Below are 72,089 nucleotides of genomic sequence, written 5' to 3'. Positions count from 1 at the left end.
CAAACTGCTGCTATTTCCCCTCCCGCATCTCGGAACAGTCCTGGTGACGGAGGGTCTTTCTTCACAGACACACCAGCATCTGGCCTCTGCGAGTCCTTCCAGTATCACTGGGGCAACAGTGATGCTGTAGACAGGATTAGACCTGCTTGGCCACGGTTTCTCCAGCTCATTTCTTTTGTTCTTTTCACCAACAGCTGTGATTTAGGGCATGTGAGCAACATCTAAAGGAAATGACTGAGAGGTATTGGCTGGGGAGCACTTACCTTCCCCTGTACAGGGCTTATGGAACAGAATCAATAGATTTTCTATACTGCTTACCGCTGGAGACCCCCCATGGCTGGGTACAGAAGGGATGGCAATGGAGTGAAAAAATTCTCCTGAGAAGGGCAAGTTTAAGAGCACAGAGGAAAGCAGCCGAATGCATCTTATTGACAGGGCAAATGCAGGCAGGAATCTAATTACCCGCCTGTGCGCACGCTGCCTCGTCAGCAGCTCACTGGGCTTTGCCAGGGCCCCAGTGGCTTCCCGGGTCCCACGGCTCCAGGGTGCATGGAGGTGTGTGTGCTCCCACCCCGGCTCCCCTCCACCCACCGGGGCAGGCTCCGGCAAGGGGCAGGGCTGGGGGCAGGGGAGGGCATCCGTATCAGTGCGGCATCGGTTCAGAGCAGCAGGGGATTTGCTGGATTGCCAGAAGCCATTTCCTACTGTTTTGTGGGTTTTTTTTAATCAGCTCTTCTGACTAGAAGAGCCTATCTGCTAAGCTCGAAGAGGGTCTGCTGTCCAAGGTAAAGCCACAGCCCAGGAGCCCGATTCAGGGGCACATCAGACACACTCCAGCCACCTGCCATGGGAATTCTGAAGACAGAACCAACGACATCACTACAGCACGATTTAAAACACCTCACTGTGGTTCCCTGTAAATCAAAACCAGTATTGGCCTGAGACCGAACTCCTCTGTTTTCCACAATGAGAAGATTCAAGGTTAAATGAAGAAATTATTTGTGTGGCTACCCATGTGAGTTGCTTGGTAGGGCTGGGGGTCAGGACATGGCCAGCTCTGCCCCTGTAAACTGATATCGCCCCTGTAGGTCCTGGTTAGCCAGAGGTGCTGTGTGAGCCCGCCCTGGTCCGCAGGTACCCTGGCTGGCACAAGCTGTGCCGTCTGGAGCAGACGCTCATGTAGGAGGCATCTGGAAGATGTTGCTGGTGTAGTAATTGACTGCACATATTCATCATCACATCTGCCATCAGGATCATACCTGGGCTTTTACTGCCACAGAAAAGCATATTAGTGGAAGATTTGACCAGTGTCCAGCCGGAGCCCAGCCCTGGCCGCAGCACCTGGCATGGCCAGATGCTGGGTGTGGATCCTGCGTCCCTGAAACAGAAGCCATGGCTCATTTTCCAGGCAGTGTGGGAATGTCCATCCAAAGGCAGAGTCTCATGCTTCAACCGCCTAAACCCCTCTCAGACACAACGTGCCCCAGAGCTGGGGTGCTCACGGGGAGCTCACGGGGTCTGTGCTGCACACTGGACCCTCGGTGCTCCGGAAGGAAATGCCACGGAGCCTGCCCGGACACAACCACTGCCCGGCCAAACTGGCCAGGGGAATTCATCCTGGTGTGACACCCCCTATTTTACCAGCCTTACTGAAGAGAAAATTGTCATATGCTTCTACTTTTCAAGGAGCTGAGTTGTCCTTTAGATAGCAGCTGACAGCATAAATATACATGAGAAACAGGTTTTTAGTTCCTGAAAAATGTCTAAAAAATGTAAACAATTCTCAAGTCACATGGGGATAAACAGTCAGAATTTCAATATTGTTTATAGTTTAACAAACCAAGTCGTTTGGGTTCAGTCAAGCCAAGCATTTTGGATAGATAGTTTTTAAACATTTGGTTTCAATTCTCCCAAACCTTTAGCAAAGAAGCCCCATTCATGTTATACTTAGCTTACAATTCCAAATGAAAAGTATTATGGACTAGAAAACCGGATCTTTCCATTTTCAAAAAAGAAATGGCCTCAGATATTAGACCATCTTGGAAGTCCCTTTTAGAAAAAGAAAAACCAAAAACATTCAGTCAAGAAGCTTATTGAAGCTGATCTTCTCCTGCTTAAAGTTTCTGTTTTGTTGAATTACTACTTTGTTTTGCTTGACAACCAAGAATACTCTATAAAAAAGAAAAAAACATAATTGTGACAAGTAGCATTTGTCAGCCTGAGAGCAAAAGCGTTCCCTCCTGGCCCAGCCCTTTGCTCAGCAGCATGCACTGCAGCATCCCTCCCCAGCACCGGCCCCGCTCCCTGCGCAGACGCCCTGCAACTGGGCACAGTGGAAAACAGAGTTCTTCAATTTCCTCTTTGCATTAGAGTTCATTAGGAAAAATCCAGAGGCCCCTCATTGAGCAACGTCTGCATTTGCATGTCTTCTGTGGATTTTAAATTATATTTTCCTGTAGGGTTGTTTTTGTTGGGTTTTGTTTTTTTTTTTTCCTTCTCGTGTGTCTTTCCTGCACCACTGATGCTGGACTCCTTCTCTGCTCACAATTAATTCCTGAAATAATTTTTTTCACTGCTGTCACTGTCTCTCAGCTGGATGGCTCACAGAAATATAATTTGCTAGTTCTGTTGTTAGGAAATTATCCATTTAAGCTATTTGTTGGTATTAGTGATTACTCAGTCAAATTACATGGCAGTACTCCCATTCCCAGGCTGGATAAGACATCTCTTGGGAGGAAAGAAGGAGAAAATAGTTACTAACAAACTTGCATTTTGGATGCTTCACTGCCCCTCCTATAATCCATCGGATTGGATAATTTCTTAAGACAGTATTTACTGTTAACTATTTGTAAACACCAAATTCTACTTTGTGATTGCATTCATGGAAATATCTGCAGATCTGGACTTTAAAAATTTTGAACTCACCTCTGTACACCTTCTTAAGTACAGCCACCAAGGGCTGGGATAAATAATGCAAAGGAAGACCAGGAAGAGGAAGAACTGCAAACACTAAACCATGCAACATTCGGATAGAGGCTTGCAACTTCTGCCTCAAATCCGCCCGTGAAATCCATGGCTGCGCCTGCCTGGTGGCAGAGGCTCGCTGTTACTGATGGTTTCACAAAAGTAGAATTCAGAGACCATGACAAAAATTGAAGCCAAGTTTTGTATGAGCCTGTCCTTGGCATCAAATCCTTGCCCTCTGAATGCACAAAGAAGGGATTCTGCACTTTTCTTCCTGAATGTCCCAAAAGACAACGAAGTTGGGCACTCACAGTGCTGCGAAGCGCCCAGCAGCCAGAGAGCCCTGCGCGAGGCACCCCATCCCTGCCAGACCAAGGAAGGTTCGATCAACACTTTTATCAGGCTTTGGACAAGAAAATAAAGAGTTAAACCCCTCCTCCAAGCCTGTGGCGCCTGTTAAAGTACCTGATTTCCAACAAAGCATGAGTGGGAACTGAATCATTTTTCACTGCTGTGTAGGGGGCCAATGTGCCCCCAAACGCCCGGCTATGGGAAGGGGCTCCGTGGGCTCACAAGCCCACCTGCCTATCCTCCACCGTCATGGCCTAACATGCCCTAAACATGCTCCAGATCTCCACCCTGCCTTTTCCTTCCTTCCCCAAGGGCCCTATCTCCCCATTCGCTTCCCAGCAGCATCCTGCTTCCCTGGCTGAGTACTGGCTGTCAGGAATGTTTCTGCTTGTCTCCACCCCTACAAGGCCCTCGGTAGCTTGTGCACCCACCAGGAAAACCCACCACAAACAAGCTGTTAGTTCTGCACAGCCCTTTAGCGATGCTGGCTGTTCCCAGCCCAGAGCCACGCTGCTCGCGGGGAATGCAGAACTGCATATTCCCAGCCCTTGCAAAGCTGTCCACTGCCTGAGACCATCCAGGATGCAGATGGGAAAGCAAATTAATTGGCAGACTGTGAGGCATCACCAGTGAACAGCAAGGGAGGCCAATTGCCCCTTGCCTGGATCCGTTTCCTTCTCGCAGGAGTATTTTGGCTTGTCTTCCTTTATCTGCTGGCTGATTCAGGGGAGGATGCAGGAGAAGCAGGAGAAGGACAAGATCTGAGTCAGTCATCCCCAGCCCCTTCTGCCCTGGAATGGCAGCACTGAGGCCGAACAAAGAGCCAAACAGAACAGCCTACTACTTGTTTTCCTCCAAAGGACCTCATGGTCTCACAGGCAACATATTACTTCAGGATATAGTCGTTGTCCTCTGATCCAGATTTCCTAGACAGACATGGGCGTGAGTTTGTGCACATGCAGGGGTGTTCGTGTGGGAGACTGGAGCACTTTGAGCCTTGGCAAGCCCTCTGCACATCAGAGAGTTACTGGTCTGAAATACAGAGGAGGCAACAGAAAAAAAAAGTCTCCCAGATGTTGTACTTGACTTTCTATCAGGCTCTTTGCTACCTGTGTGGCCCTGGCAGAGCACCGGGGCTTCTTGGATGCGAGCTCCCGTGCTCCTGTTGGATCCATCCCGAGATAGGGAGCTGGCTGGTGGTCAGAGAGGAGAAGCCAAGCTGCAGCTATTCCCTCCCTCCGCTCCCAACCCGTGGGCTGTGCTCCAGTATCTCTGCTGAGAGAAGGAAAGAAGTTTTTTTACTGATTAAATGAAATAAAGTTTTAAGGGATGAAAGGGAAGATTCAACGGAGCTGCAGGTGGGGAGACACTGAGTAACTGGAGTGCAGAAGATACTTCTATGAGGCTTGCTGTTGCAGAAATGTTATTTGTCCTTTGCACCCCTTCTCTGCTCCATTCCCAGCTTGGCCTTGGAGCACTGTGGCTTCTCCACCCCCTCCTCCCTCTCAGCCCCTCTCCCCAGGCACACCCACATCATCTCTGGGCACTGGCAAGCACCAGCCATCACGCTCGGCAGAGCTGCCCGCACACACTGCTCAGTAAAGGAAAGCGAATAGTTCTCCCAGTTATGGGTTTTGGGGATTTTTGTGCTCAGCCCTTGGCCACCATCCTTTCCTGTACCAACCACCCAAACCCAGAATTAATCAAATGAATGAGCTTCAGAACATAAGAATTACTCTCTGTTTTTATAATCCCAGTTCCAATTTATCAGCATAAAACCGATCAGTTTCCTTTGGCTAGTCCCCGTTGGAAACTCCTTTTCCAAGTTCTCCTTCCCTTTCAGCACCACCACACCCATCTCCAACCAGAAATGACACCAAGAAGTCCTGCAACCATCCATACACACAGGATGTAGCTCCATCCTCAGCCTTAGCATTAGGCACTTTGCACCATGGTCAATTGGAAACAGAGACACTGAATCATCCTCCTTTTCTTTTTATATTACATCCCACAAGCACTGAAATGCAGCCAAGTTTGGGAGGTATCGGTAGCTTGGTGGACAGCTGATCTCTGTGAAGCGATATGCAAGCCAGCTCAGGAGAATACTGTATTCCAAGGCAACTGAAGCATATTTCTGTTTTTACATCAAATTCGCTGCTACCTTTTGGCAGAAGGTTCTCTGTGCATAAGGTCTTGTTTGAAGATTCACGCTCTTGGCATCCTTGTGCTCTGTTTAGGTGCCGCAGAACTCTTTCAAGGCTGCAAGAGTTTGTGCATCATCCACATCAAACTACATCAAGTATAGCAAGATCCTGGTCACTTCTGACCCATTCTCCATGCTATCAAGCAGAGCTGAGGCCCATCCCCACCTCTTGCATTCAGCCGAGAGTGTGCTTCAGGTGAGACACTGATGGTCACCAAAGCCCCATTTGTGCATCTCCAGAGGTTTCTCCAGTATTTGAGTACCTCCCAAAATCATGCCAGATGTGTTCACTTCTAGGGACGGACACACACGCAGACCAGGCACATTTACCACTCTGCTGTTTATCTGTATCCAACCCCTTTTGTCCTTCCAGAACACACGCTGGTTATTACTACAGGAGCGCCATACCACTTCAAACCTCAAATGCCTTCTCCAATCCCAGGGACTCCTAGACATCCTCCCTTTTCTCAACTTTGCCAGCTTTAAAAGAGTTTTCATCACTAGCCAGCAGTGGTTTTCACCACTAACCGTTGGGGTAGCTTCCCATACAAGGTATCCAGAATTTAAGTTGGGTCCTGTCTGTGAGGTCCTAGGCATCTCCACACTTTGAGATGTAGGCTGAAAAGCTGGAGGAGGATTCAGAGAAGACCCATGCAAATGGCTGAAGCCCTGGAAAGCCCTGGAAATCCTACCATGAGTGAAGGAGCCAAGCAAAATCTACGTAGCTTAACAGCAACCTTTTCTCAGTCTGTAAGAGAAGAAATCCAAGACCTACAACGATCTGAGCTTGGACCAGTGCCTTTGGTCATTCATTTAGGTGCCTAAGTTTGATCATCTCAATCTGGGTTTAATCACCCTCTGTTGGCTAGCTGTGCTGTGGAATATGAATTAATTCTTCTATTTCTACCTCACAGTCTGAGACTTAATAGATGTAAATGACTTTACTCTGCAAAAAACAAACGATGGGGGTACTGGGAGAATAATTCCCACCCATGGGCCCTAAGACTGCAAGACAGGCAGTCAAATAAAAGAGTAAATACAGCTTTCTGAAAAGAAATCTCAAAAAATAACTCTTGCCTCTAAGTCTCTGACTGTGGCATCGTTTTACAGAGGGGATTCCTGCACGGGGTACTTAAAGACAGGCATTCCAACAAGGATAACCGAGGGGACAATGAAGTAGTGGCACTGGGCCAGGGCCAGCCACCGGTGCCTTTCCTCCTGGGGTCCTGTGATGGTGCCACAGCTGTGACCAGTGGGGATGGACAGAATTCCTTCACCATAATCTAACCCTTCTGGGCTCCTCCATCCGCTGGGACCAGCCCTTCCCTCCTTGCCTTTGCACTCATTGAAAATGCTGTCCAGGATTGTACTCAGCAAAGCTTTGGAGCTGAGGTCTGGTCCATGCCATGGATCGCTAACAGGATGCTCTCTGCAGGAACACTTGCTTCATCAGCTGTCAAAGCCCCGAATGTATCAAATGAGTGTCATTATCTTCATAAAGCCAAGTGCCAAAACTTCTATCAGCCGCTAACCTGAGAGGAACCAGAGGTATTTAAAGGCACCTTGGGATGACAGTGACAAGACGGCATCCGTTCATTCTGCACATCTCTGGGAACCTAAAAAAGCTTCTTTTGTGTCTGGTTGTGGAACAAGACAAATGCAACGCTTCTGGCACACAGTAACAGTCTGCCTCCCATCATGTACAGAGAGGAAGGGGGCCCCAGGCAACCATCAGTAGAGTATCAGGCCAAATACTCTCTCCTTGTTTTCCTACCTGCCTGTCCCCATCTCCTACTCCTTCCCTTTACCATTTTGAGGCTCAGGACCTACAGCAACTGGATTTCAGCAATCGCTCCTTGGTGCTATCACAGTAGGAACCTTCATACCCAGAGGAGCTCAGTGTTCAGCTGCTCCATAGGGCTGGGACACAGTGCAGCTGGGATTTTCAGAGGGGCTGGTGGGACTGTGAGCTGCTGCTGACTCTGAAGAGGAAGGACCAGGGGATCTGTGTCTCCCTGGAAGGTTTTCTGTTTCCACAGAGGGCTTTCAAAAACATTTCTAAGGAGTGCCATTTCTAAGGAGAAAAACCACCTTTTCAGCTACAAAATGTACCCCTGGAGATCCAACAAGCTGGGGTCTGGCTAGGTTTTATTTAGTTATGTATTTAGCCACAGCCAAAGAAGTAAAATGTCTATTTGTGGGTAATAAAGCCAGACAGATGCCTCCTGCACGCAAACAGCCAGTGCCTCTGAGACAAGAGGCTCTAAATAAATAATCAACAAATCCTAGAGCTGAATGCACAGTTGCTATTTGCATCATAAATAAATGAGGAGGCTTTTATTTACTCATTCTGGGGGCAGAGCACATAACAGAGGAGCTCCTCGGAGCTCCTACGCCAGAGATTGTCATTACTTCAGCACAACCATTTGGTTCCCACCAGCTGTTGGCTCCCGTGCTGCTCTTCAGGAGATGCACAGCTCACCAGTGAGAAGAACAAACACAAGGTCTCCATCACCACAGAGTGCTGAACTCCCTGCTACCCTCTCTCAGCGTGGCACTGGTGGGGTGGGGAGGACACAGAGCCAGTGCCCAGGGACACAGCTGAGCCACAACTGTCATGCTAGCCAGGGAGGTGGAGGCTGGAGGCTCCATCACACCAGGAAGGTCTCTAGATCCACCAAAAGACAGCCAGCTTTGTCAATATTAGAGACATCTCACCTGATGGTAAACCATCCTCCTTTCATGGTTCTGTGGGAGCACTCATACAAGAAATGGGTACGTTCTTCTCACTACCAAAGCTAGAGGAAATAATTTTCCATCAGGAAGCCATTGCACAGTTTGAGAAGGCCATGCTTTGGGCAGCACTAGGACAAGGAGCAGCCCAGAAGAAAATCAGGTTTTCTGATCAAGATAAACAGTCCTACAGTGGTGGAGAAAGCCCCAGAACTCCATGAAATGTTTCAAGAAATAGAAAAACTCTACCAAAAAATATCAAACTGGAAAATTTCAGTTTCACAAGACGCTTTCTACAGAAGACACCTGCTCAGTACCTCCTTTCTCCCCACAAATTTCACTTGGGAATGCAGCAAACCACCAGCTGCTCTTTGTCTGAAGGAAATCCTCTATCCACCATCCCTCCTCAGGATCAAATCTGCCCATGGACAAGCAACTACAGTGAAACTGCACCAGTCTTGCAAACAGGGGCAGGAGCTTGAGTGCTGATAACCAGCATTCGGCGTGTCATTCAACAAAAGCCAGATCAAACCAGAAAGAAGGGAAGAATTCCCATTTCTTTTCCTTAATATCCCCAAAACGAGGAAAACAGTTAGTGCCATTTCTAAGGAGAAAAACCACCTTTTCAGCTACAAAATGTACCCCTGGAGATCCAACAAGCTGGGGTCTGGCTAGGTTTTATTTAGTTATGTATCAAGTGTTATTGATCCATTTGCTTCAAGCAAACCAGCAAGCGGTGAAACCTTTTGTGCTCTTTATATCCTGAAAATTGTGTTTTTTCCTTTTTGGGTTTGGGGATGACAAACAGCCAGAGCTCAGGGAGGCTCAGATCATACACATGCACCTTGACCCCATCCGTCAGCTGCAACAGCATCCAGAGCCTGCACTTCTCTTCTGGCTTATTAATAAAACACAACCTGGTTGTGTTTTATAAACACAATAATAAATACATGTAATAAAACACACACAGGGAGGTCCCATCCCTGGACATCACGGTGGCTCCATGCCTTTTCACTGGCACAAGGAGGCCGACACGTGGGCAAGAGGAATTGTAGCACAGAGCCAGGAACTGAATTCAAGCCTCACATCCGAAATGCAAGGTCTCCTTTCCCCATGCATCACTGTCCTGCAACTTCACGTGCATCTTTGGTGACAGGAGGCAGCCGGTCCTGAGCAGGTGCAACAGAACATCATGTGGAAGCCCAAACCAGACCCTTTAGGAACAATTTCTCTCCAAATAAGTTTGTTATCTCATCACTAACCTAGCTGTCTATTCACACAGCTATTGTATCAGCCATCTGATAGCCAAAATGCATTTCTATGCTTGAACGGTTCATTGCAGCATTTGTATTTCTAATGTAGCTGTGAGAAGACCACGGCTTTGTGCACTGATCCCACTGAGATGGTCTCCTCCTCTGCCTCCGCACAGGGGGTACCTTGGTCTACATGGTCCCAGCAAGAAAGGCCCATTGCCAGCCTCAGATTTGGTGCTAAGATTTACACCTCTTTCCTACAGGAATGTGAGCTGCTCTAGCACTCATCGGGCTGGCACCAAACTGCTAATGCTGTTCAAAATTAAGGCTGGTAGAAAAACGTGTCATACAATTTATTTTGCAAAGGAAAAGTAATTTTTTAGTGTGTTTTTTCTTTTTAAAGAAAGTTATTTCCTCTGCCCACACCACCATCACTCAATCTTCTTCCACCCCACTGAAATCATGTCTCATCTTGCAGAGGAAATTTTGATTTTTCATTGGAAAAAAGAGCCAAACAACCCTAAGTGAATTATTTTGGCATGAAGCCGATGGATTTCAGCTCTAACATATTGCCACAATACCTCCAGCATTAAGTACCCCAACCAGGGAACGGCAGCAGGAATACAGCTGCCATGAGGACGGGCAGCAGCACAGCCAAAGCAAACTGGTTTGGTTTTCCAGTAAAACAAGCCACTTTCCAGCTTACAAAAAAAGTTGGTTTACCTTCTTGTACATGCACATTAGTGTATAGCCTCTTGCTACAGAAGCAGGGTGGGTTTCCTATAGGACTTGGAGGGTTATTTATTGCCAAGGACAAGTAGATAATTCCACATGGTTAATGCAAGATGCTGCTGGCCCTAGGGGATGAGGTCCTGCCTCTGCCACTGAGTCTCTTAGAGTTGCCTTCACCCCGGCGTACTGTGGCACAGCTCCTGCTGGCTGCAGGAGGGCAGTAGGGGCCCGTAGGGAAAGCAGCATGTACTCACGTGTGCAGCATGGCACAAGTGAGTGTTTCTCAGGCAGGAGGAAGGCTGGTTGAACTCCTCCAGGGTGCAAGACTTTGCAGCGTTATTGATTGCAACCTTCAACATAGGCTGGGGTTTGTGCAGCTTCCTAGATGGTAACAAAAATCAAGAAAAAGCAAAATTTCACCTGGTGGCACTACCTGTGTCACGGATGGCACATGGGTGATGCATTTCAACCTAAATATTAAAGTTTGGTAGTCCTATAAACAACTGTAAGGAACCTCTGATAATGGGAAATGTCAGGAAACTTAGTAACAACAGAGATTAGCGCCCTGCCTATAGCACATTGTTGCTGCATCCAGCCAGCTTTTTATATATGTCAACAGCTATGTACAAGCTGTGAATAGTTTCCTATCTCCTCTAGCTTTGAGTCTCCAGGAACTTGACTGACTTCCCTAGAACTGTTTTGGATTTACACTGGCTCTGCTGAAATCAGACTTGAACAGCCAAAGCAGACTGAGGCAAGCCAGCCCCACCGCTTGGAAAGCAGAAGAGCCGTGTTGTTGCTTTATGCAATGGGAGGGTAGAGGGAATGCACTTGGGATCTCTCTCTTTCCTTGGCAGAAATCTGCAACCCTCTTCCAGCCTGAGTAGAGCTGTGCTGATTTATGGTGGTGGGGCATCAGGTCCTCTGCTTGCAGCTCCGCAGGATGATGGAGACAGTGCCAATAGCAGGGACCCATCCCATTTCTGATCCCAGGAAGAATTAACTGCCCAGTTTAAGCAGGAGCAATGGCTTGGTTTTTCCAAACTGGATGGAAGATGAGCACACCACAAAACAGTGGGTCATACAAGGAGCATCTGCTAACAGGTACCCCCCACCCAGCCCCCACTAACCCAGTCTTAGCTGTGGTCTGTGAAGGCAGAGGTGGTTAGCACATCACCTGCTGCCTTGCTGCCTCTTCCACTCACCTTCCCACCACCAAGTCACATCCCTGCCCTTGGCTCCAGGCCCAGCCTTCCCCATCAGGCATGGCATTCTCAAGGGCTCCTCAGGGCATTCCCTAAATCCCCACTAATGGATGGGATTTTGACAGCAGCATCGCCTTAAAATCCTCCTGGGTCTCCAAATAATTGTCTATGGTGTTTAGGGCTGCCCTTCTGTATACGATATCTCTAAAAATACACAAAGAAACAAAAGAAATCTGCTCCCCAAACTTTTCAAACCAAAAAATAAATGACGTGATTAATTATTCTGAAAAAGGCTGTTTATAGTTTGGACTCCATAAAACAGAATGCCTGATTTAATACACTATCTGAGAATGTGCTGTTTTTCATTTCAGCACAATCAAGACCTAAATCTGTGTCTCCCTTTCCCTCATCTAAGCTGGAAATGGTTTTATATTCCATCTTGCTTTAAATTATACACATCAAGTTTATAATGGGACACGGTCTATTTTGTTGCCAAAACCTGCTCTGTAAGATCATCTATTAAACTGTATTTATTTTTTATGACAAACAAGAAAAATGACAAAACTGCTACCGAGTGTCTGCTAACGAGGACCAAATGCCTCCCCAGGCACCGTTCTTATTACAGGCATCCGCACAGGAGCTGCATTAACGTCCTCCCACCCACCAGCGATGGCCAAAGGAAGACACGCGGCTTTACAAACCCTGAGATCAGCCCCCGGGGGATTACGGCTCTTGCTGTCTGCACTGGGGTACGAGATCTGGGGTCAGGAGTTGTATCCCAGTGGGATGCAAGCAAGGAAACTCAGCTCTGCTGGAGGAGGAGAAAAACAATTTGAAATAAGGCTATGGTAGAGACCCTGACTGGTGTTCAGCCTCTTGTCTGGGGTCAGGGCGTGGGAAAGCAAGACTGGTGGGAGAACAGTTAAACCTGAGGCTCTGGAGCTGGCAAGTGGGGAGCTGTCAGGGGCACAGGCTCCTCAGCCTGTTCAATCCTCTTCCCGCATCCCCAGCTCCTGGGAATGAGACTCCCCCAAGGCCCGAGGGGGCTGTAGAGACCCCCAGCTGGAGCAAGCCATGGATTTGAGTCCTGATTCTGACCCCCAAGAAACGCTGGCCTAAAAAATTACCTTGAGGAGCACATTGAGCTTACCAGATGAGCACTGGGCATGGGAAAATATCTTTCGCTCTCTGGGGCTCCACCAGACCCTCAAAACTCTTTTAGCAGCACAGACTTTAGGCAGGACCTTCTGCTACCCAAGAAGATCACCCAATCTGGGTGAAATCAAGCCATACATATCTCAAGATGTTGATCTTCACCTGACCAGAGGGATCTATGGGTCTGTAAACCAACATAAAGACAACCTAACAGTGTCCAACCTGCCTTGGTGCCCTGAAAAAGAGCATTAGGAACCGAGGCCCCGGGAAGCTACGAAGGCAGAGCCATGCAGGGTCAGGGGGCCCCTGCCATCCCCCAGCCCCTCAGGGCTCATTGCCTGCCCTCTGCCAGCAGCACCACCCCAGTGCACCCAGTGTAACACCGGTGGGAGCTCATCAGAGTGAGGAGAGGGGTGCACAGGGCTCTGTGACAACGTGTCAACATTTCAGGATCTGGGGCTTTATCAAATTTCTGAAGCTTTCCCTGGCAGCTACCAGAGCAACACAGGAGGGAAGGACCATCTCCAGGGTTCACTGTTCCCTGTGACACACCGTATCATCCTTCCTCTTAACTCATCATGCTCCAGAACAGGTGGGTTTTTTTTCTCTAAAATGTGCCCAGGCCCCTCCAGTTTTCACCTCAACTGCTTGTCAGCAAAGCAAATGTGACATGGTCCTTCTCCACCCGCCTGCTGCTGCTCCTCCGTGCCAGCTCCCCGCTGCTCTGCGCCCCGGCCCCGCAGCACCTTTGCATCCCACCACCAAGCAGGGCAGGGCCGAGGCCATCCCCAGCAGGGTATTCCTTCCTTCCTTCCTTCCCCCCCACCCTCAGCTTTTGCATGGCAAAGGAGGGAGCTGCAGGTGAATGCAAAGGCAGCACTCCACCAGCGTGCTCCTCCGCAGGTCACTGGCACAGAGGATGTTGCTTTGACCCAACCACTCTTGACCCTGGTCTAGAAACCAGCCTGGGCATCAGGGCAGACTCAGGCCCATCCATTTCTAGTGTCCCTGGTTTATTCCTGGAGATGATGGCAACAAGATGACCCTCCAGCGACCAGTATAAACAGGCCTCCAGTAGTGTGGGGTGCATTATACAGGTACAAAGCTTTTCAGCTTTGAAGGAAAAAAGCAAACACTGTATGGAGAGTGGAAGACCTCTTGGAGAAAGCCTTTCAGCCTGGTGTTTCATTTGCTCTGCCAAACACCAAAACAGTCCTGGGATTTTCCTTACGAGCGTTGACTTTGGAGGTTTCCCTTAGCTAAACGACTGCTTATTATGGCACTAAGCAACCGTCCTACCTGGCTCTTTGCCACCACCACGGCGGTGGCCACATTCAGCAATGCTTTGGGTTTCCCCATTAGAGGAGAGCAAGCCTGCCCATGTTTCCTTGGCAGGAAAGGAAGCTATGACATGAGATCTGTGGCTAAAAATCACCAGAAACCCAATGCTAGTTTAAATGACAGCTCCATTTATACTGCAGCGGTAACATAGAAATCCTTCCCCTACCATTCTGTTTGTTTATTTTTGCCATGCTAGTTGCTAGTGAGCACAACAGCAAGTTCTTAACACCAGGCATGGGAAAACATCACATTACAATAAATTCCTTATGTATTGTATGAATAGCTAGATACATGAATAATTTAACCATGGTTTAATCAACGTTAAACTAATGGTTTAATCAAGACCAACTATGTCATCTTTCCCTAAAAGAATTACAGACCAAGGCTCTGGCTCTGGTTTCGCAGCACAGGAAGAACGCACATATCGTCAGTGACGTTTTAAATAAATTAATCATGCATTTTTTCATGGCACCAGCGAGGTGAGGGCTGGAGCGCATTAGCCTTCTCTTCCTTCTCTCCCTTCTCCTGCTCCACCCCAAAAGCCTCCTACACCCTTTCTGCTGGAACCACAGAGTGAGTTGGATGCAACGGAAAGGAGGTTGTGGAAGAAATGTTCCTGCCAGCCCCATTCTGTGCCAGGTTTGCACATGTGTGCCCGTGTCTGGGTGTCCCCGTGTGTCTCTGTTGGGGTACATGTTTGCTGAATCGGGTCCACACCACGGACCTGGGAACATCACCCAGCTGCAGAATGCAAAGCAAGAGGAGAGCTGGGCAGGAGCCCGGTGCTCCTGTGCTAAGCTTGCTGCAAAGATGGAAATACCACAGAAAATGAAAGAAAAAGGGATACAGTAACTCAGCCAGTGGCTGAAAAGAGCATAACTTGGACTAAGCAGAAAGCACTGGCATGAGTGACCATAAGCAGGAGGCAGGAAAATCACAGCCCTGGTGCAACCCCCCCCCCCAGGCAGTGGGAAGGATTGGATGAGCCAAACACAGAAAGGTTCATCCATGAGCATTTGCTGGTCTCCAGAAAGGACCAGAGAACCATGAGCCCCTCATTCTCTGGGGGAGCCCTTGCAGACTGGCAGAGCCCCAGCTACTGCTGGGCACTGAGCCCACCGGAGCTGGACCCGGTGGTCTCAGGGTTAAGCCAGGAGATGCCCATCTAAAGTGCAGCTGTGGTGAGCCATGGAGAGGATGGTTTGGGTGCTCAGTCTACCCTCCCCAGCCACATCATCTGGCATGCACAGGGAACCTTTCACTAACAGGGGTGTGCGGTAACCACCAGGGACTGTTTCAGATCTAAGCCAGGACACCTGACCTGGGACAACACTCATGAAGCGGCAATATTTTGGGTTGCCATTTTCAGAGAAGTAAAACTCACCATGGAAAATACTGATGAAACCAGTAACTTCTACCATCACACCTCCAAAATCCACAGTGCAAAACTTGTGGCACACCCCGCACATTTCCAGCATTGTCAATGACAGAGAAAGCAGCTACTGACATCCAGCCCCCCAACAAGCATCAGCCTCTTCAGCATTTGCCTTTTGCACGACTTGATGAGATTTTTGAAGGAGCAAAACCTGTTAGTTACAAGCTCAAACTCAATGGCAGCCAGTCGAATCTTCCCTCTCTGGACCTTTCAAGACACTTTCTAAAGCCCTTGTGAAGCCTAGATCTCACTCTGCCCATGTCCTGTGATTTATTAACTGTTTTAAAGGAGTTTATGGCTGTTGCTGCAGTCAGAGATCACGGCGAACTCTCAGCCTGCACTGCTGGCTTGGAGCTGCATGTTTTTTTCCTCTCCAAAATTCACAGCCACGCTGATTTTATTCCAGGCAGCCAGGGCATCCTACAGTCCAAATGGTTCATTATCTCTGGCTTTCTTTAAAAGGTCAAGAAATGCTCTCTGCTTGGCAGATGGACTAGTGCAGGAGTCGCAAAGTCTCAGGATTTGTAACATAACAAGGTTATTAAATTGCAAACTCAATCCTGAGCTGAGACAACACCAAAAGTTTGCCTGAAGTTTTTTTGTTTTGTTTTGTTTTGTTTTTAAAAGGGGGGGTACATTTTGAGAATATTAATTTATTTCCATTATCTTAAAAAAAAAAAAAAAAAAAAAAAAGAGAGAGAGAGAAGTTGGATCTCAAAGCAAGTGTCTCTGTTCTCCAAGTAATTCCATTTCTCATTCTTCTGGTATTTGTTTTCTAACCTGTTGCCTCCAGGCCCTCCCTCCCTTTTCTTTTTTCTTTTTCTTTTTTTTTTTTTCCCACTGCAGCTACTAGAGGAAAGAAGGAAAACACAACAAAGGAGGAGGAACTCCCTCCCCCAAATGAACCACCAATTCAGCAGCTCTTCAGTTCCCGCTGCCTTTAAGTTACATTGACAAATTCAAAGCTCATAAGCATCAGATAGGACTGGCAGCTGTGCGTGCAGGCAGCAGGTCCCGGCGCACCGAGGGAGCGCCTTTGGGGCCATGGCTGTTTTGGGCTGGGTGGGTGCAGGTCAGCACCCGCACCCTGGGCTCACATCCCAGCTGGGCACCAAGGACGGGATCGCACAAGCGGGGATGACAGCGTGGCATTAGAAATCCATACCCCCTCTTCATCTCCAGAGTGCAGAGACTGAGTCTTGCTAACCTTTTAAGCTAGAAGAGATCGAATGAAGACAAATGCACCAAGCACTTAATAACAATGAGCCTCTAAACCAGAAAACCTCTGGGAGCTTGCAGTGCCATCGCAAAACATGGATCCGATCGTTGTGAAATCCTGCTGCTTGTCTGCAACAAAACGCCTTGGCTGGCATGCAAGAACAACTGTGCCTGTTTGGCTCTGACTTCACATGAACTGGGGTGCTCAGGAGCTGTTCCCACACAACCCCGAGTCCTCGTTACCCTTTGCACCCTCACAGCTCTCCATGGACTATTGGACAGCAATCATGAATGCCAACCCCGCATTCCCAGCCTGGCAACACACAGCAAAACTCAAGACTATGAACTCTACAGACCTTTACAGAGCCCAAGCTGTGTTTTATTAACTCCAGTAGCTGCCTGGACAAAGCATCCTTTATAATGCCCATTAAGTTCCTGCTTTTTTAGCAAACACTTTTTCTTTCCACACTGTAACTATCTGCCAACGAAACAGAAACCACCCAATCGACAGGATCCACTCCCAGGGCTTATAACACCCGTTCCTCTGTCACAGGTACATGTGTCACAGCAGCACAACCAGCCTGTTTTTGAAATCAGAAGAGTAAGTGCAGAGGAAAGAGGAGCGCAGGGGGGACCTTGCAGGCTGGAGGAAGAGGAGCAGGGGAGGAGATGCTCTCTGGGGTGATGTTCCCCACTCCACTCCTGAATTTCTGTGCTACTCCCAGCAGCAGAAGCACCAGCTTGCCCAGAGCCTCTGCTTTGCCTGCTGTTGAAGCAAGTGGCTCAAAGGGTGAGGACAGTGGTTGCAGATCCAGAAGTGCTGCTGCCAGGCGGGGGAAAGGAATGAGTGGGTTTGCCAGGCTGGGTGCAGATTGCCGTGTGTGGCTGTGCAGGCATTAGCAGCCCTGCACCCATCTGCAAAGGGCACTGGTGCTGCGGGCCCAGCTGCGGACTCAGCTTGGCAATGCAACCTCAGGCTTCCAGCTCCCAAAATTATGAGAGTTGGTGAGAGACAGCAGCCGTGTCTGGTGCATCTGCAGTGCAGGAACATGCGTGTTGCCAAGCTCCAGGGCACACAGGGCTTCACGTGGCTCCAGGAATGGAGGCTCCCTCTTGGACTGAGGCAATGCTCCTTTAGCACGCCCCAAAGCTTGCTGCTCTGCCCTGTGGCCAAGCTCTCTGCACCCATTAGGACAACTTACACCAGCCGAGGACAGGTCCGCCCAGCCCCTTGAGGCAGGACCCGCATGAGGCTGCGGCTGCGACTCTGCCCTATTTTGTGTCACTCTCCAAAAGGCACCTGAGCGGCCGGCACCGCTCAGCCTGGTACAGCAAACCGTTGTATCTTTAAGGCACCGCTCCAGGAAGAAAAGGCCTTTCAGTGCAGTGAATAGCATCACTTCTCCTCCACGCACCATCTGTTTGCCAAGATGAAGAGCTCCAGGCTGGCAGAGGCTTAGTCATTCGGACAAGAATAGGTCCCACTGTACTTACACTTCCCAAAATAAAAACCACGGCAAGCCATTGACTTCACTTACCCCATAGCGAGCATGGAGCTGGCACAAAGAAACACCCGACTCAGCTGTTATCTCCTCCTAACAGAACCAAAAGACGAACACAGCCCTGGGGCCCCCACGGTCAATGGTCCCTTTGAGCAGCCTTATCAAGTCTGGTTAATTTTTCAGAGCAAGAAGGGGAATTGCTGCTTCAGAGCATCCTTACAAACATGCCTGACAACTCCGCCACATATAGACCCGTATCGTCCCACTCTGCGGGGAAAAAATACACAACATCCCAACAGCTGAGACTCGGTGTGTGTTGGGGCACCCAGAGGTGCCAGCAGATCCCACCAGGCTTTATATGTCTCTGGGGACTGAAGCCTGGCCACGTGCCCACATTTCAACATCTGACTTCCCTTCTCAACTATCTCTGGAGATGATTTTATGGTTCTCTAAGCCAGGATATTTGAAGAGAGAGGGGTGGGTTTGTCTTCTACAACTTGAAACCTCTAATTAGAGAATCACAGACTGGTCAGCTGGAAGGCACCTCTGGAGCCCACCCAGCCCACCCCCCTGCTGCAGCAGCTCTCCTAGAGATGCTGCACAGAGCCACGTCCAGGCGGGTTTGAATGTCTCCAGCGAAGGAGACCCCACAGCCTCTCTGGGCAGCCTGTGCCAGGGCTCTGCCACCCTCAAGGTGAAGAAGTTCTTCCCCATATTCAGCTGGAGCTTCCTGCACTGCAGTTTGTGCCCCTTGCCCCTTGTCCTGCCATGGGCACCACTGAGAAGAGCCTGTCCCCATCCTCTTCACATGTCCCCTCATCTACCCAGCCAGTCATTCCACCGTTGAGGGTTATCACGTTAGTCACACGTAATTTCCCCTTGGTGAATCCACACTTATCGCTCCTGATAACCTTCTCTTCCTCCACATGCCTCTTGTACCCCACACCCGGGGGTGTCATTAAGGCTCCCACCTTGCTGCAAGGGCTGGGGCAGGGCCCCGTGATGCAGCCAGCCCTGCACACACCATTTTGCTGTTGTAGGGTTGCCCAAGGGCACAGTGCTCTTCCCCACATGCACGAGAAACTGGACCACCTCCAGCACCCCACCAGGGCCTGAGACACGGTGCAGTGCCACCTCCCCAGTGCTGGAGCAAAACAGGCATCTGTGAACCCCTGAAATGTCCTTCACTACACGAAGTTTCAATTCTGTTACTCACCCCTTCTGAAGTCTTGCCAGCCAGGGGAAGGCAGCAGCGGGTATGAGGATGAAGTTGATTTCCCACGTGGAAACTGGTTTTCCTCCAGGATCCCTTTGAGGCAGCTCCCCACAGCCCCATTTCGCTTGCTCTGCACCTCCAGCCATCTCTGTCTGGTATGTGCTGGAAGAGTTTCTGGCCCATTGAGCAGATGGTGCCGTCTGAGCAAAACTGGAAATAGGTATTTAGCTAGCATCCCATGGGGAAGCATTTGGAGCTGTTGGGTAAATAACGCTCCACAGGCCAAATTCAATTCTCCATCACTGCTGCAGGGAGCAGCGAGAGCACAGCCTGTGCTTACTGCTGCTCACCTGGGAGCCAAACCCACCAGCTGGCATCACCAGCACCGCAGGGGCTTCTGCAGAGGTGCCCAGAGCCCCCCCAGCAGCATGTGGCCCCGTCTGCCCATGGCATGCCAGCCAGGGCTGCTGCCCAGGTACCGGCTGGGGTGGGCTTGGTGGCAGCTAACCCAGCAACAGCAACTGAAATCCAACTCCTGTCTCATCATTTGTCATTCCTGTCTCATCCTTTGGAGACATCAAGAGAGCAGATCCCCTTCTCGAGCTCATACACCCATTGTTCCTCTGCCTGAATCCTGAGGGAAATCAGGTCTCAGCCCTGCATCACCTCTAAAAAGCCACATAGCCCCGTCACTCGGTGCCATGCCCGGGCTACACAGCAACATTGCCTGGATGCTCTCCAAGAGTTAGTTTATAGGTGGCACAAATATCATTATGTACTTAAGAATAGATGTCCCTGGAACCCTGATGTCCCTGTGGTAACCCGTTTGTCCTCATGACTCCATTTGCCCTCTCATATTTGCTACTCAGATACCCTGACTTTCCCGCAGTGCACAGCAGACCCCAGCCCTGGCTGCTCCTGTACCATAAACCTACTTGGTTAAGATGGGGATGCAGTTATTCACCCCCAATCCTGAATGAAATCCACTTGTGCCCTTTCCTGTGCATTGCACTTGTTATTCTCCAGGATGGGCATCTACGTTCCCCATCAGCTCGGAGAAGACCTCTGCCTGGGAGCAAGGGCTGGACGAGCCCAGGGAAACAGCCCAGGGAGCAGCTGACCTTGCTCAGGAATTCCTGGCTTCTTTAACTTGTGGTCCAACCTAAGTAGTATTTAAATATCATCTTCTTGCTTGCCTCTCCCTTTCTTTTTGTCACCTGCAAATTTAGATTAACAAGGAGGTTTGACAAAGTGCTACTGTATATGTTAATAAACCCATTAGTGTCGGCCCGCCTGACATATAACCTGCAGAGCCTCCAATGTTTACTAATATGATTGTCAAAGCAGAGGAACATTACTTTTTAATGACATTTCATATCACTTCAGTTGAAGTAATATCCTGGGACATGATAATCAGAAAGCCATTTAGCCACAAAACTATGTGCTGAAGAGAGGCTGGCGCATGAAAGATTCTCATTTTGTCAGAATTAAAAAATTTGTGTTTGCTTCATAAGTTGTAAGCGCACTTGTGGAGGAGAAACATGTTGTGAAATATTTATTGGAAGCGGCTCAGTTCAGGTAAATGGGGCTTCAAAATGAAACGTTGGGAAAGGTTATTATTATATTTGCTGTATCTTTTTGCATGCAATACATCAATTGACAATTCATATGTATTGTATGCTTAATAAACCAACATGATTTTAGTTCTCTTTAAAGAAAATTTCTGAAGTGGTACATCTGGCCGTTCCCAGCCCAGATGAATTTATTGCTGCTTTCAGAGTAGGGGAACGGCTGCAAGACAGACTGAGATAGAGTTTGATTTTATAGGGCAACTCTTTTGCTCCAGGTGATTCCAAAATGCTTTATAAAGCAATGAGCATGGTATGAAGATAGCAGTGGCACAGTGACTGCCAACAGCCCCGCTGCCCTTATTAATAGTTCTCTCCCCAGCTTGGCTCTCCAGGGCCACCCCAGAGCTTTGCACTGAGCTCAAGAGGCAGCAGATCAAGGAGCGGAGGATGCTCAGCCAGGGGAGAGGGAACGGGGGAACTCCCTGACACATCCTCCACAGCCTCTGTGCTGCACTGGGGTCATGGAATAAAACAAAGAAATGATCCTGGGTCAGATAAAGATGTAGAAAATATTAATAAATAATGTAGCATTGTTTATTTATATAGATTGTATTATTTATAATATATTTATTATTATTATTATTATTATATAATATATAAATTATAAATTAATAATTTCTCATTTTTAAAATAAAGAACCAAGGGGATCCCTCCATCAATCTGGTCAGAACAACCTTTCTGATAGAAACTAGCAATTGATTTAGTTAAAGTCTCCTGTCAGATGGTGGATAGAGCTGATTAAAGCTGTGCATGCACTATTAATAGGAGCAGGATGCCTTTCTGTCATTATTATTAATTATGCTGCTGTGATTACTATCTGTTCATCCTCCCTTCTATAATCCCAGCACTGGCCAAGTATGTATGAATACAAATTCTTACTCTCTTTTTTTCCCACTTTTCCAGGTGAGGGAAAAAAAAACCAAACCCACCAGACTAAAAAACTTAATTTACAGGATTTCTGATTAGTACGTGTGAGAGTGTGAGTGTGCCTGTGTGTAAGAAAGTGAGCAAGTGGGTGGTGGGAGATGAGTGGGTGTGATGCATGTGGGAGCATTCGTCTGTGAAAAATGCACAAAGGGGAAGTTAAGCCAAAGAAAGAGACTTTGCGTTTCAAGTTGAACCCACCGGACTCCAGCACCATCCTCCCTTCCACAGAGGCAGCCCCACAGATGGGCTCTGCCCCCCTGGAAGCCCTTCTCCCACGCTCACAAGCACGTCCTTACTTGGGAGCCCCGTTCTCCTGAACTCTCGGCCACTGGCCCCAAGATAGTCAGAAATTTTCCTTCACCAAATAATTAGACTGTGATAAGAGGAAACAAATGGGCCCTCGGAGCAGTGAGGGCTGCAATAAGAGATGAATTATTAGTCCAAGATGGAAATCTCTTTTGATAAATGACTGGCCCCAAGCAAGGAAGGATTCAGCAAAACACAACAACGTCCTTGTTGTGACATGAGGAAGGGGAAGGAACAACCTTATAAGGGGCAACAAAGCCTCCGCGCGACCACCTTGACCAATTGATTAATCAAGTGTATCCCACAACATCAATATGTTTCCCTCTTTGCATTAGTTACAGCACCTAAACGTGTAGGACAGCAATGACGTGTTCAGTTCAGGACCTATTTTGGAACCAGGGCTGAGGCTGCCCTGACAAGTACTGCGACCAGGAGAGAGGGCAGAGCAAAGCCTGCCGGTACGTCCCAAGGAGCAGTGTCAAAAGCCAGCTGATTCATAGAGCACTTCAAAGCTAACACAAACCAGCACAGAGCCACAGTGGTATGGGAACAAAAAAGAAAAGGAGAAAAAACCAGGTTTTCCCCTTTTTCCCATGCTGTGATGAGCCTGGGTCAGCGGGGTGGGGTGATAACTCACACTCCAAGTGAGAAGACCTGCCATTTATTAATACTGGCCCAATTCCTGGTATTTTTAAAGCCTAGTTCAGAGGAGGGAAAAAGATCCATTGGTGTCACTGAAAATAAACCTGACAATGAGGCACTGGGCAAGGCATTGGAATCAGCAGGTTTTAACATCACAGCTCCTCCTGGACCTGGGTGGTGGTGGGGTCAGTATGTCTAACTCCAACAAAGTACAAGAAGGACCCCAAGACCTCTGTGGCTTACCACCCAGCCACGAGCAGTAACACTGCTGGAGTTCCTAAGTCCCTATAGCCTGTAATGCAGTTATCCCTGGGGACTGGTAACTGGGGCCTCTGGTACCACTATTTTTAGTAGGAGATTTAAGTAGAGACAGAAGAAACATATATATATATATAAATATATGCACTATATATACACCTTTAAAAAATCTGACAGAAATGGCTTGGGCTGGAATTGCTAAACATATTTCTCTCGTTGTCCTCCCCCAAAACCCGCTACCAAAACATACTTCTCCATCTAATGAGATTAGCAAGGTACCATGCTAGATCTTTATTAGTTAAAGCTGACCATAGTGCAAAACTTGGCCTGAATCATAAATGAGCTGACTGCCAGAATGAGGAGTGCAGCCAGCAAGCAGATTTATTCCAAATGGGTCTACGCTCCCTGCCTTGGGGAAAATGCTTCCTTCTCTTTAACTCCCTGAAAACTGGTAGCCAAAGTTCAGCTCCCTTAATGCTCCCCAAAGCCAGGGTACCACTGCTTCCCGCTGGCCTTATGCAGCCTTCATTCCACTGGCCATAGTGATTTACATGAATGCAAGGTAAGAGAAAAACAAACTTATTTACTCTGATGGCTCACGGTAGGATTCAGCACTGGGGACATTTATATATATGGGATCTCCTGCTTTCTGCACTTTACTTGACTGGCAGCTCGAAGGGGCCAAAATATCAAATATTAAGAGTGGAGCCCTCGATGTTGATATCAGCAGTACTTATTTTTACAGTCATCTTTGGCCCTCAGACAAGTTAGTTTGGCTCCCGGCATTTTTCTTTTGTAAAATGGGGCAGGGAGGAACAAGTGAGGAAGATAACTTCTATTATAAAATGAATGATGCTGGCCTACCCTCACATGAAGTGGCCGGTAGGAAATCTTTCACGGGATCTGCACATTCCTTCCCTAGGTCACGCCCAGAACCTCCTTTTAAAGGTCTCAGAAGGACCAGCACATGCCTTGGGGGGAGGAACAGGGGCCAACGCATGGCCATGTATGAGCCTTTCGCTGCAAAAATGTTTCTTGCTTTGGAGTAGAAATGGGAAGCATACGCAGAACAGATCTGGTTTCCATCAGCCCGTTATTTATAGCATTGGTTTCACACCATGGATTATACACACTCATGCTTGTTCTTTCAGGCTCTTTCAGCGCTCTGCTGCACTTCCTTCTCACCTGAGCAATGAATCTCTGTCTTTCACCCTGCCATGATCAGGCTGTTCATGTCTCATTTAGTTGTGCGTTCACTAAATATGCTCCACAGAGCTTGGCTCCTCATTAAATGAGAGTTTGCAAGCAGAGCACCTCCAAAACATCTTTCTGAGCCTGGGGCTAAGGTGGTGAAGACAGCCTAGTTTATCAACAGCACACAAGGGAGAGATCTCCTGAAGCCTTTGATTCACAGGCCCCAGAGGACCACCTACCTCCCTGACTTTGGATCAATTGAAAACACCTTCAGCATGGAGAAAAAATATGGTGTCACGAAACAGCAAGATACTCTGCTCAGCTACTGCACTCTAATGGTGGTAAAGACGTGCTATGAAGTCCCACCTTGGCCAAGACATGAGAGGCTGCATCAAAGATCCGAACTAAACAGCAGAGCTCTTATAGCTGGGCATGAAGCAAGCTCCTACACAGCACAGTTCACAAGGAAATCTGCAGCCCATCCGCCTGCTGATTACTCACGCAGGGCAGAGTGAGGGTGGTAGGTCCCATCTGGTGTGCCTGGAGTCATCCAACGCTGGTCTAACTAGTGAGGTTAAACAATGGCTGTTTGGTCTCTGCTGTTGATTGAATGAGATTTGTTGTCCATAATAAAACTTCTGGCACATGATCAGTCATTGTATATAAACCCAAATTACACTAAGAAAAGCCAGGAGACTGTCAAACAGCTCTAAACCATCATTAAAGCAGAGGCCATCCCCAGTCAATATGCTCTGAAGAGCCATGGAAAAACTGGCAGTGTCCTTCAGATTCCCCTCAGATAGGCATGAGGGTGGAGAACATGGCTGAGAGCTCTCCTTGGGAGTTCCCTGCCAGCGTCTGCATCAAAACACAAAAGACTGGAGCAATTTCTAAGACACACAGGACCAAACGACAGAGATGACAAAACACTGATGCTAAGGCCACAATAACCAGCACCAACGACCTCACCCTGCCAGATTTTACTGGCAAAGTAGGGCACGGCTCTACACCACAAACATGGCATCCTCCCTCAAACCCACAGAAGGAAAATTGGCAGCAGCCTAGATAGTCTCCTTCGGAGACATGATCTTGCCAAGCTGCCCTCCAGCAGGACCTCACAGCCATTCCAGGGGCTCCACAGTCGCTGCAATGGGCAGCAGAACAGGCACGTTACACCAGAGTCACCTTCTGGGCAACTGCAGCTTAGCGAGTGTTGACTTAGTTACCAAAAAACCATATAAAGACTTTGAGCAAGATGTACTCAGGAGACAAGGTGATATGTTTGCTCTACTGCTACACCTGTAGGTGCTTCAAGTTAGGGCAGATGGATCTTACTCCTTTCTTCTGGCATCTGAAGGTTCGATTCAAGTGCCCAAACGCAGATACCTGCATCTAGTGCCACTGTAGAGGTGGCAGATCTGCCAGTTCCACACGGATGTTTCAAATGGGACAATGGGCTTATCAGGGAACCGAACAGCACCCGAGCAGGAATTCAGGAGGGAACTGCATTTACAGTTTGGAGGGAAGCTGCTCACACTGAGAGACTTAAGGTGCTTAATAATTTAGCTTATCAAAAAGAGGAGGTAGAAGTACTTTATTAACAATAAGGGGAACTTCCTAAAGAGGAGGTCTCTTACAGCAGAACTCTCTTTAATCTACCAGACAAAGCCATATCAACATCCAGTGGCAGGAAGCCAAGATTAGACAAATTCAAACTGCAAGAAAGGTGCCAGTTTGTAATTGAAAGAGTAATGAGCCATTGGAATTACTCGCCCCAGGCTGTGATGGATTCTCCACCATCTGAGGGGATGCTGTTCTAAAAAGTGCCACATTGCAGGCACATATTTCTGTGTTTGGAAATTATTGGTAAAGGCTTTCCAGCTTGCATGAGTTGTTTCTGCTCTAAAAAACAAACAAAAGAAGTATTATGCTGCTCGGTTAAAGACGGAGAAGGGAGGTAGAGTGAGTTTAAACAGACAGTCTGTGACAGTCCCAGGAACAGGACTCAGGTCACCTCAATACTGCCATTGGCCTGCCACTCCTCCACTCGCCAGAGCAGCCCACAGCCCCAAAGCAGCCTGTATTTTCCTGGCAGCACCCTCAGCTAGGTGACACCAGGCTCAGCAAGTAAACTCAGAGCCACAAGGCCAGGTCCAGATAAGAGACAGGGAATGGACCACATCAGCCAAACACTGCTACTGGGATCACCTCCAGCAACACCTGCAAAGCTGCTCCTTACAAGAAATCTGAGGAGAACAGGACAACCAGGTGAAGCATGGTTTTGCTGAGCTTTCTGCATTTCCAGTGAGAGCTCTCCCCAGCACCAGTCTGCCAGGACTCAGCTCTCTCCATGCCGTTGTCCAACAGAACCGTGCTCACGGAGTCCTCCAGCATACACCCATGTACTGTGGATGGGTGCTCTGCAGATGACCTGCTTTCTTTCTGTCCCTTCCCAAGGAGCATTCCCATCTCTTGCACACAATATAGGACAAGTACACATGACAGGTATATTTTCATCTTATTTCCAGCAGGCAGGAAAAAGAGAAAACCGCAGGGGAAATGGTCATCAGCCAAGACACCTCCATGCTGGACCCATTGTATGCGAACGCTTGCTGCCAGTCATCGTGGAAGAGCAATAAACACCCAGGCTCAGATACTCCCTCACTGAGAAAGTCTACATTGCTGACTTCAAGACTACATAATAAAAATCATCTGGAAGGGCAAGCAGAGGTAAAGGCACTGAAGGCTAGACTGACCCACTGTTGGGCTCCGGGAAAGAGCTAAACCCCAGAACCAGGTGAATAAATGAATTCTTTGCTTCGCTGGTAAATAATTTCAGGTTGCCCTGAACAAAAAGGCACAGAGATCAATTCACCCCACTTGAAATAAAAACAAGTTTTAAAGATGCTTAGACATCAAATAAAACAGTTCACCGATTTTGTCTAGTTTTATTTGGGGGCCGTGAAAAAGCCTTTTGAGAAATTAAATGTAGGTAAACTTCTAAGACACCTGTTTTGAAATAACCAAGAGAAGTATGCCAGCTTGGAAATGACAAAATGAAACCTTTTGAGTTAGAACCATTAGAGATAGTCTTTCTTGGCTGAAAAGATGCAATAAATTTGTGAATGTTTTTTTATAAAACCCCTGCAGATGCATTGGTAAGATCTCACATAGACCATAACCAGGAAGGACTCTGCAACACACCGGCTCGGAACAGCCCAAACAGAGAAACTCTGTTCCTCCTCCTCTGCCCAGTCTTTGCCTGCAAACACATCACTACAGTTAACACACAAAACACCATTCATTATAGTCAGAATCCAGGAGCACAAAATTAGCCCTCACACTGAGGCTGGGATCAAAACGTAGCAAAAATCTTAAAAAGCAAGGATGAAATACTGAGCCCTCTGAAAGTTCAAACAGAAAGAAATGTTACTGTTTCTCAGGCAAATGTGAAAATACTATAAAAGAACCTTTAGCTTTATTCATTGGAGATTACTCATTCACATCCAGCGAAGGTGCTCCAGATTTACACATGGTAGGGTGGCTCAGGGCAAAATTCAGACCTCAGTGGTGACACTTGGGGTTCACACCACCACCATGTACCCAACAGCCTGGGCTCAAAGTAGCCAGCACTGCTCAACGTTCAGCCTCACTCTGCCTTGTGTCATGAGCAGCATGGCTTTGGTTCAAGAGCTGGGTTACCTCGGGTCTGTATGGGGTTCCTGAACATCTACAGAGCTCCCCGAAGTGCTCTGTGATCTCAGTATCAGTTATCAGGAATGGTTATGGCTCCAAGTAAACAGCTTCTTAATGACTCAGAAGCTACTGGAAATGTCTAGATGTTTGTTGAGAAACTGCATAGCTAAGAATTACCCAAGCTGTTGCGGACATCAGAGGGATTTTTATTACAGCAATATTGTTTTTCAGGTGGGAAACTGACCACGGAGAGACTGAAACAACCCATGCAAAGGCACACAGGATGTCAATGCATCCTGATAAAGACAAAAAAAATCAAACCAGATGTGGCCGAGACCAGCCCAATAGCTTGCTGTTCCCTGTGACGGTCAACAGAAAATTTCAGCAGGTGACACGGGGATGAATAATTTGGCCGGATGGGCCTAGGAAGTGGGACATGGGGGCTGAATTTTAGGGAGAACCTCCCCCGTGCAAGCCTGGTTGAACAGGCTCCTGAAGGAACCATCTGACTAGGGAACTTTCCTTGGACTGAGTGAAACCCCACAAAATACACCCCATGCAACCCCTGGCACATGCCAGATGGGCCCCATCAGTCCATGAGCTGAGCAGGTATTTTCCACGTCTTACTACAAAGCTCTGGTGTTTCTGCAGTGCAAGTGCATCACCCTCAGCCAGACTAACTCAGCCTATGCTGAGGCCTTTAGCTTTTTCAGCCCTGTGTGCCTGGCCCTGCTGAAGAAGCTGTGGTCTTTACTAGCAGGACTGCCACAGGACCTTCTGCACCTTTTTTTTTTTCTGCCACTCTGCAAAACCAGTTGGTTTCATGAGTACCTGCAAGGAATCCAAACCCCTGGATCTTTTATGGCAAGACTTGTTTTGGTTTGTCTGCTGAGAAGAGCATCGAGACTGCTAAGGATCGCCTCCTGAACAGAAAGAATCTGGGATTCAGACAGGAAAAAAAGAAGAATTAAAAAAAATTGAAAGGTAATAATCACTGATCTGTTCATCCTTCCTGCTCCCAAACTTCAAGGTTTGCTCTTTTCCGAGACAACTGCCCAGGTTTGGATCACCTCAGGGGTCCCAGGAGGCTGAATACACACAGCTACAGAGACCCCTTCCCTTGGAGCAACAAGCACAACACTGCCCGAACCACAGGAAAAGCAGGACAGATGAAAAATTCTTCCCTCACAATGGGAAATACAGCAGTCAGGATACCGAGAGGGTGGTCTGCCTGTTAATTCAGGAGACAGAATTCAAACTGAAAGCTCCATGTGGAGCAAATTAGCAGAAACTAATTCTAATCCGTCCCACGCTGGCACAGAGGCACGTCAGCCCTGCTTAAAATTGCACCTCCCTTCAGATCTAGGCTGCCCCTTGTCCTACACAGAGAGAAAAAAGGATGGGGAGAGGCTGCATCGCAGCCTGTGTGCAGATGGTCCGTATTATTGAACTTCTGTGGAGTATCAGCCACTTGCCTCTGTGCCCCATGATAAATCACAGTCTCCTTCAGTGTTCTTGGGGAACAGCAACGCTCTCCCAGACTCTGATTGGGTTTAAAGTTTGATTAGTTAAGGAGATGTAAATACCGAGCCCCTATCAGGCTGTAATTGTCATCATCATCCTGTTTAGGGAACTGCACACATCTTTGAGCAGTTACTCCGTGTCTCCTCCACCCCGGGAGAAGGTCTGGAGCCCATTTCCGGCAGCCGGCAGCGAGCGGCTTTTCTGTAGGTGACACAAACAGAGTTTGTCAGTTTGTGCATCCTCGGTTTCTGCTTGGTTTAAAGTTGCTGCAGAGTCCTCGGGAGCAGCTTCGCAGCTGGAAACAGACAACTCGCAACTCTCGCCACAAAGGTGCCCATTCAGCAGCTGCCGGTCCCCCAGGTCCTGCCCAACAAGAGCATCCTCTGTGCGGTGGCCTTCGGGACGGCGTCCTCGGTCCCCGCCTGAGAGGGGGGAAGTGACACTTCCAGTGGCTCTCATGGAAGACAGAGCCCAAACGTGTGCATTCACTTTCTTCTGCAGACAGAAAACTGAAGAAATACCCTGCCGGGCCAAAATAAATACATTTGGCATCTTTCCTGCGTCTGCATCGGCACGTTCGTGGCGCTTAAACTGAAAACAGGCCTGAACCTTATTTACACAAAAGTCTCTTTCCATCACTTTGGCAGTAGGAAGGGGCTTAGTTTTGGTACATATTATATTTTCTTTTCAACATGTGTAAATGAGGATCAAGCTTTTACATTGCTTAAAATAGATGTAAATGACCCTTTATGCTGTCAGAACGGTGTCAAGAGGCCTTCCTGCAATAAAAAAAAATCAGTCCCATTATGCTTTCATATCATGCTCCATTCATTTAGTTTTAGTTCCCCAAACTCGGGCAATTCCCCTTGACCTTGGTGATCTGTGCCGAGATTTTACACAACTGGGACTAAAACCAGGGCCCAAAGACGGTGCGTAAGCTCAGACAGAAACACATCGAAACCTTCATCCTAAACTGGACTTGAAGACCCACCTGTAAGACTCCCCATCCTCAGCGGGCTCTAGGCCATCTGTGACAGGCTTATTCTTTCTATTAGTTGTTTTGAAGACTTTTTTTTTAAAAAAAAAAAAAAACAACCAACTTTGTATCTTCCAGTCCTCTTTACAAAACCATGAAAAGGAGAAAAAGCGAGGCAGAGAGCGAACAGTGAGGCACGCTGGGCTGCCATCAGGGGGTTGATGCCTCACAGATGGATTTGCCATGCCTGCTGCTCAGCACCAGGGGAAGCCACCACTGCGTATCCCTGCCCCAGCCCCCGTTCGCTCTGTGCACAACGAAGGAGACCCTGAACGAGAAAGGAACTGGTCTTCCTCAGAGCTCTGCTATTAAATGCATGAATTTTCCTTGAAGAGAGGAGTGCTGACTGCACAGGCTGACAAATAAATGGCTGTATGAGCTACACGAGTTTTTGGTGGTTAAGGGCAGTGATGTGATCCCCATCCCTTCTGATTAATGCAGAGAGGCACTAGTCAGAAGGAGCTGACCAAGGAGTGGGCTCAGCCCAGACCCCCCAGCAGCCCAGGGGAGGGTCTTTCTGGCTGAGGCAGCCCATGCCCTTCGGCTCAGTCCTGAAGAAAAGTGTCTCCAGGTACCACAGGGATGCAGAGCCCTGCTTTTCCACCCTTTCTGTTGCTCTGCACAGCAAGTAAATTACTAGAGCCCTTAAAAGAATGTGATATATTTCCACATCGGTGTCTTTTGCCAGTGAGTAAGCTTTAGAGCCAAGAAGGGGTTGGCTGTTACCCTGATTAATTACTGTCGGTGCTCCTCACTGCCCAAACTGCCTTCTTCCCTTTCAGCTCCTACTTGTGGTGTGGACTACTGAAAGAGAAGGGCTTTCATCCCACCTTCTGGGTTATTACACCCAGATCCTTCCCACACTACTGCAGCCCCAGCCTCTCCCTCCACCAAATACCGTCTGCTCACAGACTGCACCGCTCCTCTGGAGCCACCATCGCATGTAGAGGCATCCTGACAGGTCATCAACACCACCTGCCCCTAAGAGCTGGAGCAAGTGATACTCAACCCAACTGCAAAATAAGTTACTGGAATACGCTGGAGCTGTGTCAGCCCATCCCAACCCCGGAGCCACTCCGTGGGCACTGCCTGGCCTGGCACCGCAGTGAGACCTCGCGAAAACACAGCTGAAGGGCAGAACATTTACAGTAATCATTTTCTTTTCCTTTCAGAAGAATGCACAAGGGATTGTCAACACTTTCCTTACCCATCCTACCCCCCTCCTTTTCCTCCGTAAAATAACCCTCTCTCCAGCTTCACCAGCTGAATGCTACTTCACTGCTTTTCTCCAGGAGCAGTTGCAATTGGAAACACCCAGACAAATCTTATCCAAGAGTTTATGAGGAACAGCTCAGAGGCACCCTGAAAACTGCAGCATGCTACCTGGAGTGCTGCAGATTATTGCTACGTTTTTAATCTCGGTATAGTTCTGGGTAAGATTTTAATTGGGCATTGTATTTCAAAGCCAGGGAGTAGGACCTATGCAAAGCACTGGATAGTTTCTGCATTAATTGACCATCAAATCCTTCCCCTTTGCATCTGCATTCTATTATTAGAGAATGTAAAGCAGTTTATAGGGCTTTTAACCTCTTCAAGCAAACACTCTGTGGAAGTTATGCTGCTGCAGGGACCACATTAGCTTTATAGACTTCGTTTCTAATCCAAGGAGAGGGGAAAAATGGAGAAGAGGCAGAGCAAATGAATGATTTTTGATGGTATAAATTCAGCTGGTGTAAATCAACACAACTCCATTAAGTTTGGTAGAGTTATGTTGATTTATGCCAGCAAAAGACCGGACATTTGATCTGCAATGAGGTCCTCATTCCCTGAAGACCAAAATGGTACCAGACAAATCTTCACAGACCATTTATCAGCCTTCTCAACTACATTCTTCCCTGCTGCATGGAAAAGCCCTGATCGGATGCCAGGGAGCCATCTGGCAAACCGGGTACCATGGCATGCACGCACACCGTGCACTCAGTCACTTGGAGGAAAATCACCTTCCAGCAAGTCACTTTTATGACCTCTGTGAAGACCAGCCTGTCCCCAGGGTTCCCGGGATGATGGGTGTCAGTGAAAGGCAGGACCATGCTGTGGACTGGGAGACTAAAGTGAGTCCTGCAGTCTCTAGCTAAAGCTGCTGAGCTCTGCTTTCTCCAGGGTGTCATGGTTGGACTCCTCAGGGAGTAAGCACCATTCCCAGGTCAAGAGAATGAAGATGGAGGCAGCCCAGACTGTCATGGGGTCCTGTGCGCCAGGGAGATGTGGAGGCCAGGTATTACCACTAAGGTAGGAAAACGTATCAAGAAGTATTGCGGTAGCCTGGGCTGACAGCTCCTCCCGTGCACGGGGTGCCGGTTCCAAGCTGCACCAGACCAACCCTGTGGATCTCGTGGGACCTGCAGCAACTCACCACGATGGCCCAACCATGCAGGGTGGTCACAGCTTCCAGTCAAAATAACACGAGAGCTCATACCTCATCCTGTTCCAGACGACAGCCAACATCCACCATTGCCACTCAACCGAAGATCAGAAGAATGAGCAAACCGTCACACCAAAGGTCCACCTAGCTCATTATCCTGTCTCCAACCCAACGCAGAGCAGATGCCTAGAGAAAACATCAGCACAGTACATACACAGTGCTTCCCTTAGCCAGATATCCCCTAACAGAGGAGCTTGACACTGCCAGACCCGAGTAACTGTTGCAGGAAGAGCGGGAAGCAAGCCCTCGTCCCACCCTAACCCATGGCAGGAGACAAAATAGGTAGTCATGTGTCGTCTCCTTCAGAAGAGTCACCTGGAGGGACAAGATGAAATCTATCCTTACAAAACCAGACAAGACAAGCAATGTTTGATCTCATAGCTCCGTTGCAGCAGGATGAAAGGAAAACTCATGTCCTCACTTGCCTTTGTTGCCTGTTTTCTTCACACAGTTGTTCTACCACCCCACAGCAGGTGGGATTCCCATTTTGCAAATCCCTACCCTATTTGTTTCATAGTAACCCCAAATGTCATTAGGCAGAGCCCAGGAAAGTGATTATGAGCATGCAAACAATGGTGTGAGGGCCAGTATAATTATCTTGCTCCTAAGCACTTGACAATGCTTCCAAGTATCTTGTACTTAGTTACTTGGTAAGGTCCTGAACGTCTGGCTCTCAGGCACTATGGCTTTATTGCTACAGAATGAGCCAGAAAGCATTCAAAAGCTTTAAAAGGTCTTTTTAAATAGTCAGAATGAATTTACAGTGTTGGCTGCCTGGCAAATGCAACAGGCATTTCAAGTGGAAAGGAACAGTCCTTTATTGCATCTGCTGTTGGCATTTAGGGCACCCTGATCGCTAACAATTCCTCAGCTCTAATGCTCAGCATCCTGCAGGCTGCTGGCTGGGCAACACCAAGGGGAGCAGCAGGCTGAGAAGAAAGGGTCTAGGTGAAAGAAAAGCCTGGGTTTAGGTGAGTTGTAAATTTTCATTACAATTCATCAGAAAATGATCGTTTTCCACTTAAAGTTTCACAGAAATGACTGAGTTTCAAACACCTGCTAGTGAAACATAAGCTGGGCTCCACCAGCAGACCTTTCCCAGATCTGCCTGCCCAGAACATGTCCCACCTGCCTCTCTATGTGCCACCTCATCTCAGGTGTCCAGATCTGGCACCCTGAACTTCCCAGAAACCAGAGTTTTTGACAAGCTGCTCTGGAGTTGACTTCTGAATAGTGCTGGGTCCTTGAGCAATGCTGCTAAGAACATGAGGCTGAGACCGACCTTCCGCCAAGTGCAATCCTCCCTCCACCCAAGTTCATGGCTACTGCCAACCCTCTCCAGCCACTTCTTGACACCACCATCATTGCCCCAGCTGGTGGCAGCCCACTGAGCCTCAAGCAGCGTGGGAGAGGGGAGGAACGGCAGATGCCTTTTTGATGTTCTGAGAAGCCCAGAATAATTTGCTATTTCTTGTGATTGGGACAGATTAGAGGGACACAAGAGCAAGGGGTCCCTAAGACCTGTTCATGTCTGGGGTTACAAAGCTCTTGGACGAGCAGCTGGAACAGCCACTGTATGTGGGGAGAGATGAATGAGGATTCATACAGCTCTGGAAAAGGACTTCTCCAAATGTGCCTGCTCCATCTCTGCTAAGAATGAAGCCCACAGCACCTCTCACCAGCGCTCCCACTCCCCCCACCCTGCACATACTAGTTCCTCCACCTGCAGGGTCACCCATCCCAAGCTCGAAACAGGTCTCTGCCCTCTCATGTGCCTGTGCAATACCCCAGCCTTGTCAATCTGGGCTCCGTCCTGCTGCGCGATGGAAGCACAGCAAAGTGCCGTTATGTGGGGAATCCTCTGCTACTTTCTTCTCCACTTGGCCCCTTCTCTATGAGCAGATGTGAGGCAGGAGCTGAACTACACCCCCTTTGCAGGAGCTGGCTCCAGCCTCCCATCTCAGGCCAGATCTGGTTACTGGTGTTCTGGGGCCTTTGTCTCCCCAGTCTGGGCACAAGAAGACCCATCAAAATTGTCTCTCCCTTCAACGAGCTGGTAAAGGTTGCTTAAGAAAAATGTATAAATATCAGAGCCAATTCCCCTGTCCTTCCCTGGCATAACTTTTAGAGAATGCAGGTTTCCTCAGGACACTGAAGGAAGGCAATTAGCAAAGAAGATGATAGTCAGGAAAACATTTTAGAAAGGCTGAATGGAATAATTTAAAGGTATTGTTATTAATGATGGCAATTACAGTACTGGAAAGCTCAGTGGTTTTTTATACAGGACAGGAAAAGGAACAAAACCAAGCAACCTCTACAAGAATGCAAGAGAAGCAGCAATGAGCTGTGGAAACCAAACAAGATCAGCCTCAGGACAACCAAGCCAAATCCTCTGCTTCAGTAAACCAGCGGGGGTCCCCTGGAGTTCAGGGGCTGGGGGAGAACAAGGCTACCTCCCTCTGACCAGGGCAGAGGATATTAAAGCTGAGCTTTCCAAAGACTTTCGGGAAGCCAGCTCAAAGTCACTGCAATTAAATGAGCCAAGGAATTCCCCCAAGGCTGTGCAAGAACCTCCGCTCAGCTCTGCGGAGCCGCTCTCCCAAGAGTCACCAGAGCAAGTGTCACCCACCTCTCACACCCCATTCTCCTACGGGCCACCAGGCCGTCAGCTTGGGGCTTTTTCTGACGATCGTGCAAAAGCCATCAAACCCACCAGTCATTAATTCTCAGGAAGCACCCACTGCCTCATTGGTAATTACTTAAATAAACTTCCCTTTCATGGTGTCTGAGCCAAGGTCTTTTTTTTCTGACACATCCCAATAAAGTTTTATTTAAGGTAAGATAACAGGAGGGTTATGCACACGAGCTGGGCTGCACCTGACTAAACACGGGGCCCATTGGTGACAGCCGGATAGTTCGAGCAGGATTTTACCGCCTCGCTCCTCTCCTCCACGGCCAGCGCAGCCCCTTCCAGCTCACAGCCCATGTACCATTTCCCCTTATATATGCAGCGTGTATCCTTCATGCAAATCTGTCTCATAAATCACTGCATCCCAGGTGCACCACGGAGTAATTTGCAAGGAAAATACTGTTCCAACTGAAGGACCCAGCATACCACAGTGGTCTTTATGAGGGGTAATATCCAGGATAGGGGTGACTTGGAAACCTGCCAGCCTCCAAAAATGATTCATCCTGCCTGACCTTAAATCTTGGATCCTGACTATTGCAGACGGAGCCGCCTTCGCAGGCAGGAAGCATCAGTCACAGCCGTGTTCATATCCCCTCCTGCCCCTGGCTACAGGACCCCAGGGGCACGTGAGAACCCCCAGCTTGAGAACCTGGCATTTGGGTTATGAACTACCCAAACATAACCAAAATGAGCATCTCCAGAAACAGCAGTGTGAAGTGTCATTTGGCACTGGGCAGAACCAACCCTGGCATTTTGCTTCCTGCAACCTCGCTAAAAGTTGCAGCCCGTGTTTACCTCACCTGCACGGTTTTGAGAAAGATCTTATTGGTCTTAGTGATTTACGCATCTAACAGCTGAGAACCTGGTCCCAAAACTCCAAGAATTTCTTAAATTTTAAGACTTCTGCTCTGTCAAGTGATCATTTTCTCTCTGATACAGAATTATACCCAGGCACCTGTTTGCTGCAGTTAACCCAACAATAATCCAAGCATCTCTAGTTCTCACGTTTCCATGGTATTTACTATACTCCCAAACAACTTATTCTTATTTACAGATGTCAGGAATACACTTTGCTAACCAGACCTTTAACCCCCTTCTATGCAGAGCTGTGAGATACTGTAGAGTTACTTGCAAGCATAGGACTCATTTTTTCAGAGAAAGAAGCATTAAGCTACCAAAGTAACGATCCACTTAGTCAAAAGTTTAATAGTTTTGTTGTGGCAAGAGAAAAATCTCAGGATATCAAAGAGTCAAGGGAGGAATATTGTGCTCAGCTGAGAAAATGGACAAGCAGTCAGACATAAAAGGCTTTCTACAGCTCTGACAAAGAATAAACTCAAGCTCCTATAGAGCTTAGCTTAAACCAAAAGGATAGAAAAAGGAGACAAAATATGGAATTAAGATATTTCCCCTCTATTGATATTAACTACAGTGATCGGGTGATATGTAATGGCATAAGATATCTTTAATGTTCATAAGAAAAAATAAACTAGGACGACAAATAGGTTGGGGATTTTCAATAACAACCTAGAAATGGACATTTTAGACCATTTAGATCACATCATAGGTATTCATGACTTCACCCGCGCTCAGCACAGCCAGGACTAGCTGTCAGGCAAGAGCAGTGGACGTAGGAGCCCAGAGTAGCTCCTGGCATGTCCCTGGCCCCACAATGCCGGAGCTTAGCACTGCCCACAGGCATTTGTAACTCTGAGGACAGAGAGGTGGTTGAACAGGATTGATCAGGAGCAGGGACAAACAGCAACCTGGGTCTGCTCAAACACAGCCACCTAAGAGCTGCTGAGGGACAGGGACATGTGCCTCCTCCTGAGCAGCCCATGGTTGGCACGTGCTGCCACACAGGAGGATTGCTATCCCTCCGTGCGTTCAGTACTGCACCTCTCAACCCTACGAGCCAGCTGATGTCCACCAGACAGCACTGCTGCTGATGGCATTCCCCAGAGAGGTCCTGGTGCACTCCTGGGTTCCCTGTTAGGTCCAGACAGACACACAAATGTCTAGCCCAGAGGTGGTCCAGGAGGGAGCAGACTTGTCCAAACACATGCTGGGGACAGGGCTCCCTGCCATTCCCCAAAATGCTTTGACCCCTGCCCTCCTGGAATGAAACCAGCCCCTCAAAACTACCAGCATGAGGAACAGAAAATTGCAAATGACTTAAAGTGGGGTGGAAAACTCTGAGTTTGACGATCACAAGCTGAGGCCGCTAATCTTCTTGTCATGGGAGCAGACTCACCCAGCAGAAGGGAATTCCTGCCTTTGACTGGACTAATTAAAGGCATCGAACTCTGCACCCGTTATGGCTTGATGTGCCTTAATCCGATGTGACATTCGACATACGCAAGGAAGGCAGACGCAAACATACGGTTCTCATTGCTTAAAGGGGTTTGGCATCCGCGGGGGTATACCAGATGCAGCACGCCTCCTCCGCTGGCCCCGCTGGGGTGAGCTGTGTGGGGTGGCAAAGTGGGGGATAATTACCCATCCCACCTCCGAGCCACTGATGGCCCTGGGTGGCTACACACCCTGCGGAAGGTCCCATGTAGGGGACAGGAGTGTGGCCTGAGCCAGCACTGAAAGGTCGTTTGAGAAGGTGGGGGCTGGACTGGGATTCAAAGCTTTCCTCCAGCGAAATGCAAGTGGAAGCTGCTGAATGAGCAGTGCCCGTCTCTCCCGTGCAGGTACAGGAACAATCGGCTGCTGTGCCCTGGGAGCGCAGAAGATTTCCAAGCAAGATGGTACACTAGATTGTAAGCATCTCAAATCAGAAAGATTTAAGACACAAGATGAACCAACTGAGTATTTGGATAGAGTGATGTGAATCATGGATATTGCTTGTGTTCCTCACCTCCTGTCCACGACTGGCCTCTCTGAAGTCCAGGGATATGTCGCCACACTCCATCATGCTCAGCAGAATCCTGAACCAGCCCTGGGAAGAAAACTTGCTTTAGACACTGATGGGAAGGAGACAAACCTCCTCATACTTCAAAGCCAAAAGCCCACTCTCTGCCGAGCACAGCAATGTTGGAAGCAGCGTAGCATGGCCAGCAGGGCGCAGGGCCACCCATGCAGCTTCAGAGCACCCACAGCACTGGCAGCGGCAGAGGAGGGCAGTCCGTGGCAGGTGAGTCCGTATGTCTGTGCCATGGGAGCATCTGACTCTGAAGACTTGGCTTGAGATGCAGGCTCTGAAAAAACACAAAGCTTTCTCAATGGCACTAGAAGATATCAACTTTCCTCTTCAATTATTGCTTTCTCTCTAAAAGATTAGAGTCCCATACCACTATTACTTGTACTGACAACTAAAAGTGTTGGTCTGCTAGGTCGCATGGCAGAAGGCGGTGTGTTTACATCTGAAGGTCCCAAGTTCATTTCCAGTTAATGATCCATAAGAGGGACTGCTGCCTTTCTCCCAGGAAGATTGCTTGGAAGCAACTGATAGACTGCTTAGGCTAAGGTAGAAACAAAGCACTGAAATATTGTCACAAGTCATAAATCAGGCAAAGTCAGTGATGCTCTATGAGGAACAGTAATGTTTGGTGCACACTACTACCAATAGCTGGTCAGTAAAAGCTCCTTCAGAGTTAAAAAAGCAAAAAGATGTGATTTCAGTACAACTTAAATGCAGAACATGTTCAAATTCATATTTAATAAAGCAATTATTGTTTATTATTGAAGTACCAATTGATTATTAAAAACACATTTATTGAGGCTGGACCACAAGGTAACAGATACGTACCTCAGGCATAGTTGCGAAACCTCAGTAAATAGCGATTATTAGAAACAGATTTATCGAGGCCTAACGATACCATAAGATGTGTATCAGTTACAGAGCTCTTAAAACCCGATCAGTATGTTCTTAAGCCATTTTTTACTGAGGGTTTATAGCTCAGCAGTAGGGCTACATGTCTTCATTTAGCATTGTTAAGCCACATGGAATATCATCTTAATGCTCATTTGATATTTAATTAAGGTAGCGTTTGCAGGGAAAAGACTACACAAACCAATGAGAACCAGGAAAAAAACCCCAATCATTCTCCTGCTGTCAAACCCACCGAGCAGAGCTGCTATTTGACCTTTTGTAGAATCTTTTCATTAGTCTCTGAACCCCTCTTTGGATGGAACGCGTGGACCATGCCAGTCTGAGGACATGAACACGTGACACAGAGTTGCATCCATCCTGGTGCGTGATGCCACGAGCGGAGCGTGTCCTGCCCACAGCTCAAACCTCCGTTCGGCTTCAAACAGCTCCCACTCGACGAGCCCCTGTGTCCCACGAGGGCCTTCGCCAAGGCTGTTGCAAACTGTAATCAAAACTGCGATGATGCCAAAATTGGACAGAGACCTAATAGTGCCCAGGAGGAGGAGGAGGGCAGGAGCAGCGCTGGCCACAGACCGTCAGCGCAGCAGGCGGAGGGCACCCCAGCTGTGCTGTCCTCACTTATTCACGGAGAACAAGTCCTGTCCCATTGCCCCCTTCACAAATGCTTAAACATTTGCCCAGCAAAGCCACTCTTCCTCCCGTCCTTCCCTGCCAGCCCCCACGGCACTCGCTTCTGCTGCCAGATCTGGCGCCTCCATCCCACACACGTGGGGTACCAGACTACAGCGCAGCCATTGGAGACTCCCTGTGCCGAGCGAGCCTTTCCCATGTCTCAGGATGAATACAGGAGACCATATCCCCAGAGACACAGCCAGCAAAACAAAGAGGCAGTATGGAAACTACAGCCGGAGTGAAGGCAGCGATTTTGCCCAGATCATGCAGAACGGCTGGGGCAAAGCCCAGGGGAGGGGAGAGGTCTGCGCCTTTTCTTTCGCTGTGCCTTAAGACCTCCCAGCCTCTCCACCAGAGAGGGAGGGGAGAAAGGAGCCCAGATTACTGAAGAAGTCCCCTAGCTCCAGCCTCCTCTGTTCAAATTTATATATTCCACTACAGGTGACATCATGATTGCTGGAGTCTGACAGGTGATGCTGTAAAATGCATGAAACCATAAAAATTTCAACAGCAGCAAGCTCCATTGCCGCTACATCTGACAGCACTTAGCTGCCCAGCTAACACAAATATTATAAAAGCACTCAGGAAAGAAATCCAACCTGCCTGACCTCAGTTTTGGACTAATAAACAGTACAGCATGACCAGATTTCACCCACATATAATAAACAGACAGCTTTTAAAGAAACCAAAGCAGGGTGTTGGTAGGTGTAAAGAACTAAGGGAAGAGATGAGTTAAAGGTGGGCAAAGTCACTGCTGAACACAGAGGGCTCAGCTCCCAGCCCGCTCCACTTTCTGCCACTCCGGCTCCCTACCAGGAGATCTGTCTTAGGGTCTGCATAACTATAGCTGCAAAAAACCGCTCACTGGTGTTACACAGCCAGACCAGGGTTGGGTAATTGCCTAAACTGTGTCAGAGCACCTGATGTTCATTTCTGCCCTCTCCGCAGGGAAAGGGTGAGTAATCTTGTCTCCGAAAGTTGGACAGTAAGTGAATCTAAAAGAATTATTGCCCTTTCTTTCATCACTCTCAGCACTAAATTTTAAAAGCCCGAGGATCGGCTTTCTATTTCTTTCTGCTGTGAAGTCCCGCTGGTTTCCCCGGAGGACAGCACCGTGCCTGGGCTCCGTGGAAAGCGCTCTCTGAAGGAGGATGCCCACGTGGGCAACAGCCTGCCCGCACCACCACAGTGAGTCAGGCAGCTGCGGGCTGGGGGCTGCAGCTGGGGCAGGGATCTTCAAACCAGACATGCTGAAATGGATCTTCGGCTTCTCCAGAGAGAACTGGTTTCCATGGGCTATTTTGGAATTAGTTAGATAGATGGATGGGCAGAAGCAGCTTGTCACCTTCCAACGGGCCACCCCAAAAGCTTTCCAAGCAGAGTTGTGGAGCCTTGGGAACCAATGCTGGCTGTTCTTAGTCACCTCTCAGAGACCCTCAAGCTAACCCACAGGGTCCCATTTCCAACCCACCATGCACCCATGCACCGGCTACCGCCACCCCCAGTATAGCTCAGCCCAGGGACTGTCCCAGCATCCAGGGCACTGGAGGCTGTGCCCAGGAAACAAACGGGTACCCAGCCCATTTAGCATCTGTGCCACAAAGCACACCTGGAATCTGATTTGCTGTTAGATAGTAGTGACAGTCTATTAAAACAGGCAAGCAACAGAAGTTACTATAAATACATATATAGCTCCATTAAATCCCCCTTTATTCAAATGATTGGAGAGCTGTCTCTGAGCTCGCTCACTCGCTCTCACGGATGCGTATACAAGAGGGGGAGTGAGCGGCGCAGCAGGCACCAATGGGGCTGCCCTGCTCTGGAGCTGTGTTACCAGGCAAAACAAAAAGCATCATCGAAATCACATTATTATCCACACAGCTACAGTAATCGGCAATGATGGTCACCCTTCTAAGTATGGGTTTTGATGCTAAAGCCAGACATATTTAAATGTCATTTTTTCAACCGAAAGTAAAACGGTATTGCAAAATTCTATAATCTTTTTAATCCCAGGTTTCACAAAGCACTTCAGTGGAAAGTGTATAATAACTTTTTCACAAAATCATTGCTGTTTTTTCACCATTACAGATCTCCTTTTTCTGTTGAGCTAACTAGTGATAGATCCAGCAGATTTTTCAAACAATTTTTAGTTACTGGAAAAATATGAATAATTTTTAAAAAATGAAAAGTGCATTCACTGGACCGAGTTTAAATCTTTTTCACATAAATGGTTTCATATTTTGAAGTCATATTTATCAGAGTTGACATCAACTGATGGAAATTTTAATCACTGTTACAGGCAGTGATTAAAAGCACCTGATACAGACCAATACAGGACAGCGATTCCTCGGTGAGGAAAATCAGCCCTTACCATACCATGGGACAGGAGAAATTGCTACCAGGTAGGACTTCACCCTTCCTGCTCCAGTTCTTCTCTGTCTCCGGTTCACCAGCCAGGTCCAGCTACAAAAACCCCAAATCACAGATCTTTACAAATACGACCAGACACTGAGAGTGGTCTTTGCAGTCACCTTCATGCAGGACCAGAAAGGTGCTTAGGCGCCCGATTTCAGCTAAAATAAAAGGGATGTCCATTAATGCCCGTGGGAAGTTTCCTGCCTAATCCCTCCCTGGATCACATCCCACACCTCCCTGCTGCTTCTCCACTGCAGAATGCAGCAGAAAATGCTAATGGGACTTCACAGGGTTGTATCACTTCTAACTTGGGATGCGCAAGGGCTCAGCTATCCTAATTAAAACAAAGCCATTACCAGGAAATGAGCACTCCCTAACTAGCACGGGAGAGCAGCTCTGGATTAAGTGCTCCCATCTCCTGCTGCTGCCAACCTCTCTGGATAATCTCCTGGCCAGGACACCAGCCTGGAGGGAGCAGGAGCAGCTGTCCGGGGCTCCCTGCGGTGGGTGCGGAGCTGCGGAGTCCCCGTTAATTCGTGGCAAGCCAGGAGATGGCACTCCGCAACATGCAGAGCAACCTGGGCTTTGCGTGCCCCCGAACCCTCCCCTGTGTGCTGCCAGGCAGTTTCTTCCATCCATCATCAGCATCCAGGAGAGCCCTCAGCTGCAGCACGCCTGTGCCAGCCCCCGGGAGATGACGGCCAGCAGCGAGAAGGGGACACGGTCACCAGCCCACCAGCCACTGCCGGGCAGCTGTGCAGTCCCCTGCCCTACACCTGCAGCAATCCTGCGGCACCACCTGCCTCCCAGCAGCTCCAGTTTGCAACCGTAGGGTCTCTTTAATGCAATCTCCCTCTTTTTTATGGAATAGGCAAAAAAGTCATAATAACCGATCATAAAAAAATCAAAATCGTTTACCTTTCAGGAGGCAACCCAGCGCAGGCTATTACAGGGTAATTTGGTACATCATAAAGTTTCCTATTAGAACAGAAAATAGGGCTGCTTGCATGAGCTGCCAATTGGAAATAAAATAGTAGTGGGGCTGTGATCATTAGCACTGCTTTTTCTATTTCACCGTTTGCTCTCCATCGGGCTAGGAAGAGGAGGGAGATTGAGATGCAGGTGAAAGCAGATGAGACAGGTCTGCAAGGCAGGAGAAATGAACAGAGAGCGGCTCTTCATGTTCACGAAGAATCATGAATGATCTCTTCTTCCACCTATTGCATTTACAGTGCAGAGCCCCACAGAGTGATGGTGGCTGCAGGATGAGTCCCCAGACCATAGCGGGCTGTCCAGTCTCCTGAAGTACATGACAGCAACAGCAGAGCAGCTCAGAAGAGAGGCAGCTCATTTGCACTACTTGGGAACATGGCATATGTTTTTTAAAAAAATAAAAAAAAAAAATCCTGAAACTGCAATTAAAAGAGGCCAGAACGAGAGCAAGATGGCCTGTTACTGCAACCGGCCACTGTTTTAAATAAAGGCCCCAAAGTGCTGGCATTCACATACATTTCTCAGCACATTTCCCTTTGCTGTTGGCAATCTTTGACATTGATCCTGTGCCTCATGCTTCTCCAGTTACTAGCTACATTAGAGTGCACGCAAAACATTCAGCAAAGCCCAGTCTCCTGCCAGCTGCGTTACAATTGCCAGGAACAGCTTTCCTGTGCCGTGCATGGCACACCAAAAGACAGCCCACATCACATCAGTGAACATGACCAAGGCCACAGAGGAGAGCAGTGGCAGAGGCAGGTATGATGTCTGGGCTCTTGAGACTGCACTCCCTAGGATGTCCTGAAGCTATTGACCCAGTCCATAGGTAAGCGGCACAGGAGAAAGGCTGAAGCATTTTGCTGCAGAAAAGCACCAGCAGAGCTGAAAGCTGTATAAATGATGCTTTTATTTCTGTGAAGGAGGAAAAAAGCCTCTCCCCTCTGTTAGCAGTTTCATTGTGCCAATGCTCATGCTAACAACATGCTTCCCTGGATGCCTTCTTGGTGGGATGGAGGGACCAGCTTACCTCCACACTGCAGCACAGCAATGAATCCCCATCACATAAACCACAGACACCATCAAAGAAACTGGTCCATGGAGATCAGACAGCATCAGCTTATAGTTTGGGGCACAGAGGCCACGAAGGGCCATGGAGCCCAGGTCACGAACCAAGAGCAAGCAATAACAACATGATCTGTTTGTTAACATTCATCCCATGGTTCACATCAAAACCCTCACACCCACTTGAGAGCTCTGTCCTATTGCATTATTCCTTGCAATTTATTAAGACAAATTGTTCCTGCACCACAGTTGGAAAGTAACTGAAACCAGCGGTGCTGTCTCCATCTCGTGGGGAACTGAAACCCGGCCAACACCGTGTCACTGCTCGCTAAACAGATCTGTGGTTTTGCTACCTCCCCACTTCTTCCCTTGGCTTTTGGGTGGTTTGCCTCCCAGTTGCTCGCAACGTTCAGTTCCCTCTCCCGTCCTGGCGCTGCAATCATCCCTGCAACCATCCCATGGCTCCACGCTCCCCAGCCGCAGCAGGTGCTCCCCTGCCACGGGATGGCCACCCACAGGACAGGGGGAAGCCACCCAAAGCTGCTTATGGGAAACCTTTGTTGCCGGCAGTAGCAGCATCTGCAGGAGGAGCCCTGCCACAGCCATACCCACGGGTCTCTTCCAGCCCTAAACCCCCCAGCAGACCTCACACAACCTCTGTGCCTCTCCAGCCTCACACAGGGCTTTTAGGGCAGCGAGAGGGAGAGGGCACACGTGCCGGGCAAGCAGCACGGCCTCTGACCTGGCTTTCATTTACCTTCACTTCTCCATGAAAAATCAGCAAAGGCTGGGTTCCCTGCCAAGGCGCCATGTGTCTCGTGTGGGCATCACCTCCTCCGTCCCCTGGTGTGCTGCAAACTGGCACCTTGCAGGGGTGTCCCGACACTTGCGACTGCTCAGATGTGGGAAACACAAGCCACGCTCACACCCAGGCACATACCAGGTGTTTCCAGCAAGCAAAGTGCTGTGAAGGTAAGTTGAGTTGCACAGGGAGATTTTTGGCAACTTCCTGGAAGAATAACATGGAGGATCATTGACAAGGACTTCTGCTGTCCCACAGCTACGCTGCTCCCACCAGAACATGTGAAAATCCACCCTGTGCCCACAATCCTCATGGCCCAAAGGCTGAAAAGCCCCAGATACCCATCACATCTGCTCTCCCTCACTTTTGCAAACCCTGTTAGATGATTACAAGAGCAATGTACTGGCAAGAGCTACATGAAACTGCTCATCTCGTGGCCACCACAGCTGAAGAGCTGGGCTGTGTGCACCCCTTCTGCACACACACACGTGGGCACGCACACACACACACACACACACATACACACACAGGGCTCTGTGAGCCAAAAGCGGCTCCACTCCCCAAATACCAGCCGGGTGTGACACTTAGATGGGCCAACCTGTTGACACTAAAGCCAGAAAGGTCAGTGCAGAGGTTGAGCGCCGAGGTGAGTGTTTGATTAAAACGGGTGGGTGAGGGTTTTTCAGGGATCTGTTGGGGATGGAAGTGAAAGCTTTATGGAGTGCCGGTGGGTGCTCCTGACAGCGCTAGAGATGACACAGGTTTGGCACCGGCTGCAGCAGCATTTCTCCCTCCCCATCTGACTTCCAAGCTCCAAAAGCCTTGGGGTGACTGACAACATTTTTGCTTTTATGTTCCGTTATATCACAATGAGCTTTGAATTTCCTTCCTCGCAAGGGGCTGTTCACATTTATTCTTAACATTTTCCTAAAAGATTTTGCTCCCATCAATTCACCACCACCTTCCCAGATTTGATGGCCCGTACCAGAGTTATTAGCCACTAGCAGGTACTCCATAATGCAACTTTCAGTCATAGCCATCTTTTATGACCACGACTCATTCCTTAAACCATTTCTTTTCCTTCTATCTTGCTTCGATTTTGGCTTTTCTTATTAATTAAATGGCAAGTTTCAATAGCCTAAGATTGAATTATAAGGCTTGTTTAGAGCAAGCAGAATGATCAGAGCAAAGGGCAGAAGCTAAATATGTAATATATACATATACTTAAGATACAGAACTTTGCTTCCAGACGTTTGGAACAAATTAAATAGAGGATCAAATTAACTAGTGATTGAATTAAGCGGAAAGCATCTCATTACCTAAAAGATGGAAACATGTGTCATTTTAAAACAGCTAAAAATAAAGCAAGAATGGGTTGAAATGAAAAGCAGGAACCTTGCAAATGTCAGCCAAATTTGGGCTCTGTTGAGCCCTCCAAATGTGAAGGTTGTAAATAAGGTGGGTTTTGCTGCATAGTGGGAAACGATGGGCTTGGAAAACAGATGTTGCAAAAAGCAGCTGCTACACATCGCATTTCATACGTTTGCAACCAAAGAAATGTGTGCAGGGGGAAGAGGTCTCATCTGCAGGCCACGGCTTCGCAGGGAGGGTTGGGATGCCCAGGACATCATCCTCACCCACAGGCAGGCACCCTGGGCTTTGGATCTACTACTCGGTTGAAAATCCAGAGTAACTTTGCTTACTCTGTCAACTCGATGAACACTTCACTGTCAGTCAATGACTTTCATTTGTTCCTGCTGCCCGCTGCCCAGGAAGTTACTCAGATAGAGTTTCAGGTATTTCACAGAGAGGACCAAACCTGGTGACACAAATGTACCTTTTTAATCCAAGACTAAGGCAACTTGTTGCTGCTTTAATTCAGCCCCTTTATTCAAGGGCTCACTCTTCTGTTTTCCAGACACTTAATTTCCCTTGAAATAGATGGAAAAACCAGAGAGAGTGTTCAGATCCAGTCTTTTGTTTCACCATGAAAGAATCGAGATCATTTCACGTGTTTCTTCCCCCCTGTGATATCAATGCTCATCTTCCTTCCTGCTCATCTGGACCTTACAAATTCCAGTCACTTCCCATTCTGACACAACATTTCACTTAGTGATGCATCAGATGGAAATTGTACTGAGCTGCCACCGGGTGCAGGAAATCACTTTTTCACTCCACCAAACTCCAGTCCCAAATTCAGAATGAGGAATAAGGCCTTAGCCCTCTCCCATCTAATGTCATATTTTTCCCTTTTGTTCCTTTTATGTATCACATTTTGACAAATGCAAGTGGCACTTTTCCAAGATAAATAACGTTATCTTTGCAGAACCCTACGGCACCCCATGGCAACTCATTATTTTTCAATTAAATATACTGTTCATTGGCAGTTGCTCTGCTTTAATTTTCTGCCATTTGTTTACTGAAGAACGAAATGCATAACACAAAGCCCTATAAAAGTCAGACTAAGTTAATTAAATGTGAAACTGGGAAACCCTAACTTTGCCTCCAGAGCAATTTTATCATGACATCTCCTTAAAAATGTCACTTTCTGCAGGAATTTATTTAGACATATGCAACCACTATGAATTAAATGTGCGGTCCCTTCACAACTCTCTCCAACAGAGACTTAGCAGTATTTTGTAACCACTGATTGTAGAAACAAGAGTTTACAAGATGCATAAAGCCAGATGAAGAAAATACTTTGCAGTCAGACCAGTATTTTTAGATTCCTTACAGGTTTCTGAGTTATTTCGGCTGAATGCAGGATACCTAAATATCAGTTTGAAAACAATGCACCATATTATTTTCCTTCAATTGTCAAGAAGACCTGATGTCATTCCTTTATAGAACCACGGGTTTGATCGATTGCAATGCTGTCAAGTACATAGGCTTTTATCAGCCGTTTTACATACTAACAAAAATACTCTGATTAGGGTCCGCCACTAGCTGCACACTGCACATCACACGGAGCAAGAAATGACTGCACAGTAGATGTCAAAAATTAATCAAGACACAAACCTTGGCTGATGATGCTCCTAGACAATGTCAGAAATAATTTTTAAGCAACAGTATTTGATATTGGCATGCCCCTCTCCACCTGAGCTAGACAGCCCAGATAAATCACACCTTACCAGTACCCATTTCTCTGCATGGGTTACAGAGACCTTGCTGTCTTCTCAGATATGGATGTCTACACCGTAAATCATCGTATCTGTTCAGCTGAAATCCACCCTTGCAGCCTCAAAGTGGGGTGTCTAACACAAACCCACCACCCAGACACCTCTGCCAGCCACAGAAACATGCACTTTCATCCAGCCCTAAAAGAGGTATGTGAAATAGGTGAGATGAATTGCCACTTGGAAGTGCCAACTTCCTACCACCATTTGCAGCAACAACCTGTAAATTTTCCTTAGGTTAAGTGACCAAATTTTAGGTTGAAAGCTGGAGGCAACTTATTCCAATCTAAGAGTAGAATTTGACATGTCAGAAATAGTTTTCCAGTGCTAAAAGATTCCCAGCTTGAAATTTGAAATTCCAGATTTATTTCTAAAATCATCACTTGTTCTGATGAGAAAAGGAAAAGAGCAGTCTTTGCTGAGACACACAAATTAGAAACGACATGAATAATTAACAGAGGACTATGAAGCTGCGTAAAAGTCTGCGTTTAGGTACGCAAAAGTTAGTTGGAACAAAACTGAAGCCAAGGCTTCAACATTGTGTTGGGACAAATTACTTTGAAGGGAAGATGTACTGGTTGCACCCATAAAGGTTTGGCCCAGGTTCTTATTGCGGGAATTAGCAACCCAGACTCCAGCTTGATGGGAAGAAGGTTTGTCCTGGTAGGAGCAACACGTAGAGGTCTGGCCAGAGCATATTGCATGTGCGCTTGACCTGTGCTACTGATCTCCTGGGAGGCAGAGAGTGGTGCCTGAGGCAGCAGCACCTTGGGTCAGGTGCAAGTGAAAGGCAGCGTGGTGGTGTTGAGGTGAGCTTTACATCTCATGCAAGGTGAGAGAAGCACAGTGTCAGCAGCTAATAAGTTTATAACGGGGTTTCTTCCTCGAGACAAATTCAGCCCAGATTTATAACTCCTCCATAACACTCTGAACCTTCTGACACTCCTCCTGAAACATTTCATTATTGCTCAATTACTGTCATGTTCTCTTAAGGACCTGGAGGCGGGGGGAGAAGGTCTCCATTTGGAGACCAGATGCCATTTCCATAGATACTCACAAAACTGCACTGCACAATAAATAATCCATTCATCCTTCAGAAGAAGGCTTTGAGGATATGATAAATTAAAACAAAAAAAAAAAAGGAAAAAACTGTGACACGTTATATGTGTAATGGAAACTAACCAGAAACTAAGATGCTGAGCTGGTGGCAGGGCACCTTTGGCTTGTAGCCGTGCCAGACTGTCTGACTTAGAGACAACAAAAGTAAAAACCCTCCATAACCTCTGCATAGCACTAGCACCGGTCTCACTGGAAGACACGTGTATTGGGTTTGCGTGGAAGGTTTTGGTAGCGGGGGGCTACAGGGGGGGCTTCTGTGAGAAGCTGCCAGAAGCCTCCCCCATGCCCGGCAGAGCCCAGGCCAGGTGGCTCCAAGAGGGACCGGCCACTGGCCACGGCCGAGCCCAGCAGCCACGGGGGCAGCGCCTCGGGGTAACGGGTTTGAGAAGGGGAGAAAAATCTGCGCAACAAACTGCAGCGGGAGAGAGGAGTGAGAAGGTGTGAGAGCAGCAGCCCTGCAGACACCCGGGGCAGGGCAGGGGGCTCCAGGCGCCGGAGCGAGACTCCCCGGCAGCCCGTGGGCAGCCCCTGGGGAGGTGGGCTGTGCCCCCCAGCCCACAGAGGTACACGGGGGAGCAGACCAACTGCAGCCTGGGCAGGACCTCACGCTGGAGCAGAGAAAGACGGTGAGGGGGAAGGAGTGGCAGAGAAAACGTGTGATGGACTGACCGTAGCCCCATCCCCATCCCCTGCACCACTCAGCAGGAGGAGGGAGAGAAATTGGGAATGAAGTTGAGCCTGGGAAGACGGGAGGGGTGGGAAAAAGGAGTTTTTAAATTTTGAGTTTATATTTCGTCATCCTACTCTGATTTGACAGGCAATAAATATTTTTTTTTCCCCAGGTTGAGTCTGTTTTGCCCGTGATGGTAACTGCTGAGCGATCCCCCTGTGCTCATCTCGACCCACGAGCCTGTCATTGTATTTTCTCTCCCCTGCCCGGCTGGGGAGGGCAGTGACAGAGCCGCTTTGGTGGGCACCTGGCCCCCAGCCAAGGGTCAGCCCCCCCCCCCCCGCCCCGACACCAAACAGCAGCGCTGCCAACCCAGCATCAGGAGACGTGCCCAAAGCAGGGGCACAGGCAACCAGGCACAGCAGCTTGTCCCAGGTACGGGCACTGGGCTGGCCCCAGCACGGGAATGATGCACCAGGCTAACAGTGAGGGCACGAACCTGAGCCCATCTCCAGGACGCACTTACCACCCGTGCACAAGCAGGCACTCCGCACCCACCTAAGCTGAGCTCTGGAAACTGAGAAACAAAGCGTTTTGTAGATCTAAAAGCAGGTTTGACCTCTTGCTCATCATCTCTGGGCAGAGTGGACTTGAGGCGTTACAGCCCACTCCAGCACTGAGTGTCTTAAATTCCATATCCTTCACCAGGAGGCACAGGGTTCCTGGATCCTACTGGGCTTAAAAGCCACCCTTGAGCTTGTCTCTGTCTTAGGATTTGTGAATCAACTGAAGCTTTCATGCATTCACAGGTTAGACACTTCCACAGCACATTATCATCCAAAACGCTCTTTCTGCTTTGATACTTGTAACAAGTCTCTGTTTGTACATATGGAAACCACATTATATATTCCAGATGGAAATTCATACTCTATTTCAGAGAAGGAAACGAGAGCTATTTCATACTAGATGCATAATTTGTTGTGTGAATATGAAATACGTGACTGCCTCACATGTTATGTTGTGAGCTAATCATAAAAAAAACTATAATGAAAAAGGTCCCATCTGTCTCTAAATCCTGTAATCCAACTGTTCTCAGCTAACTCCAGCTCTGCCAGTACCTGGTATACATACAGCAAGGAGAGTTTTCTGTGCCAGGGAAATACTGAAAACCAGAAGAGCATGCGCTGAGCTGCGGCTAAAGTTTCATCCGAGGCAGTGAGAGAATGTCTTGGAGAGAATAGAGACCTTATGACACCTCTTCAGCTGCCTGAAGTCATTCCCCAACTCTTCAAATTGTTCTTGACCTGCCTTTTTATCCGGGCTACTCTATCATTATCTTCTTAACATAATTTCCCCGCCGTTCCCTGTAGAGCCTTAATGGGATCACTGGGAAAGATCCAGCTGCACATTAGAAAGTGCGGGGGCAAAGTGCCGTCCCCAACAGACGACGGGAACGCTGCCGCTCACGGCGGCCAGGCTGGGAACCCACGGCGGAGCTTGCTGGCGGCAGAAGCAGCTCTGCCAGGCAGGCAGTCGCTCCGTGGCAAACACAAGCCGGCAGGTCTGATGGGCTCTGCCGTCTTCTGTCGTGGTCTCGTTTATCTGCAACCAGATCCTGAGCCTGAACTTACAGTTCTGCTGTGTCACCAAAGGAGCTCCCCCACCCCCAGCACCGAAGGGACCATTTGTGGAGAATTATTCCATAGGAAACAGCAATATTTGTCTGTGCCTTTGTCCTTCGCTTTCAGTGCGCTACTGCAATCGCTTCAGCTTGCTCACCTCCAAAAATAAAACGGATATGAAACAGCACTGGGAGGTGTTACCACATTCCCAGGGCTGTTAGGACATTTTCACCTAAAGGCGCCAAAAAGAAGCCCCAACTCTCAGCTGGCATCTCACGGCAATTTTTCATGCTTTCAGTCTTCCACATTAACAATTTCAGTTTGTTAGTTGGGTTTGGGCCTGGTTTGGACCTAATGATGGGCAAGGGACATAAATGGGATGGCTACAGGCTCTGCTGTACTTAATGTCACGTAGTTCCTAGGAGTTAGGGGGTGCCAGACCTTTTGATAAACACAGTGGCTTCCGCTCCAGTCCACGAACTACATCCCTTCTCCTCCCTGTGGGGGCCATAGCTACCCCTTCAGCACCTTCTGTGCCCTGCCAGATACTGTGCTACAGCCACAACAGCACAGCTGTGCTCAACCAGCCACAGAGGATTCGCATCCCTCTTGGTGCTGGATGGGGACAGTGGCAAGGTGAAGGAGAACTGTCACCCATGAAGGACAGTGGCACTACACAGCTGCATCACTGGATCTCCACGCCCAGGACCCATGGATTTCAACGTCAGATGGTACAGCTCACTGTAAAGGGCTCTTTTTTAACCTCAAAGAAGTTTTTGTTTTTTTCAAACAAGAGACCTTTTATTGCTATGCCAGTTTCAAGCCACGCTGAAGTTCTTAAACATCTGGGCCTGGGCCTTTTAAATTTAACCGGTCCATCAGCAATTGCATTCCAGCAGTATGAGCTGTGTCTGTCTCTCCCTAGGCCTGCACTCCATTTCCCCTTCAAACTAGGGGATATAAATAAATAAACCTTATTTACCGTCACCCCCTTACATCTCTTTTCCTATCGCTCACATGAAGTCTGGCAGAAATGGTGAGGAAGAAGCTCCCGTCCCTGAGGGCCCCTCCTCAGACTGAGGAAACACACGGAGGGCCTTAGCAGGGAATTTGTTAAATATGGCTCTTAGGGGAACATAGGAAGCAGGTCTTGTAATTTAGGCGGGCAAAACAAACATGATGAAACAAAACAAAAAAAAAGTATGAACAAAATGCCGTAACTACCAAGCAGCCCCCTGCAGCCCTTGCCAAATGAGCCTGAATGGAAAATCCCCTCTTGGCCCCAGGCCTGGGGACTGAGTGCAGCAGTCGGGCACCAAAGATAATGTGATGCCACCAGAAGGTCTCAAAGGAGCTGCTTTACCCCCCGCCATTCCTCCTTGATCTCAAAGATGAATAGAAGAAGCCAGGGAACACTATTTATAGAAATATGGTACAAATAAAGAGTGATCTGATCTCTTTTCAAACCCATTGGAGATACCAACAGATTAGGTATGCTTTTCAAGACTTAGGAATTCTGTTGCTTTGTCATACAATCCCTTCCCTAAATTCATCAGATTTCCTCTTAAAACAATCACCCAAAGCAATCCAAGGGTACCTCGGCCCTTTTAATCACAGCAGTTCACCAGAATTCCTACTAACAGGGATGTCCACAATATTTCTCAGGTTCTTTCCAACTTCAGTCCCTGCAAGCTGCAGATCCAAGCTGTCCCCACCAAGCAACAGGCACCTCCCTCAGCTCTGCCTTCATCCAGAGAGGAAAGTCTGCTACCAAAGCAGTGAGACCACTAAAATTCAGATCATCGCCTGGTCATTCCTCCTTCCCTTTGCACGGTTGAGGGTGATGACACTCCACCTGAGATGCCACAGCTAAGTCCTCACGTTTAATGGGATGAATCTTTGCCATCCTACAAGTTTAACTCACGAGATTACAAAAAAATAGTTGCCTGGATTAACACGATTTTGCTGGCTTGAATCCATTTAACTAAGCAATGCAGGTCACTGTAACCTAACCTTTTCTCCTTGGGGATTTATCACCCCATCACCTCTGTCGAACCTGTATTTTACCACTACAGCACTTACACCCTCCATTTAGAGGGTTCCACATTAACAGTTACTTCATGGCTTGATTCAGAGCCTACTGCAGTGAATTAAAGACTTAACTACACTTCAACAGGTTTTAGATCTGATCCTTTAAGACCTTTTTCACTTACAAACCATGTAAATGTTTTAATCAAGAGGTCATGCACTAATGAATTAAAAATTACCCTGTAAGTGTCTTAGCCAACCAGCCCACATGGACATGTTTCTGACAGGATCTGTCTTCCATCGTATCACTGACCGACACCTATTAATTTTAGCATCTCTGTTGAGAGAAAGGCAAATTAGCAATGATGTTAATTTACACCTCTCTCAGCTCCCAGGGATCTCTCCAAGCCCATTTGCCTCATGCTTCCTGTACCTCCTTGCCTAGAAAACTCCCCACATTGGGATGTGTCTGCTTACTGCTGACAGTAAAAATGGGGTAAGAAAATACCCAGAACAACAGGTAACATGGAAAGGAAGGGGAAGGGGGTGGCGGTGAAGGTTCAGGGCTGGCCTGATGTGTCACACACCACTGGGACACACCAGTCAGCTCTGGTCCTCAACTTTAGCTCAGTTTTTGAGATGCACAAGGGGACAGCTGCTGCCTTGTATGTGTTTTCCAAGTCTCACCCCAACTGCACCAGCGCACAGCGATAGCTATTAGAAGCCAACAAAGCCAAAGCAGCCACAGGAGTGTTTGCTCAGGTGGGCTTTACTTCTGGCTCTGTCACCTTCCCTCTTGACTTAGCTGTAAATCCCTCATGGATCCTTTCTAACATGAGAGGCAGGGAGAGGGATGAATCCCTTGGGTTAAAACAAAGCACCTTGTCCAAGAGCAGTTGTTTGCCTTGTGAAAAAAAGGCTGACTTTTTACAAACAGCAGACAGCGTCCTGGGGATTTGGGGTGACTGCTGCAATGTTTTCTAGCTGGATAGTAAACAGCTAGGTAACCACTGACACAGGCTTGACACAGGGTTTGAGGTTCCTCTCCTTTTCTCTAGGGACCATAAGCCATGATCCCACTAGAGAAATGAATGATTTATCATAGCAGGGGTGCCTCATTAGGATTTATTACAAACCCTTGTGATAGCCCAGGAAAACTGCTTCCAGGAGTCATCCAATATACCAGAATTAACAAGACAGCCCCTCAGATGGAACTACACTATCCAAATCCCTTTACACTGACCTGCAGCCCCGAAACACTATGACAGCCACAGCAGCTGCCCAACATTAACAGATATCTGCAACTTTTAACAAGAATCAGGCACAGAGCCGTTCCAAGCTGCAGCTATAAAACTGATGAACTGAGAGAAAACAAAGAGAAAGAGGAAAAGCACAGCATCATACCATAACTATTTGATTGTGATTTATGTCCCGTTCCACCTTGCTTTATCATAGCTAAGCCTTTCAGGAGAAAAAATGCTACATACGCCATATAGAAACGGCTTTTGGTCCTGGGTGTGCAGCTCTGCTGCTTCATACAGCTGCAAGGGGGACTGCGGACAGTCCTGCCACACAAACCCAACACTTGCTCCCACTGAGAAAGCGTTGATGCAACTGTTGGATGCATTGATGGCACCTGCCTCACCACACAGCAGCACCCACACTCCTGAAGTTTCGCTACAGCCTTGGAAAGTGGGCGATATACAACATGGTATCAGCTCGCTTGGGAGCATGGGTGCCTCGGCTGCGCTGAGGTCTGCACCAGCAATCATCAGCAGACTTCAGCACAAAGACAGCTGGGAGAGAGAGAAGGTGATACCTGGCACAGAGCTGACAACCGGATCATTCTGCCAGTTTTCAGAACCAGACTTTTCACTGTTTTGTTTTAAAGTGACATTTTTGTTTGCTTGTCTAAAAGCCAACCATGTTTTAAAGAAAAATGGTTGAACACACAAGTCAGAAATAACCCCAAAATGAAGCAAAATAGGGGGTTAAATGAAACAGTTCAGTTGTTCCAATATTATTTTGTTTTCCAGGGGGTAAAAAAAAAAAGGCAGTTTTTCTGTTTAGCATTATCACTCTTTCTTTACTTTGTGATTTCCTAGTTGGCCAGCTACACCACATCTGCATTTCCCACACCTATCCCCTAACATGTTGGAGAGGAGCTGAATGTATCTACTTTTATCACCAAATATCATCAAAAAGTGTCCTTGCAACAGGTAACCAGCTCTCTCCGTGTAAGGAGTGGAGACCCAGCCCTCAGCACTGCCATTAAAGTAACTTTTAAAAGGTGCAGAGCCCAGAGCAGCTACTGCCTTTCGATGGTGAAATAACTGTTTCTGCGGTAAGCTCAGTAACACAAGGGAAAGCTGCCCAGTGTGTGAAAAGATCCAGGACACCATTTTTCAGTTTGTTTTTCCCATCAGTGTGTAATGTTATCCAGCTCACACACAGCTGAACTGGAGCATCCCTTCCAGGAAGATATCCAGGTTCAAGGTGAAGCATCCAAGCTAGAATGAATTTCCCCCTTGCCTTGGTCAGCGGCTACAATAGGTAATTACCATGTTGCTCCACAGTTGTCTCATTTCCAACCTAACTTCAACATCCATTCACTGGACCTTTTTATATCTTATTACACATCAGAAATCTTCTACTGGCACAGGAAATTATCTACCACGATCACATTGCCTCCAAACTTGCTTTTTGGCAAGCCAGACAGACTGAGCTGTTTAAGCCTGTCTCTCATTCCAGACCTTGGCTCACCCCATTACAGCTGAGGTATCCTCCAACTCATATCCAAGAGAACAAAAGCCATCATGCCATTTGTAGGGTCATAAACTTTGGGCTTTGCCAATGAGCATCACCCACTGAAATCACCCCAGATGCAAACCCTGACCTGCTAGAAATCGGGTGTGTCGGAAGGAAGGAAATCACAGGCTCCGGAGTTCCTCAAAGGCTTTCGTGAGCAGCCAGTTGCAAACATTTCCTGGTGTCAATTATCCATCAGCTCACAAATATCTGGCAACCTCTGCTCAGTTAGTGAACTTCAAAGTCTGTTCTTCACCATGGTGCTGTGCAACACCCATGAGAGCTATGTGTGCTGTTTGAGATGGTTTCACTCAAAATGGCACCTGTCCATGGGCAAGATGACAATTTCCCAAACAAACGGCTCATTCTTTTGGCACTTGTATGGGAGGGGTCCAAGGAATGGTTTTCATCAACAAAACTCTCTCTGGGTACCACTGACAGCCAGAGCTTCCAGTCCAGGCATGCTGAGGTGAAAGTCCAAAGAATGCCATTCGTTCCTAGAGCCGACTCCTCCGCTGTCAAATCATCATCCAAAGAAAACACATTAAAATCAATGCCCTTTAAAATGACAAGCTCTGAAAAAACGCACTCTGCAAACAGAGACGGTCAATCCAAAGCTGTTCGGGAGGCAATCTCCAGCTGCCAGGCTGCCTGTCACAATATTCACCCACAGTTTTTCCCCAGTGAAATATTGTCCACCTTGCTGGAGCCAGCAGGCTGCTGCTCGTTTGCTCAGGCAGCCCCAGCAGCGTGGCGCAGGCTGTGCCTCACCGTATTTGTTCAGTCCAGAGAAAGGCAAATCTATCTGCTGACTCACCGCTGCTCTGCAAAAAGCACATCCCAACGCCGAAGGGGCTTGATGCTGGTGGTCTCCCAAAGTGTGCTTTGCTGTCTCAGCAGCAGCTGTTTTTATGGAGCCCAAGGAAGTAGATAAACAAGGAGTTGAATGATTTTGTGCGTGAATTTAGGGCTTGTGATAACAGAGACAGAAAAGCGCCGCAGCCAGGCAAGGCATGGGGCAGGACTGTAGTTTCTCATCTAGTTCAACCAAGGTGACCCAGCAGGAACCTGACAGCGTGCACAGCTGAAGCAGCCATCAGCCATCCTCTGCAGAGTTCCAGCGATTCCCCTGGGACCTCAGCCAGCTCTGCCGACCCCCCTGCAATCCCCCTGGGACGGCAGCACTGATTCTGAGCCCACACCGAGCCACTGACAAACCCCAGTGCTAAGATACGGTCAGCCTCCCAAGAGCTGACCCTTACACCAGGCTGCCTACACACCATCCCCTCCACCCAAACCATCTCCCTCCCAACCAGGAGCAACCTTCCAGCCTAGTCCCGACCTTCACGTGTGCAGACTGCGAACGGCAGTGAACCACGGATCAGACACATGACAGCAGCAGGATAATTACTGCTTTAAATGGAGAGACAGTCTAGCCATTAAAAGAAACCGTTAAGGGAAATGGTGGATTACCCACCACATGGTCTTTTCAGACTCAGAGTGGAAGAGATGTTTTAGCCAGAAATGAGTTAATGGGCTCAGTGGTGAGGTTAATGGACAAAATTTTATAGTCTGCTATTCAGCAGGTCAGACTAGATAAGGCTTTAGATGTTTCCTGCACTCCTAAGTCCGTATCTCTGAACAAATGGACGAGGGAATAATAAAGAGTCTCTTCCAGGCCACTCTACTCGTACGTTCAATTATGGGGAAGCTGGGGAAAGTTTATAAAACAGCAGTATTTTCTCCTGTGTTTGACACAGTGGGAAGCCAGCACTGATCTCTGTATCAGGGTGTTCAACACCCTGTATCACATCTCAGCACTTTCTGGGTCAGGTAACCCATGCTGGCCACCCAGCCTCATTCTGCAGGGAACAAAACTGTCCACCAAGTGCATCCTCACTCAGGAGCACCAGCTGGTGCTCAGGGTGTCCTCAGATGGCCCAGGCTGTGCTCACAGGTCCCACACGACCGAAGAAAATACCAGCAGTGGAGAGGGGTGATGTGGGTGTGAGCAAACGCCCGCTGCTGGAGCCAGTGGGGTGCCCGGAGCCATGCTCCGGGCAGGCGGCAGCGGTGGCAGCAGCACCATGGCTGCAGCAATAACCAAAAGTGCCCAACGCTGCCGCTAGCAACTTACAAAGAGTCAACATCTTCCTATCTGGGCACTGAGAACCCCTGTTTCAGCAACATTTCTCCAATGCCTGTGAAATAATTAGCAATAGCTCTTACCACTGTCCTTTCACGGAAGATGGCCTCATTAATTACATTACACTGAGTCAGCTTAGCATGCTCAGAGATAATAAAAACACTGTTAGCCCTTCTTCCAAAATAAGCAGCAAACTCGCATTTTACAGACACTTACACAAAGATCCCATGATAAAAATACGACACCTTGTGTTTAAATATTTTCCATCGTTCCTTAGACTACCCAAATCTCTAAATACTTCCTACAGGAATCAGCTCACCCACTCCTGAACCGCCCGCATCAGACAAAACACTACGTGGTGTTTCAGGGTATCCAGCAGAAATAGCAAAACGGCTCTCGTTAAGAGGATGAAATGAACCTGCTTAGACTTTAATCAAGCACTGGTATTAATACACACCTGCATCACCTTAAAAGCATCAAGAGCCCTTAACAGCATTACCATATTTCACAGTATGACCTCTCCTGCCTCCACCCAAGGTCACTGGTATGAGGCTCTCGCTGTGGAGGAACCTCCTCTGCTGGCTCATCAGCTTCATCTAAATGAATGTGGTTGTTAATATCAACTAATCTACATATTGTTCGTGATGTTAATGCCTTTCACTTATGAACCCCACTGTCTCCCAGCACCTCGGCTGGGTAACGCGATACATTTACCCCCTAAACCTGCACGTGAGCCTGTTCAAGCCCTTCACAATATACGCTGTGCCACAGCTACCAGCCCAGGTTCATCCCCTATGACCTTAAATATATGAAATAATATAATTTAATAATTTAGGGAGTTATCCTTATTACCAGAGGCAGGCAGAAGGGTTGAATGACCTTCCACGGGCACCTCTTTGCTGAATATTTTTAGGGAGCCTAGAGTAACTGGGGATGGGAAACATCCCATGGTAACTACTACACAGTAAGAAAGAGGCCATAACTTCTTTAAGGGAGAAAAAATGGGTATATTTGGGAAAAGACAAAATGTTTCTACTTAGCATTTTGAAGATGTTTTGAAATGTTTTCCTTCCTAAGTACATTTGTTTCAAAAAATCATCAGCATTTAATTTTTAAAGAGGGATTTAAATGGTTTCAGAGCATGCAGCTGAAGCAAGATGAATCAAACTAAACATTTAAGATATTCTATTTTTTTTGCTGAATAATCTTCTTCTTAGTGTGATCAGAAAGAAATTAAGAAACATTTTTAACAACCAAAAGTAAAAAAAAAACCAAGCAATTATTCAGACTTCTAGTTCTGAGCTGTTTTGAAAAATCTACCTTTTTGATATGCTTGAGATCATTTAAAGATATTAAGAAATATAGCTATATGTGCACCAAATTAAAGGAGGCATCAAAATACCAGATGCAAAATAAAGGCTTTAAAACAAATCTCCATAAAACTCAGTGAAAATATTTGAAAATTATTTATGTTCCAAATAAAACAGGTGATTCTTCAATTAAAATGGAGATACAATCTTTCTTAAAAGTAATGAAAATGCAAATACTCAGTACCAGGTATATTAGGCTGGGAAACCACATTTATACAGAAAATAGGTCATGTTGCACTGAGTGAAAAAGGGAGGGAAAAGTGGAAAATTAAAGGCAAATTGAAGTCAAGTTCTTATTTTTCAACAGCATCCTTTTAAAAAACTCACCCTTTAAGTTTTCTCTCCCAACACAGAATCAACAAGGAAGAGGGCACTGGGACCTGACCTCCCTTTAATAATACGTTGGCAGTTTTTCCTTTGGAGGGAAAAACATTTTGTAAGAGGAAAGACAAATAATCCCAACTAGATTAATAAATTTGTTAACAGCAAGAGCTGAAAAAGGAAGTACAACAAATCAGGACAGACCCTCTGTTTTTATTTTAGCACCTTTTCTTTTAGCACCTTTTTTTTTAAAAAAAAAAAGAAAAAAAAAAAGAAAGAAAAAGAAATGCATAGAATAATATTTGGAATACCACGGGGTGTTAGGGAAAACAGAGCCTATCCTGAGCTGCCAGGAGGAGCTCAGCCCCGCTGGGCAGCTGAAGAATGAAGTACTGGAGAGGCAGAGACGCACTGGGGAGAAAACCCACTCTCCTCATTTCATTCCTGTTTTCACTCCTGTCTTAGAGGTCACCAGTTTATTTAATTAACCAAGTGGTGCCTCCCAGGACTGCAAGGCTGATCCTGCTCTCAAGTATCCCACAGGAGAAGAGCTTCAATGACATTCCCATGTTGCTGAAACCATGGTGTGTTGGTCCAAGTCCTTTGTTTCTCTCAAGGGCGGGACCACATTAAAGGACATCATCAAGGTTTCAGGAGCATCACCAACTGCAGGGGCAAAAATATTGGGGGGAGGGGGGGGGGCGGAGAGTACAGGTCAAAAATGGGCATCACTGTCAGGTATGTTAGATATGCCTGACACGGAGCAGTCCCTGGGGCAGCGCATACCAGAGCCCCCATCCCCACTTTTCCCACGTGAATAGGGCACGTTATTGTTCTGTACCCTGCGAGATCAATCGCAGCAACAGTCCAAATGAGGCAACAGTCAAGACTTCCCTTAAAAATTCCCACTGCGTGCAAGGAGCTGGACTGTCCTTCAGCAGCAGATTCACTGCTCAGAGAGGCGTTTTGTCCCCAAAGTCCATCCTGACATACGCCAGAAGCAAGAGGAGAATCAAACCTCCAAGTTCCAGGAAAAAGCCAAAGCCCCTGACATGAAACAGTTACTCTCTCTGAACCAGGCATAAACCCCAAGGGACGATGTTACGCCCTGGCCCCAGAAGAGCTCGTCTTGCCCTGAGCTGGAGGCTGGACCACCTCTGCCTGGACATCCCTTTTTCCCTCATCTTTCCATTTGTTTTGTACCCTTGCTCATCTCGTGGTTTAAAAACAATACGTCCCCAAACAACCAAAATGCAGAAACAAAGTCTTGCTAAAATTCTTTTCATGATTACTGTGTAAATAATAATCCAGTAAAATGAGTGATACCAATCTCCTTTAATGACTCATTCACCAGATTTCTGCCCTTGCCTTTCAGACCTCAGCATCAGGAGTGTAGTGTTTCGTCTTCTACCCATCAATTGATACTTAAATAATGCATAAAACTGTCTTATTAAATGCGTGTTGAATATTTATTTGGAAGCTCATCACAAGTTGAAAGATAACCTTCATTTCCAATTCCCTTTGGGATAATCAGCTAATTGGGTATCAGCAGAAGCTCAGCCTCTTCAGTCTGCTGCTAGTCAGCAGCAGAGCCCCTTCTAACAACGCCTTCAACGCACACCAAGGGGTTCAGGCCTTCGTGCTGCTTTGCCCAACCCAAGCTGATCCACAAGATGGACATCAAAGGACACTAAAAGTGGTCACGGACACCCACTACTTCTTCAGTGTCATTGTGCTCTTGGATTTGGGCCAGACACAGGGAGGGAAGAGCCAACCACCTCCCGGAGATATCTGCTTAAACTGAGTCCTGGCAGCTGCGGCTTTCACACAGACCCCGGAGCTACAAGGGACCTCCTGGCCGCAGTGCAGCAAGACCTCAGGCTTGCTTCTTCCTAACAGACTTCGCATTAAAGCATCCTGCGATAAATTCAGTTCTTAGAATTACAGGGTCTGTGATACAGCCTGGACCATATCTGACTCCGACCTGAAGAGTTATTTCCTGTTCCCCGCAATTAGGTGGTTGTTAATGACACCCGTTAGGTAACCACGCCACGAAGGCAGATGTTGAAGAACCCCCTCTCCCCTCTTTGAAAAAGCATACTGGCTCAGTTTCAGAGGGCTGCTCCAGACCCCCAGCATGTAACAGCTCAGTTTGGAAGGTTGTTGGAAAATTGTCGTTTATTCAGCACTGCTGACTAATTTAATTTCTTCATAAAGAAGCATGACTGCATCAATGAACTAAGGAGAGGGAGGTATATTATATCAACCCAGTAAAAAAATACAAAGGACTGGTCAAATGAGGGGCCAGCCCAGACATACCTCATTCCTGGGAGCAGCACATTAACAGCCTGCTGGCAGCGCAGGAGCCACCAAACCCTCGTGCAGATGGGCAGCTGCCAGGGTCTGACATGTTTTGCGGTACAAGACCTGACAAATCAGCACATGGAAGAAATTTACCCATGCCCAGAGCTCGTCGGGTCTTTGGCAGCTACTGCAACAAGCTGCACAGGGAGCAAACAGAAGCACTTGTGTGTAATACTGTCTTCCAGGCTTGTCAAATTCACTTGAAGAGGAAATTCAGTCAAACAATGCTTGTATGGACGGCAAACACCTACTTATTTTCATATGCTTGATTATTGCAAGCTAACGTTGTTTCTCTCCTTCTCCCATCACTGTTTGCACTGAGGAGTACTCCGCCAGTACACAGTAAGGCATCCCACAGGATACAGGAATCGTGCTGCTCAGCATGAACCACTTCTACCTTTGCACTCAAGAATTATTTTCAGTCACCTCCCTCTTCTCCCTGAACACCTGCATCAGCTTCAGCTGGACATTTCTTACCTGAGATCAGCAAGGAAATGCAGAAAGAGCTTCAGAATCTCCTAACAAATGTAGCCTCAGATGTTCACCAGCTATGGGTCTCCTCCTGCACAGAAAGCAATAGCACACGTGAAAATCCCAGTGCGCATTCCCCAGACTTAGCAAGCTGTAAAGCACTGCACGGATTTTCAAGAATCTAAAGTAAAGTGACAAACTGGTTTGTGATTTAAAACTATTTGACAACCATGTCCTGTAAGAAAGATGTAATCTGTGGCATTTTTGTCCAAATTAAGTCTAACAATGACAAATGAGAGGCTTTACGCACTTATGGAATGAGACCCGAGCAGCGTGCAGAGCAGCCGAGGACTCAGCCTGCCCCGAAACCGAACCTCGTGGAATGATGGGGGGGGGGGGGGGGGGGAGGGGAATCAACACACAGGGTACCTGACCACAGACACAGCCTCGAGGGTAAAAGGAGACATGAAACAGAGAAAAATAGGCACTTTCAGGGCCAATACCTTCTTGCTTTAGGCAGGTACCTTAGGAGGTGAGGAACCACATGGAGGGCTGGTCTCTGTCCGCAGGGAGCTGGGGCCCCTTCATCCACCTGGTGGCATCTACAATTAGGCAGCAGAGTCTGGCCCTGGTGAATGAGAAAAGATCCTTTTAGCCCTCATCAGGTAACTCTTACTCCACTCTCCACATTTCATTTCACAGCAGGATTCCCCCATCCCAACTCAAAAGGCAGTTTCTTTGCCCATCCACACATGACCGGCGGCAGAGACAGGGCTGCCAGTCGCTGGGACCCAAACCAGGGTGATTCAGACAAAAGGAGAGGAGCTGCCTCTCTCCACACAGCAGCTCTTCCCTCCTCCTAGCCACAAGGACACAGGCATCCAGCAAGATGGATAAACTGTGCCACGGAGCCAAAGGTCACTTCTTGCCTCTCTGCATGGATGAATAAAGGCTCTCACTGGAACCTTAAATATTTTCACAATCAATCATCTATATATTAACATCTGACTCGTGTGGGCAACAGACCAACTATGTTTTTTCTGAGAAAGCCAACACAACATCTGGCCGTCTCCCACGAAAAAGCGATGAAGAAACACAAGCGTCTCCGAGGTGCCTCCGATACCCGAGTCAGGCTCCTCCATCCTGTTAATCCAGCCTCTCTGTTGCATCCACCGCCAGGAAAGCAGGAGTTCTCTGGGCTTGTTGGGACTCAGGCTGGAAGCGCTGCACACAACGAAGTCCTTAGTTTCCAGATGTTTTGAATTTTCTGTATATTTGGAAAAAAAAATAAAAGTGCTCCTTAACACTGAGAATAGTTAGTGATATTGGATTTGGAGCGTGTGGGGGGGGGATTAGCCAAACTGAAATGCATGGCAGATCTTTCACCAGTGTTTTACACATGCAGAGAGAATTAAAAAAATAGTGGCCATTATTATTTTTTGGGATAATTAATTCCTCCAACTAATTTTGCATGAAACTGGCTTTAGTTTTCATTCCCTCCTTCTTTGTTTTATTTTTTCAAGTCTTCCCTTCCTTCTTGGAGAAAAGGAGGGGAAATAAGAAATTAAATGCTTGTCCTTCCCCATACTTTACCTATTTTCAAACTGCTTTGTCAATCTATAATCAACCTTTTCTCCAGGCAGGCCCCAGGTAGCCTTCAACACGTTTTAAAAACTCGATGCCTATAGCGAGATTCCTAATTCCATACTTCCAACACCAAAGCCATGAGCTGGTTTCGAATAATGCTGAGCATGCAGCAGCTCCCAATAAATTTCACACCCCTGCAAAAGTTCTGTTGTCGGGAACTGTTTTCATCCTTTCATTTGCAGGTTGCCTTCATTACTTCCTTCCCTTGGGTCACAAAAAGGCTGCTAGTGGCATCTTCCATTTCCCAGGTGCAGCAGTATAAACTCAGAGTAACTCCACTAAACTTAATGTGCTTAATGTCGATACTCTGGATTTGTGTGGCTGCAAATGAGATCAGAATTTGTCCCAGCCACAGGAGCCAGAAGGAGGTCAAATGCTTTACATACATTACCTCCTCTTCAGCATGCTAATGATGTGCAATTTTCAAATGCTTTTCCCCAGACACTGCAGTTCCAGGAAAGGCACTAAAAGCACTCAAAGGATACAATGCAGACTTCACCACTGGAGCGGGTGCATGACCAGCGAAGCTACCAGCCCGACTGCGGCAAACCTTATTTTTGTGAGTTGGGGCTGGAAAAGATTTGGCAGTATCCAAAAGATAGCAACGAATCCACCCTTGCTGATGCTGCTGTTATAGAATCATAGAACAGTGTGGGTCAGAAGGGATTCTTAAAGGTCCTCTTGTCCACTCCCCTGCCCTGAACAGGGACATCTTCCACTAAATCAGGTTGCTCAGAGCCCCATCCAACCTGGCCTTGGATGTTTCCAGGGATGGGGCACCCACCACCTCTCTGGGCTATCCCACTTGCTGACCACTAACATTTTTCCCTGCTCCTAGAAAATTCAGTGCCGGCCACTCCAGCAGGCAGAAGCCACGTTGGCCGTGAGCACCTTCCTCCACCAGCCAAGGACCCGAGCATGGCGAGAGGTCTGTGATGGAGCACAGACCCCTTCTGGGCCCACCGCCACCCCAGGGCACTGGGACACAGCCCGCTCAGCACCCTGAAATCCCAACTGCTGCTCTGACTTCTGCTTTGCTTGAGGTGGACAAACGCCTCGCCTGACTTTCGGTTCAGCCATGTCCTGCCATCTGTTCATGGTTTTCCTGAGGTTACCTGTGCAGCTCCAGCATCTGAACGCAGGCTGAAGCACATGTGGCTTTAAGCTGGATGTTAATCAGAAACATGAAGTGCGTCAACCCAATGACTAATGTACAGAGTTCCAACTGAAATGAGCCAGAGTCCCACAGATCCACTCTCCTTCCCTCCTGCAAGACTCTGGGGGCAAAGAGCTTTTTTAAAGGAAAACAAAGTCAGAGGCTTGGCCAGTGTAAAGCAGCCTGTTTATATTGGCAATGAAGTCTATTTGCTTCATCTTAAAATCTGGCCTAAAACCTGTAGACTACATTAAAAACAATATGAAAAATGTCAGAATACTACTCCATTTTGCTTTCTTACTAACAAACATAGCTTCAAGGCATGATTAAGGGTGCTCATCATTCCCATTGTAATTATGAGGTATTATTTGTAATACCATTTTAAATTTGCTTCTCAGTAATCCACTGAAGAAAATCTGATTTCAGTACACTTCATTATTATGTTTTTCGTGTCGGAATAATACAGAAATGCTTTGTTTTGACAGCGGAAAAGACCCAGTTTTCATGGGGCAAAAAGGATTGCAATGACTGCAAAAAAAAAGAGCAAGAAACAATGAAGTGTTTCAGAATTCATCAGGTCCAATATTAATTTCACAGTTTGCTCTTTTTAAAAAAGCACAGACGCTTTAGCAGACAAAAGCTGCCTCTCACCTCTGCTATTCTGAGCTTCCAGGACTTCACCAAAATGTGCAAGAAGTTTCTTCAGGTCAATTTTGGGACAGTTTTGCTTTGGCAGTGAATTGCAGAGCTCCAGATCTCCAAGGTCCAAAGCAAGTATGTTTTGAATTTTGCCATGTATCTGGCTTATTACATTCCTGATAAAGAGTCCCAAGATACTACTGTCAGTGAACTATGGAGTGTTCCTCAGGAGCAGCATAAACATCCGATAGCACATCCTTTACCCAGGCTATTCACCTCTTACACTGCAGGCTTGACAACATTCTGATAGGGTATCTGAAAAAAATAGTGGGTGACCATGAAATGAAAGGCAATCATATCTACATTTACACAAGGAAGCGGCCTAAATTCTGGCCTATTCTAATAATAAATTTTCTTAATATTCTTTAAAACTTGTTTTTTTGATGTAATTGCCTATGAATATTTGCAGTACGCTATCATCCTTTAAAGCCACTGAATGCGTCTCACCCTCACTTGTTTATACGACTTTGCCAAACTTTAATGATTTGAGATGAGATTTTACAGGTGAACAATCTGCCTCCAGCAATATTTTCTCTTTGACTTATATCTAAAATGACCTGCCCCTTTCTGGGATGAGGAGAGAAGCAAAAATAACATTCTTCAGCTAAGTTAAACAGTTCAAGCAACTTTTTCCTTAAAAAAATCCCTCACCGCCCTTCCCACTTTGGAGCAGGCATGTTTTTTGTGGGATGTCCCTGCAATTGTCCTTCAGCAAGCATGGGGAATTTACAAGCTTTTTTAAAGTCAGAGTTTACACAAGCTCAGAAAAACCTACATTTGCAGAAACCTCAACCCGGCCAGGGCATGCGCCAGCCCGGAGCAGGATCGGAGCTGCCCTTTCCCCAGCTGCTCCGGTGACCAGAACGGGTCGGGCAGCTGGAGAGGGTGCTCGGGGTCTCCTGTTAGGAATCATTCTGTCTCATCTCGCTGTCTCTCAGTAGAGCTCAAAAACCCCTTTAGAGCCTGCTACCGCAGGATGCTGAACGGGAAACATTCGAGGTTTTTGTGAACGCTCCAAACGGCACCAAGATCAGGTGAGAGCAAAGTCAGTGCTGCACGTCGCCACTCGGACGCGTGGAGGAAAGGCGCTTAGCCCCTACCAACAAACCCGATTCAAACTAACCTTCCTTACGGATTCTGATGGGAAAACCCAGGACGTGATCTCTGTTGGACTGGAACGGGACCCACCGCGCAGAGCTTCCAGGCTCAGCAGACAGATGCACCCAGGCACAGGTCTGCGAAAGTGATCTGTAACCCCCCTCTCCTGAGGGACCCACCTGAATCATTCAGGGGGTGGGGATGGGGTGGGGGGTGGGGATCAATAGCTTCAAGCCAGGCAAGGCTAGGCACCCCCTAAAAGTCAGCCCCCTTGATGGTATGGGGAGTTTGGCAGTAAGAAAGTCAGAGTGCCTGGCTCAGGACCATACAGCTCAGCACAGCCAAAAAGAACAGACCGACCCATTAAATCTTCTACAAACAGCACTGCAAGAGCCTTTATATTCTTTGAACCTTCGGCAACCTTGAGCAAGCATTCAATTCAGGCTGGTTTCTAGAAATGGCAAAATCGTGGGGCCTCTTTTCTGCTTTAAGATGGCAAGTTTCCTCCAACTGCACACACACTTTAAAGGACTTCTCACAGTATCTGAGACTGTGGTCACTAAAAATAAAGCAGCCAACAGGAGCTAGTGGACTGCAAATGCAAGCTGTTCTGGGTTGCAAGCAAAGGTACTGAAGCATTTTCCCTTTCTTCCTCTGCTTTCCTTCTGCTTTTTCTTTCCCCGATTCCCTCTTTTCTTAACCCATATCCCTTAAACTCAGTGCTGATAATTGTAATCACTCTAATATGTAGCCATCTAAGCAGCTCAGAAATGTCCATCTTGGGCCAGTCCCTCTCGTGGTGAGGAAGAATAAATATTAAAAGCATATGAACTGCTCCAGAATTTTAAACAAATATGGAGTCAAGTGAGGATTAATCATATTTCCACCGAAGGCTGGCTTTTGTTGGGGGTTTCTGAATCCACATTGGTCTTTAATCAAAGGAAGAAAATAATGATGGGGGGCGGCATTTGGAAGAGCTGATGGAGATGGGCTGGACTTTCTCCAGACTCTACTGTTCTGACCCGGGACCAGAATTGTGGTTAACATATCAGAGAGATGATTCCCTCTTTTGGCTCCTGTTTGTTGGCAAAATATCCAAGGATCGCAGAGGGTCAGCACAGAAATATGCTACACGGCAAGTGCTTTTTCCAGGGACAAATGGCACACAAAGAGGCAGGCTGCCTGTGCGGCAGGGTGAAAAGTGAGAGCGGTGTGTGGTGAGTGAACTTCTTCCCCAGGGCAGAAGAAAGCTATTTTACAAGCAGCAGAGTGACGGCAGGCCTTGGGGAGAGCTGAGGAGTTCGCTAATGCTTGCAGTGGGTCAAAACTTTGAAGGTAAGTCAGGATGGGAATTAGAAAGCAGTGATTGCACTCCGAGTTTGTACTGCTCTGCACCTCAGGTACACGGGATGTTGGCTTTCCAGTCATGTACCAAATCAGAGATTACAATTTCTAATTAGCTTCCTTAGCAGTTCTTGAAGGACCATGAACTTACCTAACAAGACAACCCACTTACGACACAGGCCAGAATGCTTTCAACATTGCAGATGTCCAGGGCTGGCTCCCTTTTCCTGTCTCCACTTTGGCAGCTCTTGGCCCACCAAATGTAGGATAGGTGAGAGAGGTTTGACTAGAAATGTCAGGCCCGCAAGCGAATCTGGTCCATGATATAGCTGACTGCCTTTCAGGTGTGTGCACCAAGGCAGGGGAGCAGGCATCAATGGTATCTCACAGCAGCCGAGGCCAGGAGCAAGGTGCTGCACACCCGAGCACCCTCACCTCCCCCGGCACGTGCCTCCACATGCCCCCGCCGCCAGCACCGGGGGCATCTAACCCAGCGCTGCAGCACGTGTAACAGCAAGAAGCAAGCCTGAATACAAACAAATGCTCTAATCTGAAGATCCGAAGCATAAGAAAATCTCTAGCCTAGGATGAGGACAAGGTGACCCACTCCAAGTACAAAGTGACCTGTTTTTTCCCCATTTCTGATGGTTCTGATCCTCCCAGTCCCCATGCAGCTGCACCATGAAATCCATTTGAAACATCACAGAGCGACTGTGTATCGAACGAAAATAGACTCTTTACCCCCTCAGCACCCTCCCAGGCCAACAAAAGGCTCCCTCCTTTCTCTGCTACACCCATTTCACTGCCCTTCGGCTCGGCAGCTCAGGCACTTCATGGAAATCAAGCATGTATTCAATTCCCTTGGAAATCCAAATTGAGGTGCTTGAGTTTATTTTATTCTATTTTCTTAAGCCCAAATAGAAAAATAGGTTTATACATATAAATAAAAAAATAATAACCTGCCATTTAAATCCTGTTCAGGTAATTAGCTCAGTGCCCAGCTCTGTGCTAATGCGATCTCCTTTCTTTGTTTGTTCCTATTTATACTGCTCTTTAAAGTTCATTAAAATCACTGCTGCTATCTCGCACAGAACAACTGTTCAAAACATCAGTGTCACCCAGTCAGGAAATTTATGCTTTGAAGTTCCCTCCTTTGTTCATTTTCATCAACCTTTTTTCTCCTTTTCTTTTTTTCTTTCTCCCCCCATCCCCTTAATGACTAAAACAGTTTTGTGCTCTTCACAGTTATTCCAAAATCTGTTCCTCCTGACATGGAACCGATACATGATTCCTTGCTCATAACCCTTTTTCTCATTTTCATCATTTCTCTCCTCGCTTGCTTTGGCTCTCTGCGAAGTCCATCAAGCTTTGTTTTTATATCCTCGTCGCTATATTTTATAGCCCAGTAAAACCTAGAAAGCTGCTTCAGAAAACACACATGCCAGCCCTTTGATGTGTGTGTTTGTGTGGCAGCTTGCTGGAACATGTCAGCACTCACACAGAGACAGAGCCCACCGACCCGCCGGCTGGGAGGCAGCCCTGCCAGACGGGCTGCAGGCAGCAGGCAGCACAGCAAAGGCAGGGACAATAACAGGGGAACAGGTGAATGCTTTCCACTCCAACCCCAATCGAGAGAAATTGCTTTTTTTGCCCCAGTCCTCCACATCACAGTGGATTGCTGCTGCTTTGCCAGTATTAGAAGCTCCATGGGACAGAGGAGGACCTCCCCGAGGGGATCAGCCCTGGGGCCAGCATTGTGAAGATGCTCCTTGCCTTTGCTTTGAGCTGACTGCTCCTGCACGCTGCCAAAAAGCAAAAGGCTACAGCTAGAGACAGGGACCATTGCTCACCGACAAAGGACAGCCAGCGCAGGTCCTTGGCAATGGCAGCGTCAGGCCCAGGAGCAGGTGGAGGATGCTTGTAGAAATAACGGGGATTTGGCCGTGCACTTGCTTGGGGAAGGAAGAGGGGCCAGCTTCACTTCCCTGTATCCGAAGAATTCTGTTGGACAGCTTTGCAGCAAAACACCTGTCTTGCCCAGGAGGCAATGTCCTGCCCCTCTCCCCCGCTTCTGCAGGGAGCAGTGAGTCAGTATCTCCAGTGGCACCTACAGATTGCCTCCACCAGAGCCAGGGAGAACCTACGTAGGTGCCATCCATCCAGCCTGACGGAGAGGAGGGGAGCCCATCAGCTACAAACCTCGCCTCAGCTTGGAGCAGGGTCCCCCCGCGCCACGCCTGGGACAGAGACGTGCTGCCCCAAATGCAGAGAAGTCGGGGGGTGCAGGCAAGAGCAGCACTGCAGGGGGTTGCCTGATCTAGGGTCCAAAAAGAGACTGGGTTTAATGAACAATAAAAAGCAAATTGTTTTCAGACTTGAGGTGTATCTGCCAGGTAACGCTGCCTCTCCTGGGTACACGCACAAAGCCCAGCTTGCAGAGGACTGGGAGGAGAAACACGGATTGATCCTGGATGCATCCATCAATAAAGTCCAGATCACGATCACCTGTTCTAACCAACAGCCCCACTCTCTTCTGCTGGTCTTCAACAGATTTTGGATTAGACATGGAAGC

The 72,089-nt window shown here is 47.7% G+C and overlaps 1 long non-coding RNA gene across 1 annotated transcript; it reads right to left on the bottom strand.

Annotated features, from left to right (window-relative positions):
- Window positions 1-16,049: 16,049 nt before the first annotated feature.
- LOC308069412 lies at window positions 16,050-56,098 on the bottom strand. Its single transcript, XR_013930380.1, has 2 exons — window positions 38,993-56,098; window positions 16,050-38,899 (listed from the first exon to the last, which is right to left on the bottom strand). It is a non-coding gene; the product is annotated as an uncharacterized lncRNA (long non-coding RNA).
- Between the last annotated feature and the right edge of the window lie 15,991 nt (window positions 56,099-72,089).

This window comes from Falco punctatus (assembly GCF_963210335.1).
Source record: "Falco punctatus genome assembly, chromosome: 1".
In the NCBI taxonomy this organism is placed as follows: Eukaryota; Metazoa; Chordata; class Aves; order Falconiformes; family Falconidae; genus Falco; species Falco punctatus.
Note: the sequence above shows the minus strand (reverse complement) of the source record. Positions and strands in the feature narration are given on the sequence as shown.